The 62746-nt window shown below is 51.8% G+C and overlaps 2 protein-coding genes across 4 annotated transcripts; one reads left to right on the top strand and one right to left on the bottom strand.

Moving 5' to 3' along the window:
* Window positions 1-6124: 6124 nt before the first annotated feature.
* DYNLT2 (dynein light chain Tctex-type 2) lies at window positions 6125-20437 on the bottom strand. The gene is made up of 4 exons (XM_041767673.1): window positions 20324-20437; window positions 11462-11668; window positions 8611-8769; window positions 6125-6874 (listed from the first exon to the last, which is right to left on the bottom strand). Exons 1-4 carry the CDS (start codon window positions 20435-20437, stop codon window positions 6764-6766), a joined length of 591 nt encoding a protein of 196 aa, XP_041623607.1. The 3' UTR covers window positions 6125-6763.
* Window positions 20438-20572: 135 nt separating this feature from the next.
* On the top strand, window positions 20573-46700 carry ERMARD (ER membrane associated RNA degradation). 3 transcript variants are annotated; one of them, XM_041757527.1, is made up of 18 exons: window positions 20573-21227; window positions 23425-23593; window positions 25017-25156; window positions 26394-26495; window positions 26789-26878; window positions 28671-28768; window positions 29186-29322; window positions 30372-30486; window positions 31544-31646; window positions 34281-34310; window positions 36135-36203; window positions 37680-37853; window positions 40373-40456; window positions 41956-42029; window positions 42584-42709; window positions 42978-43196; window positions 44064-44177; window positions 45294-46700. In XM_041757527.1, exons 2-18 carry the CDS (start codon window positions 23425-23427, stop codon window positions 45475-45477), a joined length of 2028 nt encoding a protein of 675 aa, XP_041613461.1. In that variant the 5' UTR covers window positions 20573-21227; the 3' UTR covers window positions 45478-46700. The 3 variants fall into 3 exon arrangements, with proteins under 3 accessions (XP_041613461.1, XP_041613477.1, XP_041613469.1); XM_041757535.1 differs by lacking the exon at window positions 20573-21227 and having other exon boundaries at window positions 23468-23593; window positions 25022-25156; XM_041757543.1 differs by lacking the exons at window positions 20573-21227; window positions 25017-25156 and having other exon boundaries at window positions 23464-23593.
* The last annotated feature ends 16046 nt before the right edge of the window (window positions 46701-62746 follow it).

Raw genomic sequence — 62746 nt, 5'->3', positions numbered from 1 at the left:
GGCTGAGCCTTTCAATGATCAAGGCACGACGCCGTCAAGGGGGCACTCTGTGGGCTACAGTCCCTGCCCAGGGGTCGTTGCAACACCAAAAGCATATGATGCAATTGGATAAATGTGTTTAGACGCAGGTTAGGGGCCCCGGGGGCTGGGCGGCTGAGCATCTGCCTTGGGCTCCGCGTGACCCCAGGGTCCGGGATAGAGTCCCGAGTCCACGGCAGGCTCCCTGTGAGGAGCCTGTTTCTCCTTCCGCCTCTCTCTGCCTCTCTGTCTCCCATGAATAAATAAATAAAATCTTTAAAAATAAAAAGGCAATTTAGGTGGGAAAAATTTACTTGCAAGGACATTCAGATTTTAAAGTTGACCTCGAATTGGAAAGTATCTTAAGAGACTGATAGGAAAATTACAGGTAAATGTACAACTGGAAGTGGAAAAAGGATTTCAAGCCTGAAAAAGACTGAGAGGTGGAAAAGTAGGAAGCATAATTAGGCACATCGGCTATTCCACTGTGGCTTGAGGATAGGGTAAATGAAGGCAGATTCCAGGAGTTGGGGCTGAGATATACAGGGCGGTGGTACGATGCAATGGGGAGAACAAAGATCAAGAGTTAGGATTTTGGGGGCTCCTGAGTGGCTCAGTCGCCTGAGCATCCAACTTGCTCTTTCTTTCTTTCTTTCTTTCTTTCTTTCTTTCTTTCTTTCTTTCTTTCTTTCTTCTTTCTTTCAAGATCATATCCATTTATTCATGAGAGACACAGAGAGAGGCAGAGGGAGAAGCAAGCTTCCCGTGGGGACCCCAATGTGGGACTTGATCCTGGAACTCCAGGATGAGGCCCTGAGCCGAAGGCAGATACTCAACCACTAAGCCACCCCGGCATCCCAGCTTCCAACTCTTGATCTCAGGATGGTGAGATGGAGCTCTGTGTAGGGCTTTGTACTCAGTGTGGCACCTGCTTAGGAGTCTCCCTCAGCCTCTGCTCCCCCACCCCCCTCAAGTCTCTCTTAAAAAAAAAAGTTGAGATACTTGGGTGGCTCAGTGGTTGAGCATCTGCTCAGGTCGTGATCCCAGTCCAGGGATGGAGTCCTGCATTGGGTTCTCTGTGAGGAGCCTGCTTCTCCCTCTGCCTCTGTCTCTGCCTCTCTCCGTGTCTCTCATGAATAAATAAATAAAATCTTTAAAAAATAAAAAATAAAAAGTTAAGATTATGATCAGTACCATCTGTGCCACTTGATAGCCATGTGATCCATAATTGGTAAATTTTTAATCTCTGAAACTCCATTTCCTCGTTTGTAGGATTAAAATAACAATGTCCATCCGATTATTTCACAAATATTTTGTGGAAAGCTACTAGGAAGTAAGAATTAGGTGATAGAAGGAAGAATTCATCAAGTACTACCTTACTACGTGCTAGGTTGGAAATGGGTAGGAAAGGAGCAGAACACTAAGTGGCAGCTATAGTAAACTGAGAGCATAGAGTGTTTCTAAAAGGGACTGGTCAACTACGTCAATTGAGAAGTTCAATAAGATGAGGACAGAAAAATGTCTTTAGCAATCCGGGGGTAATTAGCAAACTTAATCATTTTGAGGTGTTTCATAGGAACGGCAGCTTCAAAAGCTAGACTGAAGTCCCTTGAGGAGGGAACAAGAGGCCAGGATGTCAAGCGGTTTGTGCCAGGTACCAAGTACCGGAGAAGGAAGGTAGCTTGGGAGGTGGGTTGCTGTCTTTAGGGTGGGACACAGGTCAGGGAGCTTGAATGCTGAAGAGGGGGAGGCGAGGGGCATCATGGTGCAGGAGCAGGGGGAGGCAGTTCTTGGAAGACCATGAACCGGTGCAGGCGCAGGGCAAATCCTGACAGCAAGAAGCACCTTCCATCCACTGTGACAAGACAGAAAACTGAACATGGCTGCAGATGCAAGTAGGACTTGAGTCTTGGTAGAGGAAGACTTGATTTTCCTCTGATACTTCTTTTCCTGAATGAAATAGGCGGTGAAACTACCCATGAGAAGTGAGGAGAGGAGGGGAATAAGGAGGTAGGAGTGGAGGTAGGAGAGGAAAGTTGCTAGGATGCCAAGCGGTTTGCCTGCTACAGATTTGTGGTGGACACCTCCAAGGGAAACCAGCTGGGCCGGTTCTTGCATGCTCTCTGTCAGATTTAGCTACTTGAATTCAGGCTATGAATATGCATTTCCTTCAGAAAGGGGTTTTCCCAGATGAGTAAGAGAGGGAAAGGAATTTGTGTGTGTGTGTGTGTGTGTGTGTGTGTGTGTTTTTAAGATTTTCTTTATTCATTCATAAGAGACACAGAGAGAGAGGCAGAGACCCAGGCAGAGGGAGAAGCAGGCTCCCTTCAGGGAGCCCGATGGGGACTCGATCCCAGGGTCACGACCTGAGCCGGAGGAAGGCCCTCAACCACTGAGCCACCCAGGGGCCCCGAATTTGCATATGTTATAAGGGAGCAATTATAACGATGGGCTCTTAAACAGCGGAGAAGGGAGTCGAATGGAGATTTCAGTGAGATTCTACAGGTGCTGAGCGCTAAGGACAGGAAATGATTGCATAAAAAGTAACCTGCTTGAGTCCAAGATTTCAGAGGTCACACTAATATTGATGATGGCAAAGTCTACAGGATGCACCAAGGAGTAGATGACCAAGGTGGGCTAGAGGAAAACATCACCAGATGTGAGTTGGTCAAGGAATCAGGAAGCTAGAGTACAGACTTCCTAGTTTTCATGAGAGCACAGGACTGTAAAAATGACACAGAAGCTGAAACCATGCAAAGTGATCTTATTTATTTATTTATTTATTTGCAAAGTGATCTTAGTAGAGAAAAACTAATTGCCCAATGACTTTACAAAAACTTTTGGTAAAACATTTACAACTTCCTTACTGCCAATTATAAACGAGAATTTTTAAATTGTAAAACTAATATTTAGTACGCTGTAATTTAAAACAAGAAACACCGAGAATTAGTGCTTTATTTCTTTGTAAAACATTTACCAAGGGTAGTTTGAACAGCATTTGCCTGTTCAAACTTGATATGTGCCTTGATAAATTGTCATACTCCTTCCAACACTTTGTTTTGCATTTTCAGTGTTGTAAAATATCTCCGAGTGTCTCTAAAGTGAAGTAACAATCAGTGTGGCTTCCTGGGGACATCTTTATCCTTTGTCACAACCACCTGCTCTAAGGGTTCTGTGCAATCCAGGTGGAGCTTTCCCAGCAGCACCCCGGGCCGGCGCAGCAGCTGAACAGCAGGGCGCAACGCTAACCAACTCTGTGGGCCTCCAAAAGGACGCAACCCGACTTTACTGCAGTGAAAGCTTTTCAGTCTCTCTGTTATTACAGCTTCCTTTTGACGGGACAACGTCAACACTTAGCCCAAATGCCAGCCGGACCCACTGGAATGTTATTATTATTAGAGTCTTCTATCCTGAGTGCAAGGAAGTCTTCACCACAGCAGTTTTCTGTTCCTAGAGCAGTTTAACCTAAAAGACAGTGATCCAGTGTTACCAGACTTAGATCTCATCCTCTCGGCTTTACTCATCACTTTCAAATTTCCTAATCAGGTCCAATTTCGTTTTCAGCCCCTCATTTCTTATTTCTTTGACGCACTTTCAACTGTTTGGAAATGTTGTTAAACAAAATTCTAATGTAAAATGAAATTTTCTTTTGATGGTCCCCTTCTGTAAAACGTCCGTCATGTGGGTCTGTCACTCAGAGACAAGGAGGCACTGTGCCGTGGCCCGAAGCACTGACTAGCTGGGGAGCAGTGACCAGTCCCTGACGGGCCCTGCGCGGGGGACCGGGATGCAGGTCGGCCACCTGCACCTGTGCTGCGCAGGCTGGGCACTGGCGGGAGGTCTGGGGGTTGTGCTTCCTCCGTCAGTGTCAGTGCCGCAGGGTCACTGACATCTGCACCCGGCCGCTGGCGGGGTGGGGTTCCTTACCTGGACTGTGGCGATCAGAGTCGGGCGTCCCAGCACCAGGCCGCAGGGGACTGCCTTACTGCAGGCCATCTGTGTGGACAGCGACGTCCCGCAGAGCGGGCTTGGGGCAGTGGAGAGGAGGGGGGACTCCCCCGCTCACATCCTCAAGGTAGAGAAGGAGCAAGGCGGGCTGCGGGCAGCGGCGGTGCAGGCGGGGAGGCCGCGTGGGTAGCTCCCCCTGCCCCTGGCTCCCAGGCGTTAGGCCTGGACAGGAAGGCAGCTTTCACTCGAGGGGCGACGGTGGGGCTGAACCCTCCCGGACAGAGCCGCCAGGGTGGCCCGGCTGTGCCCTTCTGGAGCCCGGCCCCGCACCATTACCTGGGCTCTTGGGCCTACCCGGCTTGCTGGGCCCTGGAGATGGGACGATGGCTGACACCATCTGAGCCCTTGTCGCCGCCTCCAGGGCGGACAGAGCAGGTGGGAAGGAAGGTGGGGCGGTGGAGACCGGTGCATCACCGCCGCCCGAGACACGCTTCGCTTCTGTCTGTGAGTCCCCTTGACAAGTCATTTCCGCTCACGCTGGCCTTGGCCTTTTATCTATTTGTTTATAGTTTTGAGTTTTCTGTCTTCCCCTCCTTTGGAGGCTGCTCTGCACATGCCCTCCTGTCACACGGGTCTCCGCCTTGAGAGCAAGAGCAAGGCAGGCCCTAGTTAAGGGAAGACTCCAAACCCCGCTGGAGTCCTGAGTTGTTCCCGGAGCCTGTTCGGAGGAGGCCGGAGAAGCTGGCAGTGGGCAGTGGGGTCGGGTCGCGCTGCTTTCTGACCAGACCGTGTCCGATGCTCCGGCCGGGGTGCCAGGAGGGGCCTGGGGCTCGGGCTGCGTCCTTCTGTGGCCTCCTGCATCCTTCTGCGGCCTCCTGCGTCCTTCTGTGGCCTCCTGCATCCTCCTGCTGTGGCCTCCTGCGGCCTGCTGTGGCCTCCTGCAGCCTCCTGCGTCCTCCTGCGGACTCCTGCAGCCTCCTGCGGCCTGCTGTGGCCTCCTGCAGCCTCCTGCAGCCTCCTGCGGCCTCCTGCCGCCTCCTGCCGCCTCCTGCGGCCTGCTGCCAGCGGCCCGGGCACAGGCCTGGCTGACCCGAGGGCCGCGCGACGGAAGGACAAAGGAGGGCAGCAGAGGCGGCCCCAGAGTGGAGGCCGAGCGGACGGCAGCAGAGCCGCGCACCGGCCCGGGGCCCCCGAGGAGTCGCACCCGCCGGTGGGCAGAGGAGCCCAGCTCAGAAGGCCGCGGAGAGCCGAGGAGAGCCGCCCCGCCACCGTCCGCGGGAAGCCGAGGATCCCCAGGCTCTCGCGGCGACGCAAGCCCTTGGCGGCGGATGGACTCGGCACGTGGCACCTCCCGGGACTCGCGCCCCCGGGGGCGGCTCCACCCCTCCCCCACCAAGGGCCGGGGCTGCGGAAGGGGAGGCGGTTAGTTGGCCGCGGGCGGGGAAGGGGGAGCGAGGGCAGAGCGGAGGGGACCCCGAGGCCCAGTGCAGGGGCGGCAGGTCACGGCGCGGGAAGGCCCGGGGCTCCACGGAGGCCACCGAGCCTGGTTATTCATCACCCGGTGAGTCGCACCCTGGCCGCAGGAGGAAGGTAGGATCCCACTGTACAAACAGCCCCTGAGGCCGTGAGCTTTACCCCCAGGGGATCCGGCAAGTCAGGAAGGTCGCGCTTCACCGAGCACGGGCTTGTCATCACTTTGTGGCCCCGGTTCACGGCTGTGAACTCCCATAGTGAAGGCGATTTAGGCGACAAAGATCATGTCTGCGCTGTGGGGCCCAGAACTGCTGGTCCTGGATCATCCGACTCATTACGACACGTTAGTGAGAAGAACACTCTCCTCTACCTTCCAACCTCCCAGTGTTGGCTGTTTTTACCATCCTTTAAGTTGGACAAGGTTTTTCAAGTTCCAGTTACGACCCTGCAAGTCACATGATCACGGGCCGGTCGCCTCCTCCAAGCCCACCCCCTCTTCCCTGCTGGAAGAGCTCTGAAGGTGGGGTGTGCTCCTGCCACGCGGCCCTGTGCTCCCAGGGGGATGCAGCCCCAGCCCCAAGGAGCCAACCATGACCCGTCTATTCATAGACAGGAACATGGTTAAATTATATCAAGTTAAACAAATGTATGTAAAAGTCTGGGGGAGAGGGGAAGACAGAAAAAACCTGGGTCCTTGGCCAAATGCCTGGAAAATAAAATTTTCCTTTTTTTAAGAACTGGATTAGGTTTTTCAGTTCTTGCATCTAAAAAGAGCTTAACTGACAGATTAACAAAAAGAATGAACACACACTCTAAGCATTTTGATTGGTTAGGAATGTGTTAAATACATGAATATCTTTCTTTCAAACTTGGTAATTTCTTGCCTACAATGTATTAAAATACCATTCAAAAATACAACTGCCTTTAGAAGTTTTCCAATATCTGTTTTAACATTTAATGTGATACTTTACAAGGCTGTCATAATTGCTACATTTCCTATAGCAAATTCTAATTGTCTCAAATCTAAAAAGAATAATTTCCCTATATTAGAATCTACTTAGAAGTATTTATATACTCATACCTGTCTATCCCCGTATGTATAATTCATACTTTTATACTTTGGGGTAATAGAACTTTAATAAATATGATAACAAGTAAGTATGAAGGTAAAAATCTGGCCTTGTTTGTTGTTACAAGAATAAAAGTTGAAGCTTCAACTGGAGGCAAAAGTATAGCTAATCAAAGCTACTGTGAAGTTGGCAAATCTTCAAAGTCACATATCTCGGAGAAGGTGAGAAGCAAGCACTCCCGTACATGTAATGAGCTATTCACAATAGAGAGCAAACACCAGGGCCAAGGCAACATACGTTTCCGTTTCATGTTTTGCCCCAACCCAGCTGTCCCATGCAACATCCCAGATCCATCTGCTGGCGACCTGTGACACACAAATTTCAAAAGACCTACTTTAGGTAGAACATGTTAAGAAGTAATCGTCAAGTTTATACGGTATCTTAGATAGTGATATTTTGAAAGTAATTTGTCCAATTTCCCTTTTCCAGAAGGGGCCCCTCTTCTCTTCCTGGAGTGGTCCTTATCTGACATGGAGACTGGACCTTAGCAGAACATCTGGTTGGGGGATGAAAGCCCTCTGTAACTGGGTTAAGAGTTCTGCATACATATAACTCTGCTGTGTTATAGTTCATGGTATGGAATTTTCCTTTCCATCCTTAAGGTATTTTCAAGGGAACGTTTATTAGAACATTATTTTGAAATAAAGAAATGGCATTGATTATACAAGCAGGCTGTTAGAGAAAATTCTAAATCTTTTGCTTTGCTCACAAAGCCACACGATTTGACTACAGCCTACTTTTCCGTGGTGGATGCAGATGGCCACAAACCTTTCATGGCTTCTATATCTCCACCCCTTGAGTATGAATTAACCTTGGGACTTGCTCTGAGCAAAAAAATGTGACATGGTGTAACTTCCAAGCAAGGCTGTCAGAGGTCGTCTGCTCCCACCTGCTCAGAACATCTCCCACATAAGGAAACCCACTCAGCCAGTACGGTACCGTTATGCAATATACATCCTACCCATGTCCGCTACCCAAAGCACACAGGTTATTAACCAAGCACACAGGGCCCCCACGGCCTTGGCGTCTTTGCTCTCCTGTGTTCTCTGGGGGCAGGTCTCCAGCACAGCTGGTTTCTTCTTGATGTTCAGCTTACCAGAGGGCCTTTCCCATCTCCAGACAGTCCCAGCGGTCATTCTGCCACTCTGGCACATTGTCCTACCTTACCCTCCTCTGTGGAGCACCTGCCACCAACTAGATCTATGTGCTAGTCCTCTCCTCTCCAGGATCCAAGGCACCTCTGTGTCACTGACTCTCATGTGGCTACAACTCCTCTGCCTGCTTCCACATGCACGTCACTCATCCACAAAGACTGCAAACTGTGTCCAGCTGCCACACATTCATGGACAGCTCACAAGAACCTCATGTAGACTAGTGGTGGGCAATCATATTTGTAAATGACAACAATCCCCTTGCTGCTTACTGAGGACTCTGTGCCAGAGACCACGTAGAGGGCTTTCTTACCATCTCATTTGATCCTCAGGGCAGCTGCAGCCAGAGTCACCATCCCCATCTTACAGATGAAAAGAGCAATTAGGCCCAGGCTGCAGGCTCTGACTGCAGCTGCCAGTGTTTGTATCTAGGCCAACCAGACTCGAACACTGGGCTGTCCCACCATCCACCCTATCCCATTTCTTAAACTCCGACCTGCGTTGTTTTCTGCCCTCAAGTATGGTAAAAAAATCCTGGGGAATCATGGTCTGCGTCTCCCCATTTTCTGTCTTTTTCTCAGTACCTAATTCCCATTAGTCCTCAAAATAAATTTACTTGTTAATTATCAGATGACATTAAATTGTCAAAATTAGTATGATCAAGGAACAGGATAGCTACAGTTTAATAAATTATCAGTAGAAAATCGCCATCTCTGGGTTAGTACTTTTCAAATAATAGGTAGTGAAGGAAGACAGAGCTAACAAAATTGTCATTTGTCAGAGAGGCACCTTAGAACCTTGAAGTGCCCTGCAGGTGGATGGCACAGGAAGGGTCAGAGGGGGGAACTCAGAGATCTGGCTGATAGATGCTGGGTCAGAGTGGTACTCACATTTATTGCCTGACCAGTCTTTTGAATAAATAATACTTTTATAATGAACTTGTAACGGTGGTACCCAAATTCTTTCACTGCTGACAAGATGCGGTCTGCTAATTCAAGTGACAAATGAGAGAAGACTTTATCATCATATTTGACATCCTTAAGACTCTCCTTTAAAAGAACAGGGAAAACATTTTAATTTTCAAACCAAATATTTTCTACATAAAAACTCAAGAAAACATGTGTCTAAATAATACATATAACTTAAAAAAAATACATGCATTCCCAACCAAATAACATTAAATGACTGTTTTACCAATCGATTTCAATAATAATGTTGAATAAAGTTTATTTTGGCTTTTAGCTACATTCAGTTTCTCTTCATTACCAACCCTTAACCTGTAAGTTTTCCTTAACTAGATCACCCCATCATACAGCTGTTAGGGAGACATGGGAATTTTAAAAGAATGCTTCTGGGGATTCTTAAGTAGATGAAGGAAATTTTTCTATAATTTCCATATTAGCTAAAACTCAGACTTGAGTTTTCCTAAAGCCTGAATTTCCTGGACAGGAGTTTGTATCATGTGACTCCTGTCTTCCCCAGTCTTCCTGAATTAAGCCACTTCTCTAGCCCTCTCCCCATGGCTTTGCACTCTACTGCTCTCTCTCAGGTCTCCAGGTGGATGCCGAGGAGATCCCAGGTTTTCCACCACATCGGTTGTGGATTAATTACAGCTGGGGAGACACATGTGCGTTATAAGCAGACTGGGCCACCTAGTGAGCTAGCCAACTGCAAGTGCCTTTGACTGACCTGGGCAGTGATGAATGAACCATGGTTCTGGGTCCTGTGATAACAAAGGAGCTCCTACTAGCTAATTATATAGGCATGTAACAACAAATATGTTGCTCTTTTTTTGTTTGTTTCCCTTCTAGAATGGTGCTGGATCTAAAACTCTGTCTAGAAGCATTTGTTTCCCTCATGCATTGGCTGTGGTTCGTCATCTTTCAGGCACTTAGCAACATCTATTCTCTCTTCTGAATCTAACAGACCTCAGGTTTCCCCCACTTGCTCTTTTTTTTTTTTTTTTTTTTTAAGATTTATTTATTCATGAAAGACGCAGAGAGAGAGAGTTAGAGACATAGGCAGAGGGAGAAGCAGGCTCCATGCAGGAAGCCCGATGTGAGACCCGATCTCGGAACTCCGGGATTATACCCCCTGCCAAAGGCAGACGCTTAACCACTGAGCCACCCAGGGGGCCCACCCCCACCTGCTCTTATTTAACAAACAATGAGTGCTTGTTATAGGAAGATTCCCACAAGCCCCAGCAGTGTATACTATTTCTCTAGAACTATGTTGAATGTTTTGTGAACCCAAGGGAAAAGCCCTGCCCTCTTGATGACCTCTAGTTATCCACCTTCATATCCAATCAGCTGTTCCAGGCCCCGTCTTGCTCAACACAATTCTGTAAATTGTGGCATGTAAATACAATTTGAAATCCTATTATGTTCAATAAATCTGAACTCAGTCTATGTGGTAAGGCCAAGCAAGAGACACACCAAAATGTATACTCTCATGTCACATTATGTCTGCTGTTAATGTTTAGGTAAGAAGGTAATCAGTAATTACTGTATTAAATTGAGTTGACATTCTTTTTTTTTTTTAAAGGTATTTTTTATTTATTTATGATAGTCACAGAGAGAGAGAGAGAGAGGCAGAGACACAGGCAGAGGGAGAAGCAGGCTCCATGCACAGGGAGCCCGATGTGGGACTTGATCCCGGGTCTCCAGGATCGCGCCCTGGGCCAAAGGCAGGCGCCAAACCGCTGCACCACCCAGGGATCCCTTTTTTTTTTTTTTTTTTGAGTTGACATTCTTTATTTCCTTAAGTCATACTATCATTGCCAAATATCATCCAACAATTAATAGTTCAGCTTAGAAATGTACCTGTCTATGGTAGTCGAGGGAGGCTAGAGTAGCCCTCTTAAATATTCTTCTGTATTAATAAAAGTTAATTCATTTAGATAATTAACTTTGATATGATTAAAAAGGTATTAATCATTTATACAAAATAAATTAAATAGATACTTTCTTCCCAACAGCTAGCTCACATCAGTTGTTACTGAGGGAATTCACCTTGTGAACTGACAGAAGAGGTAAGTTTGAAACAAGGAACATATGTCGGGTAGACTCAGGCTTGGTGGAGTCCCTGAGGGGAATCCTGCCATCAGAAAATTTTGCCTGGGTGCCTGGTGCCCAGAAATGGAGACCACAGACGAAAAGGGGATTCCTCAAACTTTCTATAAAAATTTTAAAAGATTTGGTCCTTTATTACGATAGATGGAATTCTTTCTGTCTGAACAACAGAGCCCTCAGATACCAACACTCATTTAAATAATGCTGGTATTAATATTAGTATTACAGTATTATTTTATAAAATTGAAGAAGCTTTTTTGGACTAGCCTGGAAACAACCGCCTTAAATGACCTTTAGATTCCAGTCAGTTTAAAAAAAGGGAACCTGTGTGTGTGTTGGCAGCCACTTGTCCTTAGACGTTTTAGTGTACAGGAACCAACTGTTCATACCCATTTACAGATTCAGTGTGTCTTGTTTAACTCATTTCTCCAAATATGGGAAAACATGAAACCAGAGGGATAAATAATTTATGGATAATTAAAAGTTGAAATAACAAGAGTTAAATCTAGCTCACAGCATCGATGTGAAGATTCTTGAGTATGACTACAAAATACTGTCATTTTCAGAAATAAGTGCTGCAAAAAAAATCAAATATACACCATAGATCTTAATAAAGTTTATCAAACCCCCAAAGCTAAGATACTGCTGTCATATGTATTTATCAACCTACCTTTAATATCTGCTGGACTTTAGTTTCTACTGAATGAGCTTGGAATTTTTTCAATGGTTCCATCCTATATGAATTAGCAAACTTCAGTTTTGCCAGGACACTCTTCCATTCTTTACCTAGATCAGCAATTGATTCATCAAATGGAGGCTCTACATACTGAACATCATGAAATGATTCTCTCAGTCTGTCTCTTAAAATCTGTGCATACTGAAAGAGCAGGGAAGGAGAAGAGAGAGAGATTACTTTTTTAATCGTACAATGAAATTTAAGATTTAAGAACCCTGGCATAATGGGACAAAATTGGCACAAAGTTTGGAATTCCATTCTACTTGACTTCTGTGATAAAGGAGTTGCTGAATCCTAGATTCCCTGATTCACTCCTAGCTATCAGTTGGTTTAAAGGAAAAAAAAAAGGATCTAACTAGCTAGCTATCATCTATTTATCTATAAACACAAATTTGCATACGTATATTTAAAATATCCATGGAAGATACAAAAGAACCAGAAACAAGACAGGCCTCCAGAGAGAACAATTGGGGGGGTGGGTGGCTAGGAGACAGGCATGTTAAGAAAACTTTCTGGTTCTCTACCCTGAGGTTATGAAAATATTATCCTTCATAGTCTTACAATTTTAATTTACTTTTACTTGTCTTCAAATAAATACCATTATTTATGTAAGTCTTTACATAACATTTACATAAATAAGTTTTAAGTTGAAAAGATAACAAAAGTGTATTGATTGGGGGATCCCTGGGTGGTGCAGCGGTTTGGCGCCTGCCTTTGGCCCAGGGCGCGATCCTGGAGACCCTGGATCGAATCCCACGTCAGGCTCCCGGTGCATGGAGCCTGCTTCTCCCTCTGCCTATGTCTCTGCCTCTCTCTCTGTGTGTGACTATCATAAAAAAAAAAAAAAAAGTGTATTGATTTGGTACAGACATCATTCTGCTTTTGACATTCAACATTCATTCTCTGCCATTCAACACTCCTTAAAGAAAAGGAGTTTATTGGTGCCTAATATGGTCCAGATAAATGGTCTAGGCTCTGAAGTTACAGTGGTGAGCTTCATTGTAATAGTCAGGGATTAATTGTTCGGCTTATGTTAACTCATAATCAAGTAGTCTGCATTCATGGAGGGATCATTCTAGGAGAGAGGAGGGCTGATTAACAATTAAAAAGCAAGGCATCCCAGGTGGCTCAGCGCTTTAGCATCTGCCTTGGCCCAAGGTGTGATCCTGGAGTCCTGGGATCAAGTCCCATGTTGGGCATCTTGTGTGGAGCCTCTGCCTGTGTCTCTGCCTCTCTCTTTCTCTGTCTCTCAAGAATAAATAAAATCTTTTAAAAAAATTAAAAAGCATATAGGAAAATGAGTAAGTACCCTCTGCCTATGTCTCTGCCTCTCTCTCTCTCTCTCTGTGATGACTATCATAAATAAATAAATAAATAATAATTAAAAAAAAAAAAAAAAGGGATCCCTGGGTGGCGCAGCGGTTTAGCGCCTGCCTTTGGCCCAGGGCACGATCCTGGAGACCCAGGATCGAATCCCGCGTCGGGCTCCCTGCATGGAGCCTGCTTCTCCCTCTGCCTATGTCTCTGCCTCTCTCTCTCTCTCTGTGACGACTATCATAAATAAATAAATAAATAAATAAATAATTTAAAAAAAAAAAAGGAAAATTGAGTAAGTGAATTTAAATAGTAGCAATTGCTATAAAAATAAAATTATATGACTTGGTAGAACTCATTGTAATTTAGACCGAACAATCAGAGAAGGCCTCTCTGAATGAAGTTAGGCTTGGGCTGAAGCCCAAAAAGAACAAAGGCTTTATGGCAAACTGTTCTAGAAGCAGGTTTGCAGTCAGTGTGAGTCCAGGGTTCTGAGTAACGCAGAGTGGTGACATTTGATTTGCTACTATTTTCCTGAGAATTTTTGCATCTACATTCATCAGGTTTATTGACCTGTAGTTCTCTTTTCTTTGGTGTCCTTGTACAGTTTTGGTGTCCAAGTAATGTCAACCTCATATAATTAGTTTGGAAGTTATAGAAGAAGTTCCTCTTCTATTCTTTTGAAGAGTTTGAGAAAGATTGGTATTAATCCTTCTTTGAATGTTTAATAGAATTCACCAGTGAAGCCATCTGGTCCTGGACTATTGTTTGTTGGGAGGTTTTTGATTGCTGATTTGATCTCCTTACTACTAATTGGTCTGTTCAACTTTTCTATTTTAGGAATTTATACATTTTTTCTGAGCTGTCCAAATTTTTGGCATATAATTGCTAGTAATCTCTTATGATCCTTTGTATGTCTATGGTATCAGTTGCAATGTCTTTTCTTTCATGTGTTTTTCTTCTTTCATTTCTGGTTTTATTTGAGCCCTCTCCTTTTCCTTGGTGAAATCTAGATAAAAGTTTGTCAATTTTGTTTATCTTTTCAATGAACCAGCTCTTAATTTCACTCTCATTCCTGGTATTGAGAATTCATCTTTTTCTTTTCCTGATTAGTCTCGCTTCGGGAAGGGCTGGCAAACTTTCTCTGTAAAGAGCCAGCTAGTAAATATTTTAGACACTGCGGACCAACTGTGGTAATTGCACTGCTTCTTCTCCTCCAACTCTCCTTTTGTCCTCTTCTTTCACCATCTCCATCTATCTTTTTAAAATAACCCTTTAAAAATATACAAACCATTCTTAGCTCATAGACTGTGCAAAGATAGGCAGCAAGCCACATTTGACCCACAGGCTGCTGTTTGCCAACTCTTAGGTGGGAAGTTTATCAACTTTATCTTTCCAAAATATCTTTGGTTTCATTAATCTTTTCAGTTCACTATTTAATTGACTTTCACTCTTGTTTTTATTACCTCCTTCCTTTTGCTTACTTTGCATTTAGATGGTTCTTTTTCTAATTTGAACTGATAGTTGAAATATTGATTCAAAATGTTTCTAATATAGATGTTTAGGGCTATAAATTTCCCCATCTACTTCAATAGCTATTACCTATAGTTTTTGAAATATATATTCATTTTCAGTTGAAAATATTTTCTCTTTTACTTTATCTCAAGTTATTCAGAACTGTCATTTAATTTTCAATTTGTACTTTTCTATATATTTTTCTGTTAATGATTTTTAATTTATTCCATTATGGCCAAAGAACATATTTTGTATGATCTAAATACTTTTAAAGTTATTGGGACTTGTTCTATGTCCCAGGACATAATCTTAGTGATGCTTCATGTGCACTTCTAAAGAACATTTATTCAGCTGTGGTTGCATGGAGTATGCAATAAAAGTGCACTAGTTCAAGTTAATTATTGTTCATTATTGTTATATTTTATGTCTTTATTAGATTTTTGTCTATTCTATAAATTATCGATATAGAGATGTATTGAAATTTCTTTTTTTTTAAATGTATTTTTTTTAACATTTATTTTTATTTTTATTTATTTATGATAGTCATCAGAGAGAGAGAGGCAGAGACACAGGCAGAGGGAGAAGCAGGCTCCATGCACCGGGAGCCCGACGTGGGATTCGATCCCGGGTCTCCAGGATCGCGCCCTGGGCCAAAGGCAGGCGCTAAACCGCTGCGCCACCCAGGGTTCCCTGTATTGAAATTTCCAACTGTAATTATGGATGTCTATTTCTGTAAGAACACATGAAGTTTTTGTGTCCTGTATTTCAAAGCTCTGACTTTAGGTACATAAACAGGATTGTTGGGCCTTTCTGATAAATTGACTTAGTATTATTAAATGACTCTCTTTATCTAATATTGTTTAGGGGGGATCCCTGGGTGGCGCAGCGGTTTGGCGCCTGCCTTTGGCCCAGGGCGCGATCCTGGAGACCCGGGGTTCGAATCCCACGTCGGGCTCCCGGTGCATGGGGCCTGCTTCTCCCTCTGCCTGTGTCTCTGCCTCTCTCTCTCTCTCTCTGTGTGACTATCATAGATAAATAAAAATTTAAAAAAAATTGTTTAGGAATGTATCTTGTTTTATACTAATGTATGTACTCCAGCTTCCTATTAGTGATCACATGGTAGATCTTTTCCCATTTATGTTTAATGTAATTGTCATGATTGTGTTTAAATCCTTCATATTTTTTGTTTTCTATTTGTCACATGTGTTCTTTGTTCCTTTTATCCAATTTTTTAAAAAATATTTTATTTATTTATTCATGAGAGACAGAGAGAGAGAGAGGCAGAGACACGGGCAGAGGGAGAAGCAGGCTCCCTGCGGGAGCCCGATGTGGGACTTGATCCCAGGACCCCGGGGTCATGCCCTAAGCCAAAGGCAGATGCTCAACTACTGAGCCATCCAGGTGCCCCACCAGCGTTTTGATATGTCCTCATATGGTCATCCCTCTGTTTGTCCTGTCTGTGTTCTAATCTCCCGTCATGTTAGATTAGGTCCACCCTAACAACCCCGTTTTTTAAAGGATACTTAAAAAGTCTTTATACTTGGAGATAAACTTTTGTATAAGAGAATTTTAAAAAGAAATGAGAAGTTTAAAAGTGCTCTTTTAAATAGTTTTTATAAATTAAAAAAAATAATTTACTGGTTAATGTATAATCCATATAAGTCATTCTTCTTTTTAAGTTTTTTTTTTTTTTAATTCTGTGTAGTTAACATACAGTGTTATATTAGTTTCAGGGGTACAATATAGTGACTCAACACTTTTGTAGATGACTCAGTGCTCATCATGATATGTGTAATCCTAATCCCCATCACCTATTTCTCCCATCATTCCACCCACTACCCTGCTGGTGATCACCAGTGGGTTCTCTATACTTAAGAGTCTGTTTCTTGGTTCCTAATGACTCCATTTTAACTTAATTATCTCTTTAAAGGTTCTGTCTGCAGGAGCCCCTGGGTGGCTCAGTCGTTGAACCTCTGCCTTTGGCTCAGGTCATGATCCCTGGGTCCCGGGGTCAAGTCCCATCTCGGGCTCCTTGCAGAGACCCTGCTTCTCCCTCTGCCTGTGTCTCTGCCTCTCTCTCTCTCTCTGTGTCTCTCATGAATAAATAAATAAAATCTTTAAAAAATAAATAAAGGCTCTGTCTCCAAATACAGTCACATCCTGAGGTACCAGGGATTAGGACTTCAACATAGGCATTTTGAGGGGGCATGATGAGACATAATAGTCTGCCCTCTGATCCCCCAAACTTATTTCCATCTCACATGCAAAATATTTTCAATAGTTTCTGGTAGGAGTTACTCCATGTTGTCTGCTAGTTGAAGTCCATCAAAACTCTGTTTTATTCACCAGACTGCATTATGTTTTAGTTAGAGAAAAGAGGTATTATTTGCTCCTTAAACCTCTTAAAAACAAACTTTATTATGTTCTATTCAGAGAATGCCTCTCTAGAGTAATTGCCATCTCCCCCCGACCCCCCACACACAATATACTCAAGGGATACAGCTACAATGTATTTGTAACTACAGTGGCTTCCAACTCTAATGAGTCCCTTGGGGATAGAGCATGCATGCATGGTTTGAAAATAACAGATTCTAACATACTGAAACCTCACAACTCTACCATTTCTTCCTTATATATAATTTTGATCTTTTTAAGAATTATTTATTTATTAATGAGACACACATAGAGAGACACACATAGAGAGAGGCAGAGACACAGGCAGAGGGAGAAGCAGGCTCCATGCAGGAAGCCCAACGTGGGACTCGATCCCAGGTCTCCAGAATTACTACCTGAGCCGAAGGCAGGTGTCCAACTGCTGAGTTACCCAGGCATCCCATAATTTTGGCCTTTTGATTCAGTTTTCCTTTTATTCATTATTTTATCTCTTCATTACAGAAAAATCTAATTACTTCTAAAACTTAGGAATGTCTTAAATATGATCAACTTTTTAAAAGATTTTTTAAAATTTATTCATGAGAGACAGAGAGAGAGGCAGAGACACAGGCAGAGGGAGAAGCAGACTCCCTAGGAGGAGCCCGATGTGGGACTGGATCCCAGGACCCCTGGATTGTGATCTGAGCCAAAGGCAAACCCTCAACCACTGAGCCACCCAGGTGCCTCTGATCAACATTTTCACATCTACTAAAATAACCTGACTTTATTTTTTTATTTATTATTTTTTAATAACCTGACTTTAACCCAGTGATATAGCATTTCCTCATGTTGAGCCTGCTTATAATCCTAAAATAAATGGAATTCAGTTATAAGATGCCACTATATTAGTAACAATTATTATTATATTAATATACTAATTAAAGGCTATTTGGAGTGCCTGAGTAGCTCGATTGGTTAACCATCTACCTTCATCTCATGTCATGATCCCAGGGTCCTGGGATCAAGCCCCAAGTCAGGCTCCCTGCTCAGTGGGGAGTCTGCTTTTCCCTCTCTCTCTGCCCCTTCCCTCAGTTCATGCACACACACACTCTGTCTTAAATAAATTTTGAAAAATCTAATTAAAGGCTGTTTGCTTGTATTTAAGATTTTAAAATGTATGTACACAAGTGAAACTAAGCAAGTCTTCAATTTTTTGGTCATCTGTTTAAGGTTTTGGGATCTTTGGTGAGAGTTTACAGAATGGGAGAGAAGGTTAAAGAACCAGACACAACGCACATCAGTATTCTGTCCCCAATTTGGATTTATCTCAATCATTTTATTACAGTATTCCATGAAGTGTTCATCTAATTAGCCATATTTGGTTCTCATCTATAACACAAAGAGAGTGATAGTTCATCAAAACTCTATCCAATGAGGAATGGATTAATCCTCCAAAAGAAAATGGAGACGTTATTACTAGAAGAAGAAAAAAATGGATACAGCTTATATAACATTAAAATACATTTATATTGATTAAATTGTGTGATGTATCTTCACATTTCCAATGAACACAGGAATTGTCTACTACCCAAAAGTTAGAAATTACACATCAGTGCACTTACTGTCCTCAGGTACATTTAGTGAGCATATGTGGCATACATTCTCAGTTTCCTCACAATTTCTGGTCTATTAAAATTTCTGACTCCTAGAAGCCTAGGTCTTTAAGACAGCCCTATCAAATAAGCAACAATGACCTTGGTCCATGTCCCTTTACTCCCAGACTTCGGTCTACATAACATCTATCTCTATCTCTATCTCTCTATATCTGTATATATATCTTTTAGGATTCAGTCTTATTCATTTTTCAAGACCACTTCTGACCTTTAGCAGGCAGTAATTCCTAAAAGTCACCTTTGTCTGCCTCAAAATACAGAAATTTTTCTTTGTTGCTAGTGACCTATGTATGAGACAGATTTATTACCAGGCAACACCATTGATCCTTGAGCTCGAAGGTCAGGGGCACTGACCACTGCCTCCAGTAAAAAAAGAAAAAGAAAAAATCTCTAACTTTTGACTCCTCCGAAACTTAATGTATTGTCTACTGCTGACCAGAAGCCTTGCCAATAATACAAACAGCTAGTTAACACACGTTATATAGTATATTCTTACAATAAGGTCAGCTAGAGAAATGTTTTTCCAAATTGTTACAAATACCCCTCAAATTTTTAAACTTATTTATTGAAAAAAATCTGTAAATAGATCCGTGTGGTTGGAGTTCATGTTGCTCATGGGCCAAACTGCCCAGCTCAGCTTTTGGGAGCATGAAACTCCAGCTCCAACAGAGTAAGGTTTCTGGCCTCGCTCTCCTCGTGCTCTTCATTTTGTGAACTTGCTTTATTTTTCCTCCTCTCATCTGTTTTTCCCTTTGTAAAATGGTGTCACTAGAACCTAAATTGTTGGGACGCCTGAGTGGCTCAGCGGGTGTCTGCCTTTGGCTCAGGTCACAATCCTGGGTCCGAGGATCGAGGATCGAGTCCCCGCATCCGGCTCCCCGCAGAGAGCACGCTTCTCCCTCTGCCTGTGTCTCTGCCCCCTCTCTCTTGTCTCTCGGGAATAAATAATATAATATTTAAAAATAAAAAGAACCTAAAATATTGCTGTGATATGTTCTGATTCCTGTTTCATTACTTGAAATATTTAGGCTCTGCTCTCCTTCAGCCTGGAGTATGGGTCCCATGAAGTAGGTGGGAAAGGAAACCACGGGAGGAGCAGGCCAGGCGCCCCGCGGGGGGGAGGGGGCCAGTCTCCCTCTGACCTTATGGTTCCGTCCCTTTGAACAAATTCCTTCCTCACTTAATGTCTCAGCAAGAGGAGGAGTCTCGACTGCAGTCATGGTTTCCGGACTAGGATCCCACACAAATCCTGGTGCCATCCCACCCGGGAAAGTGAGTGGCATCCCCCATTAATTCCAGACAGTAAGTCCTGCATTTATTTTTATCTCCTGCAGGTCCCTCAAATACGGGGACTGCAGCTGCTTCTGAAAGCTCCACATATCGGACGCTTGTCCTTGAAACGCAGCACGTGTGCACTGCTGTCCACGCCTGCGCGGGTCGTCAGGAGCGCGAGGCTCGGGTCATGGCACGCGGTCCTGGTGATGGCAGGAGGCCCCGTCAGGGGCGCGAGGTCCTGTCAGGAGCGTGGGTCTGCCCCGTCAGGGGCGCAAGATCCCGTCAGGGGCACGAGGCCCCGTCAGGAGCGCAAGGTCCCGTCAGGAGTGCGAGGTCCCATCAGGAGCATGAGGCCCGTGGGAGCACGAGGCCCGTGGGGAGCGCGAGGTCCCGTCAGGAGCGTGGGTCTGCCCCGTCAGGAGCACGAGGCCCGTCAGGAGCACGAGGTCCCGTCAGGAGTGTGAGGCCCGTCAGGAGCGCGAGGCCCCGTCGGGAGCACGAGGCCTGGTCACAGGACGAGGCCCCGTCGGGAGCACGAGGCCCGTCAGGAGCACGAGGCCCGTCGGGAGCACGAGGCCCCCCGGCGCGCGCTGGGGGCACGAGGGCAGCGGCCGCTCACCGACGCCCTCCCCGCCCCCGCACTCACTGCCTCCTTCTCGAACATGCTGGGCCTCCTCTCCTTCCGAGGCTGCGGCGGCGTCAGCGGCGGCTGAGGGGCCGGGCTCGAGGCCGGCTTCCCGCCCCGCCCGCGCCTGTCCATGTCCCGCCTCTCGCCGCCCGCCCAGCGGCCCGCCTCCACCCGCCCCTAACGTCCGGGCCGCTTCCCGCGAGAGCTCAAGTGCGGGCCCCCAGGGGGGCGGGGCGAGGCGCGCGTCATCCCTCCGCGCCGGCCGCCAGGAACCGGAAGTGACGGCGGCGGGCGGCGGGGGTCGGGGCTGCGCCCGAGCGCGGCCGGCGCGACACCGGCTGGAGGAGACGCAGCGCCCGCGCCGCCGCGGAAGCGGGTGGTCCGGCCGGCGCGGGTCTGCGGCTGCGCAGAAGCCGGTCCTGCCCCGAGGCTGCCCCCGGATCGCGCCTGCGGCGCTGTTCCCCGCCCCCCGAGGACGAGCGTCCGGCGTGGGCGTGCGGACTGAGGCGCGGGGCTCCGTGTGCTCGTGCTCCGGGGGGCGGGTCCCCTGCGTCGTGCACTGAGCGGACTGAAGCTCCGTGGTCGTGACCCCCGCGCGGGAAGTGGGACGTTTCTAGGCCACTTGGGGAGCAAAACCACATCACGGGCTCGGGCCGTAGGTCGGACGAGACGGGGTTGCCTCACGTTCCATCTCCTTTCTGCCCTCACGCGGTCGAACGGAAGCCCTGGGCCGCTCTGCGTCGGAGCCTTCAAGCCCTCTCCGTGCTGCCCCCTGGCAGCTAACGCGGAGGCTCGGCGGACGGGCCCTGGAAGCAGGGGGTGCCCCGGTCAGGGAAGGGCCCAGAGGGCGGCGCCTCCGCGCAGGTCACTAGCAGCACCGCGCGCGGTCCCGGACGGGACACTGACGCACGGAGGAGGAAAGGTGAGGGCGGGCGCAGGGGCACACGGGGGCGCGCGGGTGCACACGGGGGGGCGGGTCACAGGTGCGCGGGTCACACGGGGGTGCGCGGGTGCACACGGGGGGGCGCGCAGGTGCACACGGGGGGCGGGTGCACAGGGGGACGCGCAGGTGCACACGGGGGGGGCGGGGGGGCAGGTGCACACGGGGGGGCGGGTCACACGGGGGTGCGCGGGTCACACGGGGGGCGGGTGCACAGGGGGACGCGCAGGTGCACACGGGGGGGCGGGGGGCAGGTGCACACGGGGGGGCGCGCGGGTCACACGGGGGGGCGCGCAGGTGCACACGGGGGCGCGCAGGTGCACACGGGGGGCGGGTGCACAGGGGGACGCGCAGGTGCACACGGGGGGGCGGGTGCACACGGAGGTGCGCAGGTGCACACGGGGGGGCGGGGGGCAGGTGCACACGGGGGGGGCGGGTCACATGGGGGTGCGCGGGTCACACGGGGGTGCGCGGGTGCACACGGGGGTGCGCGCAGGTGCACACGGGGGGGCGCGCAGGTGCACACGGGGGGGCGGGTGCACACGGAGGTGCGCAGGTGCACACGGGGGCGGGGGCAGGTGTACACGGGCAGGCTGGCGGGTTCCTGGCTCCCAGACGGAGGATGCAGGAAATACACCAGTGGCAGCGCTGCAGCTTATCTAGGATTTCTGTGTGCCAGGGGCTCGTGGTGTCCCCGGGGGACCTGACCTTGGTGTCCCAGGATCTCCCAGTTTGGTGAAGGCTGAGCAGCAACTCTATCGGTGGGGCAAACACAACCAAAAAAAAAAAAAAGACATTTCTTGAAGCCTCTGTTGCCATATCCAGGGGCTGCAGTAGTAGAATAGATGGGCTTTTGTGCAGAAAGAGATCTGCCTGCCACCTGTCCCTCCAGAACCACAGCTCCTTGCTTTAGAGTTCAATGCTTTTTAAAAATGCAAGGAGTCCCTTTTTATTATCAAAGTAGCCCTTTGGGGTTATGTTTCTGTATCCCTTGGAGGACAAACCACACTAGTTTCTAAAGGGAGAGAATTGTTACAAGAGAATAAGGAGCGGCGTGTACAGGTAATGTGGAGGGGCTGCTGCAGGAAGCGGACCCTAGCTGTAGGACTGAGAACCAGGTCCCGTGTTGTTGGAACCTGGATCTCTAAGGAGGAGGTGGCTATGTGGCTGGGCCTGGCATTTCTGGGAGGCAGACGTTTGAAGGGCAGGCACTGGACAGCTGGTGGGGAGGACGCGGGGCCTGCAGCTGCTGGGAAAACTGTGGCCTGGACTCAGCTACTGTGCTCGGAGGCTCTGCTGCTGCCAGGGAGGAGCTCGAGGAACAGAAGGTGGGGAGGAAGGCCAGGCTGCAGCGTGGGGTTGTAGGGTCACAGCATCACTGGTTATTCGGTGCATGTTTCTGGGGCAATACCTGCATTGCTTGGGTCTGTGGAAGAACGGTTGACAGCAGGGCTGAGTGGGGAGTGAGGCTTCTAGGGGACGGGAGGAGTGGATGGTGGCACGGAGATACTGAGTGGGGTGCAAAAACTCTAAGTGGCCAGCTTCCAAAATAGGAACTGCTGGGGCTTAATCCGTAATGTTAAAGCAGACTCCCCTTGACTTGATCAGATGAAGACCCCATAAGTTTAGTCCCAGAGAGTGACTCCTTTGCAGGTTTATAAGATGATGTTAGTGTGATGTGGGGATAATTCTGAGGATTTGGGTATTATTGAATCCTTCACATGGAAGCAGTGTGGCACTTCTGACACCACATAAAGAATCAGAAGTATGCTTTTTATTGACATTTTAGTTCATGATGCTTGATTTTCTGCTTTTCCATTCCACATTTAAAAAAATAACTCATTTTGATAGCTTTGAGACAGTACAGGAACACTGGAAGGAACGATGCACTATCTGTAAGACGTGCCAAGCTTCTGTAAACTCCTAACAGATCTTATTAATAATTTCACATCTTTAACATTTATTTGAAAAAGTTTCTGTAAACTATCTGTAATTAATATTTAATCACAGTATTTTGAACACAGCTCTCATGGTAGTTAGAAAGTGTGTTAGCAGTAGCTATACCCAAGTATATTCTGTCCTAAAGATGAAACAGGACTTTCTTATGACTTGAATATATAATTGATACCCCTCTGTTTTTATTTATTTTAAATAGTGTCTTCTATGTTTTATATTTCAGATGCTGATAGAGGATCCAATTACCACTTGTCTTTCTCCCTCTGTCTATGATATGATCTGTAAACTCGGGTTTGAAGTCAAAGAAAGTTGTGATATCAACAGCATTGTGACTCAGAGGGGTGAAGTATGCTGGCAGACAGTCACAGCCTGTGTGGTTTATACAGAATCAGGTCTGTATGTTCTCTGCACCCCAAGCATCTGTCTGCCTGTTCGTTTAAAATGTGTCTTAACTGAGGGAACCTGGCTGGCTCAGCGGTTGAGCATCTGCCTTTGGCCCAGGGCGTGATCCTGGGGTCCTGGGATCGAGTCCCACATCGGGCTCCGGCATGGAGCTTGCTTCTCCCTCTGCCTGTGTCTCTGCCTCTCTCTCTGTGTGTCTCTCATGAATAAATAAATACAATTTTTAAAAATAAATAAAATATTTTGACTAAAATTTTCCTTTCTGACCATTGCTTCTCTTAGTTCTAGGTTGTTGTAATACAGACCTAGCTCAGAAGAGGAGGAGGATCAGGTGACAAGGGAGGGACTGAGGCCGGGGAAGCCACGTGTAGGAGGGCTGCAGGTGGCTCGGTCTCACTCTTGCTCTAGGCTGGCAGTCCAGGTGGGAGACAGAAGAAAGTAGGAATCCAATGAATTCAGGGTAGGAAATGACCACTAATATACTGTACAGCTGTTGTAAATATTCCAGGCATTATTGTACATTTTTTAGAGCAGGGATGTGGATTGAGAAATTTAGTAATAGTTATAAAAGTTACAGACGAATGTGGTCTGGCCCAGCGATTTCATCCCAGGGATTTATGAGACTGGCACACTTAGAGGTGTGAAATGAAAGAGCGTTTGGGTAATGCTACTCTTGGTGCCATTTTGTAGGCAAAAATGAAAAAAAAAAAAAAAGCCCAAACATTGGAAACAGCAAAATATACAGCAGTAGGGGAACGGTAGAGTAAATATGAACGTCATGTGGTTGTGGGAAAGAATGAGCCCATCTCTCAGAGCCACGTGGCTAAGTGAAAAAATTGGAACAGCATATGTAATTGTATTTACTTGTACGCACATGAATATTTCTAAATATGCCCGAGGAATTGATAACAGCAGTTGCTATAGGAAAGAGAACTGGATGGCCAAGGGAGACCTTCACATTTGCATATGTTTTGGGTGTGAACTGTGTGAATGTTCAGTTTCAAATTTATCAGAAAATTAAAATTCAAATGTTTTAAAATAATTGTCATTGAAATCTTACCGTCTAACAATATCAAGTATAAAGAATCAGGTTAAAATACATATACAGTATAAACCTGAGTTTGTATAAACTAATGAACAAGTAAAGAAAACATTTTCTCTTGATTAACCTTTTTTGATTTTCCAAACCCTACTGACGTGTATATTTTTTCTTTATCATCAGATAAGCACCATGTAATTTACTTCCAACAATATCTGAGTATCCAACAATATCTTTACTGTAATTTCAACAATAAACCTGTTGTTGATTTTGTGGAAACTTCATAATTAAAGTACTTTTTCTTTGATGCTTTAGGCATTTTCATCCCATGATAGGGAGCTGTGGCACTAACACTTGTCCTCTTACCCCTGAAGCGCAGAGTCTGGATTACCGGGGAAGCGTGATGCTGCTGGGCCCCGTGTGTGCGGCTGTCCACTCACACTTGTTATCTCTGACCAAGGGGCAGTTTGAAATTCGATACATGCCGTGGCTGCAGTGGACAGCTTTTCCAGAGGTTTGGCTTGTGAACAACCTTTAGAAATAAAAGACCCTGCAAAGTCTGCTTTGAGGCCCTCAGTACCTGCTAATGTTAAAGGGTCTCCTCCATCCACTAAGGCCTCCACCTGTGAAATGGCTCAGGTTGCGAGGGAAACGGACTGTTACGCAGCCTCCATGGCCTGAGCTGGGAAACAATCTTGGAGCAAAGGAAGGTTTTTGCTGCACTGTCCAAACTGGAGGTTGGGGAGGTAGCTGGGTGTGTGGGCACTGGCCCGGGGATAGATGAGAACGTGCTGCTCCAGAGAAAAGCGGAGACGTTATGGACAGACAGAAAGGTGTTCTTGAGATGGTGGGACGAGGAAATGAGGTGGGGAGCTTGGCTTGTGGAGGGCAAATGGGGACCGGGGAGGAGGAGCAGCGTGAGGCCACCTAAGCTGGTTGGTCGGTCGGTGCACTTGGCGCATTTAATGACCACAATAGAGCAGTAACCATACACGCTCTAACTCTAAAATACTTTGAATTTCCTGACATGGAGAAGAAGGGTCATCGCTTCTCCCCTTGTAATGGCTCTCAGGACTGCCTCACGCTTATCTACTTCTACGAGCTAATCAAAATTGGAAACAAGATTTAGGTCAAAATATTTGACAAAATATTTAGGTCAAGATATATACGGTTATGTCAGATTTATTGCTTTCAATAAATCTAATGAAAAAAATTTTAAAGGAAGAAAAAACTTTCAAAATTCCTTAGATATTAAACATTTTTAAAATTCTATATGTACTGTTAGAGTTGAGTTTTGAACCACACGGGGGTTAAGGATGCCCACCCCCTTGCAGTCAGAAATCTGCATGTAAGTTTTGACTCCTGCAGAGCTGAACGGCTAAGAGCCTAGTCTTGACCACAAGCCTAACGTAGGCAGTCCATTAACGTGTGTTTTGTATGTCTGATGTTTTATATACTATATTTTGACGATAAAGTTAGAGAAAAGTCATTAAGAAAATCATAAGGAAGAGAAAAATACAATACTGTACTCTATTTACAGAAAAAATTCACATATAAGCCGACCTGTGGAGTTCAAACCCGTGTTCAGGGGTCAACTGTATATTTATATAGAAATTGTTTACCTATACCAAAAAGTCATGAAAATATACTGGTTGAAGCCTTTAGAAGTTTGAATTTCATCAAGAGTACTGCTACTCTGGGAGATATTTCTTGCTGAGCACACATTCTACGGTGTGTCTTATTCCCCACAGTTATTTCCTGAACTGATTGATGCTCTGGAAACCCCTGGGGCTCCGGCTCTTCCTCTCGGCTTGATGAAGCTGACAGCGTGTCTGGAACGGGCTCTGGGTGATGTAAGTGTGCGAAGTCTTCCTTTGTTGCTTTATTAAAGCGTCTGAATGAACATAATGCTGCTACAGCTGTACCCAAATTTCTTGATTTTTAGTTATCGTTTCCCTGTGAAATGTATTCATTTGGCACAGATGTTTAATATTTTTCTTTGTGAACGATTACGAAATCAAAACTCTGGTGTCTCCAGTGCTGTTCTCCCTCATTTGTACAAACAGTGGCTTTATGGGTGAGTTTTTTCTTCATATTGTTGGGCTCATCGTCATCAACTCTGATACAGTCCTTGTTTGAATTTTAGGTATTTTTACTGAATGGGAAGGAATGCCCCTTTCTTTTGAGAGATCTTCTCGCATCCGAGGAGCTTGCTGAGGTCTTTGGACGGCATGTGGTAAGCTCGTCCCTCTGAAGCTGATGGACACAACACAGCTAGGCTTTCGTTCCTCCAACACGGGTTTGGCATTAGGAAGAACTAACTATAGCTGTAACTCAGGCACGTTCTCCTTTCAGAATTGCCGCTTTTCCAGCCACGAGACAGGCCTTCCCTACATTGAGTGAACGTGGTGGCGTGGCCTCTGCACTGCCGCCGCGTGCTCTGGGGATGCCAGATGGACCATTTGAGCTCTAGTGCTTTCAGGAATTACACATTAGTAATTATAATGATAACAACTTATTATAGAATAAAACTTTAACCATTTAGGGAGTGATATTATAGTTTTATCATAAAATCTCAATTTTTTTAAAATGTGGGAATTTATGCCCTTGTGCAAGTGTTCAGACTTAACGGCGGAGAAAATTAGATGTCAGTTTAAAAACATGCAGAGCCGTGTACTTTTCCAACCTCTTCTACAGGCCACGTGACCAAGGTTGTTTAAGACTAATGAACAACCCTTGGGCATCGGGTGAGAGGGGTCAAGGTGCAGAAGGAAGCCAGGGTAGCGCCCTGCCTCCGGCGGAGCTCGCTGAGCCGGGGGTGTTTACGATGCTCGTGTAATATGTTACCAGCTAGACTCCTTGTTCTTGGATAAGAAGTCTCTTTAGTGCCTGAATCTGGTTCGTGGTCAGCTTCAAGGTCCCTTCCGTAGTGGAGAACACGGAGAGAGATCAGGCCCAGAATTCCCGTTGTTTGGAGCTGCTCTGTGCCGTCCGCCTGGCTGCTCTTAGCCTTTTGCCGACTTGCAGCCACATTCAGCCCCCGATAATTCTCCTAGCTCATCGGCCTGTGTACTTCTGATTGCTCACACGGTATGAACGGGAATAAAAGTAGTAAATGAGAATAAATGTAATTAAAAGAGTATTATTATGATTACCAATACTAGATAATTACTCTTCAAGTCTTAAAAATTGGTGTGAGCGTGAAGAGTTTCTGGAGTTGCCGAGGGTTCTGATGCTCGGTTGAGACCCCTCTCTGTAGCTTCCGCTCTGGCTTGTCCTGCCCTTTGGGAGAAATTCAGAATACATCTGTTTCCTCTGCTCAGCGAGAGTCCTTCAGGCGTCTGAACACCGCTCCCGTCCCTTCCATGCGCCTTCTGGAGACTCACTGTTCTCATCGTGTGACTTGGTTTCGAGTTTCTTTAGTTTCTGCTATCTTCCATTTTTCCTGTATCTGTTCCAAAGTGTGGCCCCGAACTCAGAGATCGTGCACGGCTCTTGCCGTCTGATGAGTAGGATCCCATACTGGGCATCTTTCCTTCATAGCGGAGTCTGGGAGTTTCCAGGGGTGCTCGCCCGTTGGGCTGGGGCGTCAGTGGGCCACGGGCCTGCCACTTGGGGCCACCTTCCGGGTCTGCCCACGCAGGCACGCTGCCCTCCCCGCACCTCTGCCCACCTGGGGAGCAGGTTCACAGGCAGGACGAAGGCAGCGGAGCCGGCATGCACATCCCCGTTGGTAGGTCGGGGCCCTGAGGCCGGCTTGCAGCTCTCCGTGCTTGGATGCTGCTCTGCAGAGCGGGGCGGGTGTAGTGCCCCTGGGGCTGGTCCTGAGGATAGTGGGTGTGAGACACACACAAGCTGCATCTGACACACAATGTGCCCAGCAAAGGTCGCTTGAGTGCTGTCACCGCAAGTGCCGTGTGCCAGGCGGGGCGTCGAAGAGGAACACAGACGTTTTCGCGCTACTCTATCAGTTATCTGCCCGTCGGTGATGATTTCACTGTTCAGTACCCTGTTCTTGACCTGGTCAGATGGACGTGCTCAAAGTCTTCATCGGATCCCCCTGTGGCCTGAACCTGCGGAACATCCTATGGCATGGCTTCGCGTCCCCTCATGAAATCCCCCCAAAGTACGTTATGGGGAAAGTAATTCTCTCTTCGACCTACTTAAGAGTTTGTTTTATTTTGAATTTTCTATTGGGGAAAAGCGTGTTTGGGGAAAGATGAGAGAGTTTGAGGCAGGAATGTGAAGATTAGACTGAGGTTGATGAACAACTGGAGTGGTGATGGGGTCGGTCACCACTGACTTCCACGCAGAGGCAGCTGTGAGGCTGAGCCTCATGGAGGTGCCGGGGGGCGGGGAGTGGGGGACCCCGAGACCTGCACTGGCGAGTGCCCAGCCCTTGTACAGCTCAGGGCCACAGCAGGGCCCTCCTGCAGTTCACTGCTGGTGTAGCCTCTTATCTTAAACTTGTTTTCTGGAAGGCAGACCTTTTTATCTGTATGTCAGTTCATTTCCCTAACAGATCCTGCGCGTTTTGCACTAGATACTGTTCAGTGATGATACTGTTGACGGCGGGACTGGGCCAGCTGCTGGAGAGGTACTTGCAGCGAACGGAGGCTGTGCTGACGCGCCGACCTCTCGTAGCCCTTACAGGCCTGGAGGAGTTGGCCGTTTTCCCCGGCAAGTACCACATGCATCCTGTGCCGGACTGTGTCCTTGTAGGGAGAGGTGCACGGTCAGGGAGTAGCAGACGGCCTCGGACGCCCTAGGCACACTGCTGCTGCTCCAGACGCCAGAAGATGCCTCTTCCACTTTGCTCCACGGAACCTGTGTCACCCGCAGCGCCGCGGGGTGGGGGTCGTGGTGCGGGAGTACTTGCTAGTGTCCGGGTAGTTCTGCCTCTGGTGCGTTGAGGGAGGCTGGCTCCGGACCTTTGTGTAACATGCATTCCCTGCTCCTTTGTGCGCGGTCCTGATGCCGGAAGCGCCACGGCACAGGTGGTCTCCTCTGCTGTCTCTTTTATTTTCATGACAAAGCCATTTACCAGATTAATGGGGGTGGGGACATGACACTTTGAAAGTGCCGTCAAACGTCAAACCGTGTTTGCTCCGAGCCCATTCCTTGTCCGCTGCAGCAGCAGAGCCGTGGGAGCTGAGTTTCTGATGTAAATCATGGTGGGAATAGCCCAGATCCTAGGGTCCCGAGGCCCTAGTCTTTTTGTGTCATGGACCCTTTGGCTGCTGACTGCCAATAATACATACCTTGTTTCTTAGAGCAGTTTTAAGTTTGGAATAAAATGGACACAGTGGAGAGGGAGGTGCAGAGATTCCGTGCCCCGACCGGCACCTGCACAGCCTCCCTCTCATCCACACCCCCTCCAGAGGCACCTTCATTAGCAAGGACGCGGCATCGTCGCGCAGAGTCCGTAGTTTGCCCCAGGGGTCACTGTCGCTCCTCTGTATCTTACCCTCTTGGTCAATGTGGTCAGCAGGTCAGCCCTGATGTCCTGTGCTCACAGCTGTGGCGTCATGTGCGTCCCCTTGCCCCGGAGGGTGCTGTGCTCACCTCCGACTCTGGCCCTGGCCGGTGTGTGACGGCATGGGCGCCAGCCCCGGGGGCCCTGGGTCATCCGCTGCAGGGGTCGGCTCGTGGGCATCCACCTGACTCTGCTTACATCGCTCTTCCACGGATTAGGGTGACTGTGCTTAAAAATACTTGTTATTTTGCAGATGTCACTTCTGAGGTACTTTCCGTGTTAGAAGAGATGGTGAAGAAATCCACTTTCGTATCGAAGGTCATGTTGCCGTACTGGGAAGCTGCATTAATCAGGTTCAGATCACACAGGTAATCCTGGGTTCCCGACGGCACGGAGGCCTCTCGCTCTCAGGAGGATTGCGTGCTACGCATCAGCCCGCTGCTGCCCTTGCCCCTGACAATCACTGCTGGGAATCAACTTTTCAGTATCTGTTGAGTTGTTACTCTGAGAGAACCGTGTGTCCCGCCTTAAAGAATCCTGAAACAGGGGCGCCCGGGGTGCTCAGCGGTTGAGCATCTGCCTTCGGCTCAGGACGTGATCCTAGGGTCCCGGGATTGCGTCCGACATTGGGCTCCCTGCTCAGCGAGGAGTCTGCGTCATCCTCTCCCTCCGCCCCTGCTTGTGCTCTCTCTCTCTCCCCACTCTCTCTCTCTCTCTCGTTTGCTCTCATTCTCTCTCCCAAATGAATAAATGAAATCTTAAAGAACCCTGAAACAAGGAGGTACATTCGATTCTGTTTCCTGGGGAGCAGAGCAGATGCACGAGTTGTTCAGAAGGCCCGTGGCCTTTCCCTCCCTCTAGGTCCTGTTGTCTACATTTGTTCATACCCTGAAAATCCACCGAAATCCTGGTATTTGAGCTTTTCTTGCAAGTGATGAGAAGACTTAGGCAGGTCTTTGATGATGTTTTATTCCCTTGGAGCTTCTATTTTATTCATTCATTCATTCATTCATTCATTTATTTATTTATTTATTTATTTATGAGACACACAGAGAGAGGCAGAGATTCAGGCAGAGGGAGAAGCAGGCCCCATGCGGCGAACCTGACGCGGGACTTGATCCCGGGTCTCCAGGACCACACCCTGGGCTGTAGGCCGCGCTAAACCGCTGCACCACCGGGGCTGCCCTACCTTGGAGCTTCTAAGCATGTTCCATCTTACATCACAACAGTGGAAAATAGATTTAAAAATCCCGAGTCTAAGGAGACTGTGATTCCATGTTGTTTCCCACGCTAGCGAGTACTGTCACCGCCCCTCCCCCCCCCCGGCTTTGTGCACACACGGTAATATCTGGAATAAAGCTCCGTTGTTTGGGGTTGGTGCCAGTGTTCACTTTTAAAGCCTGAGATTTTCCTTTCATTTCACAGGTTTGCTGACTGCGCCATGTTGTTACTGACTCAGCTGGAGACGGGACTCAGGAGAGTTTTTGCCACCGTTAACGAGTGTCCGGAAAGACTTCTGACCGCTGAGGTACACGTGCTTTAGTGATTGACGGTGGTTGCCGCTGTGTTGACGGTTTCTGTGCCTAATTAAAGTCTATAATATCTCATTTTTGTTTACTGTTAAATGAATTTTTTAGCTAAGAATTTGCTTTGGAAGGTTTGAGTGTCATGTTTTGTGGCTTCCTATTATAATGATTTTATATGGCGTAATTTGCGTTTTGTGACTGTTTTGCTGGTTGTGTAGTATTTCCAAGTATTTCAAGCTCGCTGTCATAAAGGGAGAGAGCACTTATTTCCTCTCTGTAGCCATTCCCGCCGGTGTCCCCTTGTAGCCCTGTGAGGTGGCTCTGCTGAAGGACACGCCTTCCTCTGGGCCAGCAGGGCCGGAAGGCGTGCAGAAGCTTCTGGGGGGCTGTGCACCCGGTTACCTGTCAGGAGCGGAGGGAAGAGGCCTGGGGGCTGTGCCGGGCCAACAGCAGTGGCCGCCGTACCTTTCACTAGGTCAGCTTCCTCTTTCTGCCCCTTTCCAGAGGTGTTCCTCAAAATTCTGTTCCCAACCCTGCGCTCCCTGGATTGGCCCTGGGAGATCTTAGTCCCATGGGAACAACTGGAAAATCCTGGGAGCCTGACAAAAGTGAAAGCCCCACACATGGAGCTGGCGATGGGGCCAGAGCAGCGCCAGGACAGCTATGCGTGGCGGGAAAAGGCAGTGCATCCCCAGGACTGCCCCCTCGGACTCAGCTCTTCCACCCCCGAGGTGGGCTCACACCTGCCTGCGCAGAGGCGATGGGGGTGTTCCCCAGGCCTCAAACCACTTGGTTTCTAAGGAGCTCACTTTTTCTTCCACAACTGTGTTCCCTGGTATTCCTTCAATTCCTCGCTGCTCAGGCGCTGGGCAGTGGCCTCCACCCGGGCCAGGTCCCCTCCATCCACTCAGTGTCCCACCGTGCCCGCCCGCTCTCCTGGCGTCCCTCCTGACGCTCTTCCTTCTCTGATCTGTCCTCATGGCCACGGATTGTTTTATAAACTGACAAATACGCCTCCATTTGCTGGGGGCTCATCCGCTTAAAGCATTTTCACGGCCCCCAGACCCACAGGAGCTTCGCCCTTGCCTGGGGCATGCCTGACTCGGTGTGGCCCAGCCTGCGGGCCGTTCCCTTCAGATTCCTCCGGCGCCACCCAGCCCACCCCAGACCTGCATGTGTGTGTCTTTCTCCAGCTTTGCCCCTTCAGGCCACATTAGTGACCCCGGGAGCCTCAACAACCCAGGTTCAACACCTCCTCTTCCCGCATCCACCTTACCTCGAGTGCTTTTCTGCCTGATGTACATTCCTGTCGGGACAGGCACGTTCCTGTTCGGGTTCCTGCGGAGTGGGGTGCGTGGCCGTGTCCCCCATGCCCATGCCCGGTGCCTGTCCGTGGCTGTGCCCAGCGCGGTGTGGGCGGTGGTGTGGAGAGCACCCTCACCCGAGCGCTGGCTGGCGGGCCATTACCTGCGGCTGTGCGGTGAGGACACATTTCCTTACTCGTTGGCTGACCACACAAGCACATAGCAGGACCGTTTCTACATGGGAAGTAATTTAACAAAGAATGTCTGAAATTGTAGGCCAGGCTCTCATTCAGAATAAACGTGGCATCAGTTTATTTATAAGGCAGCACACATGGAAATGCTGTATTTATAAAGCTGTGAAGGCTGTGCACACGCTGTTACCGTTGACTGAATACTTCCAGCATAAGGTCTCTGAGATCAGGGGAAGATCGCGATGAGTAAGACGTTGTGACTTTTAAGGAGCTTATGTACGAGGAGTGAGGAATAAGACGTGTGTACCAATTCCATAAAACGAGGTAGACGTTAGTGCACGCAGTGTGTGAAGATAATGAAAAGTTCAGCTCTTTTGAGGAAGTACGGGGAGTATTTAGTAGAAATTGGATATTAAGAGCTCAGGAAAAATTTTAGGGTCAGTACTATAGGTTTGGGAGCTAAAGATGCAGACTTTAAGTATCCCATACCATAATAAATGTTGAAAGAAATTTCATAATGTTAAATTGAAAAAACTTTAACAAGTGTGAGAGGTTTTTCTTGAGAGCTGGATTCCACAAAATGCTGATTTCATCATAATGTGTGTACAAACTTACAGAATTTCCCAGCAGCCTTCCGAGGTGGGCATCAGTCGTGTCCCATTCTGCAGAGAAACCTGCATATGCAGGTGCTTGGGGTCTCGCTGCTGGGAGGCACGGAAGCCAGGAGTGGATGTCGAGGCAGCCGGCTCCAGAGCCCGTGTCTGTAGACGAGACCTGTGACACCAGGAAGCATGCGACACCCAGGCCCTTTGAGGGAGAGCACACCCAGTTGTGCTCACTCGTGTGCCGTCAGCCAAAATGCTGCGTGGGTGGGGCGTGCCTGTGAGGTGATGGGCATCCCTGAGCTGAAGCACCTGTGAGAGCAGCTGTGACCAGGCTCCCGCGCCCATTCACCATATTTTCTTGTCTTTAGTGATGTTTTAGGTCAATGACATTCTTCCCAGACCGTTGCTAAGTGAACATTTATTTTCAGAAGAAGGTTTCATGTTTGTGGCCATCTACTAGAATTGTCTTTCCTCCTTTGGATAATGTCATTTACTTACATTTGTTTTCATTGTTTCTTTTCTTTCCTTTTCTGAAGTCAACGGCTCTTTATACCACCTTCGATGAAGTAAGTAAGCCTATGGAGTATCTGGAAACAAACAAAACATTGTTTTTTATTACACAGAGAATGTTGATAGCTGTATATGCAGAAAAAAAAAACTTTATTATAGAGTTAAGTGTTGTTTTCAGGCTAATTTTGAGATTCAGTGATTGATTAACCTGGTTTCTAAAGTTATAGAAAGAGCAACGTTGGAAAATGCCAAGAGATATTAATATTATATGCTATAATTACTTAGAGGTTACATTTTAGATTTAAGATTGACATTTGTTTTGCACATGAAATATGCATGAACTACTACTGTAAATGCACAGTATACCCAGATGCATTTAATCTGTGAAGTGGGTGTGGGATTCTGAAACTAAAAATCTGGAATACTAAAAATTGCCATTGAAAATATCTTTTACCACTTTAGAGTGTAGAGGCTTTTGTGAGTGTGTAATTCTGGTTAAGAATTCTTTTTTTTTTTTTTTTTTAAGATTTTTATTTATTTATTCATGGGAGACAGAGAGAGAGAAAGAGAGAGGCAGAGACCCAGGCAGAGGGAAAAGCAGGCTCCATGCAGGGAGGGAGCCTGACGTGGGACTCGATCCCAGGACCCCCGGATCACACCCTGGGCCCGAAGGCAGACGCTCAACCACTGACCCACCCAGGCGTCCTGTGGATAAGAATTCTTACATAGCCTCAAGTGTGACTTCACAGAGTTGGCCTACAGGAGGAAACAAAGTGGAGAGTCTTTGTGGAGTGATTGGGGCCTTTAAGATAATTCTTAGATTCCTTAGTGAATGGTTGGCAGGAGGCATTAAGCACATGCCTGTTTACCTACAGACTTTATTCCATTAGGTAAATAACTTGTTATAATTTAATACATAATATGTTTGATCCTATGAGGATTAAATTATATAGTGTAGTCATATCTGTATAGGATTAGGGTCGATAGGGCAGCCCAGGTGGCTCAGTGGTTTAGTGCCGCCTTCAGCCCAGGGCCTGATCCTGGAGACCCAGGATCGAGTCCCACATCAGGGAGCAGGGAGCCTGCTTCTCCCTCTGCCTGTGTCTCTGCTTCTCTCTCTCTCTGTGTCTCTCATGAATAAATAAATAAAATCTTAAAAAAAAAAAAAAAAAGGATTAGGTTCTATAGGGTTGGATTGGGTGGTTGGGCTCTGAGCTCTGTGGGGAGTTAAGAAGCGGCCTATAAAGTAACTCCGATGTATACTTATATCCACACATACAGAACACACATGCACATGCATGCACACTTATTCCTGTGAAGGTACATGAACGCATACAAATATAAACACATGCAAGTACACATAAATACACATAATACACACCCACACTTACACACGAACACATGCAGACACAAATGTGTATATGCACATACCTATAAATATACATGCAGCACAGAAATGTGCACAGATATATACACACACCCACATAAGTACATATACACACACGTGTAAGTACACGTCAACATATGTTATGTGCAAATAAACACCCACGCACCTATACACAGGAACATACCTGTAAATACACACATGCACATTTATGCACATAAATACACATCATCACACACATGTATGTGCATGTAAGTACACATAAGGACCCATATACACACACAACTAAGAAGACATGTATATTCACATTTATTCCTGAAATCATTATACTGGTTAAGAAAAGTTGTCTTGAGCGAGTGGCTGCTGTGTGCTTAAGGCTGTCCGTGTTTCATGTGCTTCGGGCTTCTATGTATGTCATACCAAGATGCTACGTCCTAGGCTCTGAAGGTTCTGTATGTGATGTGTGCATACTAATTATTTATTTTCGGTGTTTTAGATGTTGGCAAAACACTTGAGTGATGGCAAAATCAATCAACTCCCTCTTTTTCTAGGAGCGCCTGCAATGGTAAAGTACTAGCCCTTTCCTGATCTGACATCCTTCTGTTTATGGAGGTGATTAGCACTTCTCCAAAATGAAATTAGTCTTGGCCTGTGATATGCTCACAATAGTGCCCCTGAGCCATTCCCGCGCTGTCTCAGTGCCACGCACGCGGCCCACGCAGCTCGGGTACCAGGCTGCCTGCTGCCCATTTAAATGTCCTGTTCTGAGTCCTGCTGATACGGCTGCCCTGTTCCCAAAGTGCACGTGGATTCCTTATGGAGTGTGGTGCTGGAGGAGCCGGGTTCGCCCTATGAGCAGCCGCAGAAGTCAGATGTGACCAGGAGCTGAGCGTGTCGGATGAACGTGGATAGAGACGCAGAGCCATTCCCCATTTCCTCCCAAAGATATTACTGGGGCTCCTTAGGACCATAAGGAGAATTTTTACATTTATTCCTCTGAACTGAGACTTACTAGCAGCTTAGACTTTAGTCCCTGTGTGACATTAGTGGGATTCTGTGGACTCTTGGCGTGTCATTTTTGGCATCAGGAAGTTAGGATGATGGAGCCAGTGTGTGTGTCCATCCTGAATCTCCAGGACAGTCTGTCCACGGGCAGCTTGCCTGTGTCCTCACTTCTCTTCCTGCTCCAGCCAGTGGTATTAGGGGAGAAGCAGCTGTCTGTGTCGGCTTCATAGAGAATGTGATCTGAGAGGGGGTGCAGAGGGAGGCCCCCGGACAGGGAGAGGCCAGGGCTGTGAGACAGGACAGCAGTGCTTTCTCTATAGAAGGGAGGTCAGCTTCCAGGCCTGGACACCTCAGCCTCTTCCTTCAGAGGGATGTGGGTGAGACAGGGTGAGGATTCCTAAAACACTGGAGCTCCCATGGACACTCCTGCCCCGCGCAATGGGGAACAGCTAGAACCAGGGGTCCCAGGGACAGTCCTGCCCCAGGCTGTGGGGGGGGGGCAGTTAGAGACCAGGGCTCCCAGGGACAGTCCTGCCCCAGGCTGTGGGGGGACAGTGAGAGACCAGGGCTCCCAGGGACAGTCCTGCCCCAGGCTGTGGGGGGACAGTGAGAGACCAGGGCTCCCAGAGACAGTCCTGCCCCAGGCTGTGGGGGGACAGTGAGAGACCAGGGCTCCCAGGGACAGTCCTACCCCAGGCTGTGGGGGGGGGCAGTGAGAGACCAGGGCTCCCAGGGACAGTCCTACCCCAGGCTGTGGGGGGGGGCAGTTAGAGACCAGGGCTCTTAGGGACAGTCCTGCTCCAGGCCGTGGGGGGACAGTGAGGGACCAGGGCAGTGGCCACAGTTAGGACAGTTCCCAATGAGATCCCAGCATGATCCGGGGCTGTATTACCTACACTAACTGTCTCTAAAGCTCCGTGTCCTCGCGTCTGTCCCCCGACCCTGCTCCTCCGATATGTGAGGCATGGCCAGCCGGTTCTTTCTTCCCTCATTTGAAAAAACTAACATCATATTTTCTGTGTTTATATTCCGACAGGAGTTTCTGTGGGATTTCCTGAACCATCAGGAGGGGCCCCGTCTGAGAGACCATCTAAGCCACGGGGAATTCAACTTACATGAATTTCCTAGAGAGGCAACAACCCAGTTGCTTGCGTTCTCCATTGTGCTGTTACTCAGATTCACCGATGAAGATGTGTCGACGGCCTTTAAGGTAACATATAGGGAAGAGAGGCCTTAGGGGCGCTCTTGCTCAGCTGTGACCAAATACAGTTTATTTTGAAAGGTAATTAACCCTTAATCGCCCTTTCTTTGAATATATTGGAGTGAGAGTGTGCCTCTGTCAGAACACATCATTGTGACTTGATTACGCACATGTATTTGCTGTGACAGGTGAGCGGATGATGTGCCGTCTGATTCCCTTCAACGGGGACAGGACACCACAAACCAAAGAACCAGCATAAAAGATTAAATGTATCACAAAATTTTACGAATGATTCAATTGGTTGGGTGGAATAGTTGCATCGATCGATAAATTAATTCTTTTTATTATTTTTAAGCAAATCATCCAGGGTAGTTATTGACTTTAATCTTTTTTTTCAAACGATACATGTAACGATTGCTGTAAAACACGTTCAGAAGTTCAGACAAAACACAGACCATGATAGGAGAAGTGACAGCCCTCAGGGACGCCTCCTCGTGGGGTGGGTGCTGCTTCCGTGCCTTCCCAGGAGCACGCTGTGCAGCCACGGGGGCCGTACCTGTTCTGGAGGTAGCACTTGTTCTACCTTGGTTTATCAGCTGCTCGACCTGTGCATCAGTGTACCCTCATTTATGGTTTACGTAAGCTGCTCCTCACGAGGGGTGGGTCCCAGTGTTCCCCCATGCGCAGCTCTCCTGGCTGGTGTCGGATTGCACACCCTTGCTCACTTGGGCGCCCGTGAACTGGTAAAACTGAGTCCTGAAGCAAAGTGAAGACGTGTTTTTATCTGTTTGTTTTGAGTTACTCTGCTTTTATTGTGTTTGCTGGAAATGTGCGATTATTTCGTGAACTATTAATGTCTTTTGCTCCATTTCATGCATGTTATGTTCCTCGTTGGTTTATTAGCCGTACTTGCCCCCCAGTGTGCGTGTTGCTTACTTGTCTTGAAGTTCTGAGGCCTTTTCGTTTTGAGTTATGCACTTGGAATTATTTTTAAGAGACACTTTGCTTTCTAAAATTATAAATATAGTCATGCATTTCCTTGGTAGCTTTATCGGGGTTTTTTTTTTACCCCAATTAACATCCTTTGGTCCGGCTGGAATTTATTTCACCTGGGAGGGAGTTAGAAAATTTAGGTGCACTTCTTCTTCTTCTTCTTCTTATTTTTTTGACATATGTCTTGCAAGTTGGCCCAAGAGTGTTTAGAAGACTGACATCTGTGTACTGTGTGCAGTGGCTTGTGACTCCGTAGTGACCTTCAGGACAGTTCAGTGTCTGTAGGGGAACTTTCCCATCTGTCGTCTCTTCCCGAATCTCCTGCCTCCTCCCGATGAGGATCGTAGGCAAACCTGTGTAGTTAAAAATAAACACGAAGCCCAAGATTAACCCAGCAACAAACAGGAATGGGCTCTGGACGGATTAATTTAGGGATAATTGATGGTTCTTACGATATTGAACATTACTCCCGAACGTGTGTCTCCATGTCCTCGGCCTTCCCTCCCTGAGCCTCTCCCGAGGGGCTGCGCCATCCAAAGGCCAGACCCCTCCTCTCCTTGCTTGTCCACGTTCTTGTTCCGTCATCCACCTTAGACTTTGTCTCTGGTGCTCCTGTGCCACGTGCTGGGCCGAGCTGCCCCAGCCTTCTCCTGGGCTCCCTGCAGGTGGTCCTTTGTCCTGTTGTCAGCCCAGCAACCGGGGGACCCCTCGGGCCCCCCTCCTCATCCTCCGCCCTCCCCATCCTCCACCCTCCCATGGCCTCGGTCTCAGAGGAGCCGTGTGTCCCGGCGGCTGCGGGGCTTCATCACTGACCTGCACCCGTGCAAGGTGTGGCTGCCCCACGCGGAGCTCGCCCGCCACCTTGTGCACAGAACCCTCCACTGGGCCGTAGGACTCGAGGCCTTGAGTGGATGAGAGGCTTAGTGTCTGGACGTTTAGAGACTCGCTCGGTGCTGTTGAGAGTCGTAGGGAGGGCTCCCGGCTGGCAGGGGTGTACCGAGGCCGTCAGCCGTCAACTCGCCGCCTCTCCTGTTCCCGATAGTTGTTACTCAGCCGGCTTGGGCTTTCCAGCCACAGAGTTACATCAGCTGTAAGGAATGTCATTTTTACTCTTTCTTTCAGTATTTTCAGGTTTAGCAATTACGTGGTTATACCTGTATGACTCTTTTGGTTGTATTGGTTTTTAAATTTAAATTCCCGTTCTAGTTTTTTAGGAGATGTTCTTATATTTTCTAGTTGTTATGAGGTTTTTTTCTTCTTTCTTATGTGTTTCTGGTGTCACTGATGGTGGACGAAGAGCACACACGGCCTTTGTCTTCGTTGTTAATTGGCTTCATTTAGAAAACTTGTATTGGTTATGATTTGACCACAGTCTAAAACCTGTTCCATGAGGAGTCCTGCTCTGTTACAGCTGAAGGGGGTTTGGTGAAGGAAGCTGGTGAGACCGGGGCACTGTCGTGTGACTCACACTCAGCGGGAGGAACCAGGGCCAGACCACACGTCGCAGTAACCCTTGTCTGTTTTCTCTGAACCAGGAAAAGGCAGCGATAAAGTCATTGGTCGCTCTTGCAGAGGGCTACACTGCTCACTTCCACCCAATTTCTCAGCTTAAAAAACAGGTGAGCCGCACATGGGCCATCGGGAGGGGCACATGGGGCTCCTGCGGCAGAGACACCCACGGGTCTGGCAAGCAGAACCTCAGGGTCGCCACCAAGAACCTCAGGGTCGCCACCAGAGGCTGGCTCCGTCCCTCCGTCCCTCTGAGCCTCACGCCCCTCATCCCGCGGTGGCAGTCGCGGCAGTGTTTGTTGTTTCCGGTGATGTTAGCACGGGAGGAGTGGTGACTGGGTCACGCGGTACGGCCTTGACTCGGGACTGCTCCCACTCCGTGTGCCGTGGTGAAGGATGGCACACGAGACCAGCGCTTGTTCACTTGTGAATGAGAACAAGCAGAACATGGACTTTCAGGTTCCAGGGTGGAAATTAGCTTGGGTCCTTTATTCTCCACGTAGCAGGATGTGAACGTGCAAGGCCAGATGGGGGTCATCTCCAAGAACAGAATAATCAGGATACCTGCCAACATAGACGTTTATCAGTGAGCGTGCCCTCTAGACGGAAGCCGTCGCATCCACACATCAGGGTTTAGGGAGAGATCTGCAGCTGCAGCTGGAAGAACGGCCCGAGAGGATGGGGTCTGACGGTGTCACACGGCTAGAAGGGGTTGTCAGCAGTCGAGGTGCAGAGGCCCGGAGGTGTTGTAGTCTCCTGGCGCGATGTGAGAGGAGGTCGACCCGAATACCTGCGTCTTGCGGGCTCTGGGTCAGCAGTGGGGTACCGGGTACTTCATCTGCCTGTCGTGACTCCGAGCTTCCCGGGAACCAGTTATTGGAAGGGAGGACCAGGACCTGCCTGCAGGACTCCGCCCTACAGAGAGGACAGAAGGGGGCATGTGGCAAGGAAGGGGTGATGTCCCAGAAGGAAGAGAAACTTCTGGAAGGGAGGCTTTGCCTGTAGACCTCTGTGGCTGAGTCTGGTCTCGCGAGGCCCCCTGTTCCTCGGCTGCTGCTTCCACGGCCTGGTTGTGGCCCCTCCGTGCCCCACGGGGGTATTTCCCACAGGGGGTCTTTCAGACCATCACCCTCTCCTGCAGCCTTATTCCCGCCGTGGGATTCAGTTCTCATTCGGCAGCCTTGCATCCCGTTCTTCTTAAGGTCATTGCTCTGCTTATTGCTGCTGCATAAATTACCTGCTGTCAGTGGTGTCAGCAGTGTTTCATGAGTCAGAAACTTGGGGTGGGCTCCCTGGCTTGGTGCTTCATCTGTGGAGAGAGGTGGAGCAGGGCCTCCCGGGCCGTCCTACCTGGCTTCCAGAGTCCCGCACCCTCACGTCCACCGTGTCGTCCGGGTGAAGGCCGCTCCCGACAGGACGGGCCACGTGGTAACGTCCTCCTAATCTCCTGTCAGTGTCCCAGTGAATAACTGGGGTTTCAAATGTTGTAAGATGTGTAACGATTTTACCCATAGTGTCTTCTGGAGAGTGGTTGCTGCTAACAGTTTGCGAACATTGTTTCCAGACTTGCTGTAAAGTCTGTAACACCAGTAGGACATCTCCCTCTCAGGTGCTGAGCTGTGAGAAGAGCATCAGGGTGTGGCCCCTCCTGCCTTTGCCCCAGGAGGCTGAGGAAGCAGCCAGGTGAGTTCTGTGGGGGGTCGTGTAGACCTCATGGTCCCCGGTGAACCTCTGAGTGAGGCCTTGGCCAGGTCACGGGCGGCCCAGGCGCAGGGGTCTTGCTAGGCCGCGGTGCCGGTGCGGACGGAGCCATCTCCCTGCTGGCAGCCCAGCCGGGTGGTGGGCCGTTGGGGAGACCGGGCCCACAGAGACGAGAGGCAGGCCTTGTGGGGAGGGGAGGGGTCCTCTAGAAATATTTAGTGGTTGGTTAGAAATAGGATCTAAAGGTTGGAGAGAAGGGGGCAGAGAGAGATTTTGGAATCAGGATATAGCAGATCCATCCCGAAGGAATAATAATTCGGTGATTTGTTGCTTATCTTTTGTCAACAATTTTTTGCTTTTAGCATATCCTATAGTTTATTTTTACCACTGCCCCGACAGTGGCTTTTTCTTTTTGTATTTGGGGAAAACAAAGTTGTAGATTAAGTGCGTTGCTCAGTGAACCATTAAACACGTGCACAGGCCCCGACTGGGCATCTGCCTCATGGTCATGTGTCTACATATCTTCTGTTTTTCAGATTAGAAGGTACTTCCGAAGCACATGCCTGTAAGTCTCTAATCACAGAAATCCTGCGTGAGCTGTACCACCACCTGCCTGAGAGCCACGGTGCTGTCAGTGACGGGGACGGTCTTCCTGCTGAGACGTGAGTCTCTGAGAACTGCCCCAGACTCCCCTTTTCTGTGTCAAAGTTGGCGAGCTTGGGGCAGCACTCGATCCCATGGTGGCCGTGCCTCGAGGGCGGGGAGGAGGCCTCCATCACTTGGGCGGTGCTGGTGGGCCTGAGGTGCCCCCTGCACACTCGTCCCCGCAGGGAACGACGCGGCGTGTTACCTGCCGCTGCTCCCCACAAGCTGACTGTGGAGGGGCCCAGCAGTGAACACGCCCCTGAGAACCCACACTCTCATCCCCAGGTGGCCCCAGCTGATCCGGGAACTCTGCAGCACCCCCGTCCCCACTCTGTTCTGTCCCAGAACCGTTGTGGAAGTGCTGACCGTGCTTCGAAACATCAGCACACAGTGTGCCCGTGCGTCCGGCCAGGTGGTGGCCTCTGCGGGGCTGAGACACCAGCAGTGGGTGGAAAGAAGGCTGCGCTCCCGGCAGAGGCAGACCTACCTGCACATGCTCGGCAGGTGCGTGGCTCCCTGTTCTGGTCCGGAACAGGCCCCGCTGGGCAGGCCTTCCCTTGGGAGGCCGTTCTAATTCTTCCTTGCAGGGGAACTTACGGCACATCCTGTTTTAAATACTGTTGTGATTTTGGTGCATGAGAACGTGGGTGCTACTGACCCCGTGAATATTTGGATTTAAAATATTACCAGGTTACCTCGGGTATGCCATCATTCTTACCTGTTGTGTTCTTAGGACGTTCTACATCTTTAGGAAATCACCATTTTGGACAAATTCCTGTAACTCTGGTTGAGAGATATCTGGGTCTATAAAGCTTTTAATGGGTTTTCCTTGGCTTCTTCTGGAAGGTACACTCCTACCAGCAGTTTAGAAGATGATGCCTGTTAGGTTACGTCCTTCCCCAAACAGGGTATATTTTTCTAAAAAGTCTCTACCGGTTTCATGGGAAAGATAGTATCTTCCTCTGACTGGAATATCTTGGTGTCCTGGAGACACCAAACATGTTCTCAAGTTTGAGCCATTTCTATGTGTCTTCTTGTGAGAGTCGGACAGCACGGTCCGTACAGACATCAGGCTGCAGGAAGGATGCTGGCAGCAGGCACGGTGACCCGGAGCCCACAGCGGCGTCCTGCTCCTGAGCGCCGCTGCCGGAGGGCTGGGCTGGGGCTGGCGGGCTCCTGGGGGGCGGGGAGCGGGTAGGGCAGGGGGGCCACGGCGCAGTGGGGGCCCAGGGAGACCACCACGCAGGCAGCCTTCTCTTGCGTAGTTTGAATTTAAGTCCCCTTGGAAAAAGGATTTTTGAGAAAGAATGTTCACTGATGAAAGTGCAAAATACTGAGCGTTTGTCAAATTTTAACTTCATCTTTTTTTAGTATTAAGCTGCTGTCTCCTGTGCTTTACCTGATTTTATTACTGATTGCACTGGAATTGGTCAACATTCACGCAGTTTGTGGAAAAAATACTTCGGAATATCAACAGTATCTAAAGTAAGTGTGTCGTCCTTATAAGACTTGAAACTATATTTTGGTGGATTAAGTGGTTTTCACTTGCAGTGGTTTCTTTTCTTTGATTTTTCTTGTTTGTTTTTAAAAACCCCACAGTCTTGGTTGGCTCTTCACTCGTTTTTCTCTGTGGGTTTTGGTGTAAGTGTGTGAACCTTTAAAACTAGCACCCGTGGTAGCGTCATTTCAGAAAATTAAATGTGATGCACTTGCCAAGGCTTTTAGGATCTGTCACCCTGTGTGATGACAGCACTGCCCAGGGAGCGATACCTCCCGTGCCTCCTGCCTAGAATGAACATGAAAACATGATGCATTTTCTTAAAGAAACGTAGGACCCAGGTGAGAACCAGGGTGGTCGAAGCCGATGTGCAGAGGCTTGCGGATCCGTGGTTCCAGATGGGGCCCCCCTGCCCCCGGCACGGTTGGCACTCTGACCGGGGGTCCTCCGAGCACGCAGGGTGGGAGCAGTGCCCGGCCTCCAGCACGGCGTGCCTACAGCTCTGCACGGCGACGGCCCAAAGTGATGTTGCCAGACAGAGTCCTCCCCGGCTGAGGAGCTCTCCACAGGAAGCATCTGGGGACTTTTGTTATATTTAGAATTAGAAGTTGGGGCACATTTTAGACTACTTGGCAGATGGGGAAGACCTAGGAGCACAATGTGCCCCCCACCAGTCGGAGGGTCCCCGGGAACAGCTGGTGAACGCCTGCAAGCACGGCTGGGTCAGAGCTGGGCGCCGGCGGTCGGACAGCGGCCCCCACACCGCGGGGCTGCTGGGCTCGCAGGCGCCCCGCCCAGCGCATTGCGTGCTCACGTGGCATTCAGTCCAGACGGTCTCCAGCCGTTTCCGGGAGCGCGGTCCCTACGTACAGCCGTCTACCTGACCTGAGAGTAAGTTGAAGCCGGCGCTCGGGCGTGCAGCCCGTCTCTCCAGGGACGCTTACAACGCAGCTTCTGTGTTCCGTGCATTTCTTTTTCTCGAATTTGCAGACAGAAATTAAGTGTAGTCCTTTAGTTTTAATTCCGAAAGGAGAAGAGTGCATTTAAATCATTGTTGCATTTTATAATACAGTAACGAAATTAATTTCTTCTTGTTAAAACAGGTTCTTAAAGTCAATCTTGCAGTACATGGAGAACCTGGTGGTTTACACCAGCCAACAGAAGAACAAGTGGAGCGAAACCATCGCTCTTACGCGCACAGCTCTGCTGAAAATTTGGACTTTCAGTGAGAAGAAACAAATGTTAGTACATTTAGCCAAGAAATCCACGAGTAAAGGAGTCTTATGAGAACGCGTACCGTCAGGATGCTTTCGGCGACATCTGGAAACCCAGCCCGGAGAGGCTTTACCGGCACAGAAATTGAAAAGCCGAAGGTAGGGCGGCTTCCAGGGTGTGTTTGATCAGGGATCAAGTTCCGTTTCCCTGCAGCTATTCCTGTGTTTGTGTGAACCTCAGGCTGGGCCCCCCCAGAACCAAATGGCTGCAGCACCTTGGCCCCCACCATGGCACAGTGTCCACAGGAGGGGGAGCTTTTCCCCCGCATTCCAGACACTCTTGGAAACAGTGTGGGCAGGACCCTGCCCCCTGCTCCCCCTGGCCCGGCTGCATAGATGCCGCTCCTGAGCCACCACCGGGGCACGGAGAGAGAGCCTGGGCCAGCCCGGCCTCATCCCTGGAGCTGAGAGTGAGGTTGGACAGTCCAGACCCCATGGGACAGCTGGGGGAGGGTGTGCTGGGCAGACACGGGTGCCAGGCAGCAGGTTTGCCCTTTGGTGTGTGGCCGGGGGAGCAGGGGCCCTGGCATGTGTCTGGGTCTGAAGCTTTTGCCTGGCCCAGGGAGAGCTGGAGGACTGGGGGTCAGGGGTGCAGTCGCCCCCATCCCGCTCGGAGAGCCAGAGTCTGCGATTCTCGGCTCTCAGAGCCGCTGCAGTTGCCTGGAACATCTGGGAAGCGCGTGCCGTCGTCTCGGGGGTGGCAGCCCTCAGGACCCCGTGAGGCCGCCCCAGACCTCAGGTGTGCGTGCGCACTGGGCCATGCACAGCGAGTCGTGGCCTCCCTCCACTGTCCAGATCTGCCTCGCGGGTTCCAGCCAGTGTCTGGGTCCCAGGAAGGGCTCTACCATGTGTGTTTCTGGCTTCTCTGCTGTCGGAGAGCAGGGCCAAGGAGACCTCAAGGGGAAGGTGTGGTGCTGCGGGACGACACACTCCAGCACGTCCCGTCTATCCCTTTGCCCACTCCACCCCTCACCCCCTTGTAAACCAAGCTCCTGGGTAAGGACGGGGCACCGAGCCTCCACCCCCTCTGTGCAGCCTCCCCTGGGGCAGGACGCGGCCCCAAACCCCACATGTCCAAGCCGCTGCTCCTGGGACACGTTCTTTTGCAGTGTGGTCACGGCCTCCCTTGGACAGACTAATCTGGGTGATAGTTTGTGGGCTTAGCCCCTCTACCCTCCTGCTGTTGGAGCTGGGATGGAAAAGGGGAAATAAAGAATGGGTGCACTTACGAGCGCATGAAGAGCCTGGAGCTCCTGGGGCCTGCCGAGCGGGCGGGGTCGGTATTAAACCCCCTTCTGCAGCTCATTCTCTTCCTCTGCCCTCAGACGCTCACCTCTGGTGGTGGTCGCTCCGCACCTGGCAGGGTGACCCAGACTTCATTCCTGAAAGGGCTCTGCCCGGAACATCTTTCTGCTTTGAGCAGCTAGTTTTCCTCTGGCTCTGATCACTGGAGCAGGGAGTAGTGGGGGGTTCCCCAGGGCCGGCTGCGTCCCAGCACACTCGTCCCCACCCCCTACTGCTGCCGACCTGTCCCTGAGGGTGTGGGAGCTGTGCCCTGGGCGGTATAGTCAGCCCCACTTTGTCTTGTGGTTCTTGGGCAGGAGGCGCGTGGTGCGGCCCGGGGCTCTCGGTGCGCAGGCTGGTGGGACACGCGTCCCTCCGTGGGGCAGTTGCTCCTCAGGAGCAGATACCCAAACCAGCAGAGTCCAGGGTTGTGAGACACGCTAGCGGCTGCCATAGGGGGAGGGACGCCACCCTCAGGCGTCCTCCGGCTGGCGAGCCGGCATCTGCATCCGGGCCTCCACTTCCAAGGTGGGCATCGTCCACGGCCCGCACCGCCGGGGGAGCAGGGGCCCTGGCACTTCCATCTGCGGGAGGCGCACCTCTCGGAAGCATCTCTGTCAGAACCAGGGCGAGTGAGGCTTTGTGGGAGCCCCTGATGCCAGGGGTGAGCGCCCTGGGGTACGACGCCTGCACACCACTCGCCTCAGGAGGTCCAGCCGCTGACCTCTTCCTCGGCCCTCGCCCACCGCTCAGACGCCACTTGCCATTCCCGACCTTGCCCCTGCCGAGACCCTGACCGCCCTTGCCGGCTTCCCGCCAGGCCCACCGTCCTGCAGAGTGAACAAGTACAGGGGGCGCTCGGCCTGCCGTGGCCCCTCCCTCCCGCAGTTGGGGGGTCACTCTCGGGCCCTCGTGCTACCTGCCATCAGCCCTACATGGGGCCAGCGGCATTTTCCAGAAATCAGACAAAGCTTCGTTACTGGCAGCGACCACAGGAGCCTCTGGGAGCCTGGGTGCACAAGGAGGGCCGTTGCAGGTGCAGCTTGACCAGGAGCTGCTTCAAGTCCATGCAGGGGCCTGGAGGGCAGCCAGGGGGCAGAAGGAGCACAGCTACATGCAGCGTAGTCTCCGTGGTTCTGTCCCCGAGCCCTAGGGGCCTGTGCGGGGCCCAGCTTGCGGCTCTGTGTGGCATCTCCCCTGCCACAGGCACCTTTTGTGCCTCGGGGTCTGAGGGGAACAGCCTTCACCTCAACCTGCTATCCAGTGTTTTCACATTCCCGACCTCGTGCAAACTGGTGGTGTTACGGGTTCCCTGGCATGGGTCCAGGTGGCGTGCCCACATCAGAGCCCAATCTCGTGGCAGGGGGCGTGGGTGGTCCCTGACTGCTGGGTCCCTGCAAACTTGAAGGCAGCCCCTCCCCTCGGCATTCGCGTATTGTCCGGGCATCGAGGGCGCCCTCTTCCCTGTGACACACGCCATCAGTGGCTGAGCTGTCAGCACGTCCCACAGGATGTCCCACAACGAACCGGAGAACCGAGGGTGACCGCTCTCCCTGACAGGCGAACACACGCTGCTCTGGTGGGTTTTGTGGTAGGTGTTCACGGATGTGCACCCGAGCAGTAGCTGCAGGCCATCTGTTCCCCTGGAGGAACCACATCTGGGGCAGCGCCTGCAGCGGGGGCCGTGACCTGGTTAGGTTTACAGCAGCCTGTGGCCACTCACGGAGACCCAGCTGCCTTCCTCACAGGTCACTTGGGTACAGGTCGTACGAGTAGCATGTGCAGTTCCCACGGAAGCAGTATTGCTTTGGGTTTTTTACCCTCTTGGAGGAAAGAGGTCATTCTGTAGGTTTCTGCTCTGCCCTTGTTGGAGGGTCCGGGGACCCTGCCATCGCTCTGCGAAAGAGGCTCTGGGTCAGAACCGGCTCAGTCCTGGGAGTTTGGAGAGAGGGATGTGGTTCTGTAGTGATGCCTCCGTCAACCAGCCAAGGGGACAGATTTGCTGATAGAGGGTGATGCCAGGGACGGCCCGCGTATTCCTGTCCAAGGGGCTCCGTGGTTAACTGGCTACCACCAAACGTCTGTGTAGGTCTGATCTTCCCACATAGTTACAGGAGCCACGTGCACCCCTGCTTTTCAGTCCATTCTAGGACCTGACACCAGGTCCCAACCTTTCCAGTGAAGTTGAGTAATTTAATTTAGATGGTGGCAGTTCCCTCTGTCACCCTCCTAAGGGGCACAGTCACGATGCACCTTGCCAGGGGTGCCCGGGTCCCCTACCAGTGTGCTTTTTCAGCGCCTACTGCTTGTAGACGTTGTCAGGCACTGAGTAAGCCACTCATTACAAACCTACAAAACTAGGGAGCCTGGGTGACTCCGTCGGGGCAGCATTGCCTTTGGCTCAGGGCGTGACCCCGGGGTTCCGGTCCCGCATCGGGCTCCCTGCATGGAGCCTGCTTCTCCCTCTGCCTGTGTCTTTGCCTCTCTCTCTCTGTGTCTCTCATGAATAAATAAAGTCTTTAAAAATAAATAAAATATTAAAAATGTTTCTTAAAGTTAAAAAAAAAAAAAACCCAAGTATTCCTACATTCCAAAGCTTTTGGGTCTCTTCCTCTGAAGTATGTCAGGGAAGCTGGGCCAACTCAGTGACCTTGGCGTGCCCATCGTGAGGCCCAGAACGCGGTACGCTTTACGTGAGCCAGGACTGTCGCGTCTTCCCTTATCATCCAGCACCTGAGCAGTGATCGTCACTCCCCAGAATTCTACCAATATAATTTGGAGAAATTTAACAGTTATTTTCTTGGGTAAAACTGTACTTTTGTCTCTGCCTGCTGGGGCCGACCCCATACCAGCGTGGATGCCAGAAGAAGCAGAGGTGTTGATTCTGGAGGGTTCCTGGCAGCAGCTTGGGTGAAGCTGTTTCCATGTCTTCCTGCGGGAGCGGCCAGCCTCCAGCAGTATAGGAGGACGTCCCTGTGCCCAGGGGACTCTCTGGGGCTCAGGGTGAAGGCCAGGAGAGCTGTGTGCCTGTGCCAGACCCGGGCCTGCTCTGTCTGACGTCCGGACAGAGACAGCAGTTCAGCTTGTGTCTCATCCAGGCACTGTCTGGGCCAGACTTCACACGTCCCACAGACCCCGCCGGTGTTCCCAGTGCTCTGCACACACAAACCACAGCTCCCTCTTGAACTGGGGGGCGGGGAGGGGGGTCCTTGACGTCCACAGGACTCCTCTTCCTCTGGCCCTGCATCCCCTCCCTGATGGGTATCTAGACCCACCATGTGCTGTCCACTCCTCGATGCTGGGATCTGGGCAGACCACCCCGGGGGACACAGTGCTGAGTGTTTCTGGAAAGCAGCCGACTCAGGCAGAATGAGACCCCCGGGCATCAGGTTCACTCCCGCACTCTGGGTTTGGCCACGTGTATGGCCTTCGTCGTGCAGGCACAGAAGTTTGATTAATGTCAACACACCAGAAGCAGAATCTTTCCCATTCACCAAGTTTGAGTTCACAAAACTAATATTAACAATGCTGATTTGTTATTTTAACAATTAGAAATATTGTTCACAAAACCAGATAGTTCAAGTTTGCGTGGACGGCAAACGCTACCCTGTCACGAGAGGCAATGGCACTCGGCTGCAAACAAGCGTGTTTCTCACCCAGAAGTGCTCAGGAGCCAGTCGGCAGGAGAGGGGCTGATGTAGAAATAACATGAGAAGGAGACCAGAGGAGGCAGGTGTTTGCGGAAGCAGATGCTGTGCACAGTGTACGTGCCTCCCCTCCCGGGGAGATCTGGGAGTACTCCACAGAGGTGGCATTTGTGTTGGTTTGGGGGAAACCAAGGGTTTCAACAGATTCAGGCAGATTGGTTACTAAAAGAGTCACTAAAGCTCAAGGTGGCTTGGAGGGTTTGCGTGTCTCCTGAGCCAGCCCTTCCCCTGCTGATCCCTGGAGGGGCCATCCTGGGCCTGGCGCTGGTGCCCAAGTGCCCCAGCACGAGGCTGATGGTGGGGCCACCTGTGGAAGCCCTAGAGGTCACACAGGGCAAGTACTGCACAGAGAAGGAAGCCACTTCCTTCTGAGTATCAGTCCCCCCTCCTGAAAAATAGACCTATCGTTGCTCCTCATTGGGGTCCCTCCTCATCATTGGGGTCGCTCCTCATTGGGATCCCTAATCAGGGCTCCTTGTCATCGGGGTCCCTCCTCATCGAGGTCCCCCGTCGGGGTCCTTCCTCCTCATTGGGGTCCCTCATCGGCTGTGTCTGCCCTTAGGACACTGGCCCTGGTTCCCTATACTCCTCAAATCCCCATTTTCTCCCACTTGGCTGGCTTCTCACCAGCTCCATCCAAAGCTCCAATGGGATTCAGAATCTTTCACTTTATTATACCAAGTAATTAACTTTTCTCTGTTGTTCCCTCCCATTAAGGTATTCCAGGGGAAAGTCTTATTTTTCTTAAACTAGATGTCCAAATTGCTTTCCCCAACAAAGGCATTCTCTACCCAGGAGATCAATGCCCCGACACTGCTGAGGCACTAAAAGCTGCAGTAGGATTTTGCTCTACATGCAAATTATTTTCCCCTCTTACTTTTATGCCGATGATTCCCAAATATCTCCAGCCTCTGCCTCCTGGACAGCTTAGCACCAACACCCCACAGGCCACATCCCTTCACTTAACATCCCCTTCCACTCAAGCCTTCCCGTGGGTGCTCTGTCTTGAAAGGCAACAAGGGGATCCCAGACTCTAGAAACTTGAGGGGCACGTGCCAGCACTCACAAACCCATCCGTTGCACTACCTCCCGTGCTGCCCATGCCTGCCCTGTTACCCCCCGAGGACGTGCTGGAGACCATCTTCCTCTCGCCTCTCCAGCGCATCCTCTGAGCTGGAGAACTGTGCTCCCCAACCACTGGTCAGGTCATGTTATTCCTCTAAATAAGCACCTTCCATGCAAAGCACTCTGGTTCCTCCGCACGGTGTCCAGGGCCCTCCCCACACCCGCCAAATGTGGGAATGTGCCTCCCACATCATCTCGTGCGTAGGAGTTTCTGCACGTGAGAACAAGAGTTGGCGCCGTGTGAAGTAGGGAACACTTTGTCTTGCTCCTGCCTCTCATGTTCATCACTAAGCCATGTATTCTTGTTGACTTCCTAAGATTTATTTATTCCTTTTAGAGAGAGAGGAGAGCACAGAGGGAGAGGGAGAGAGAGTCCCAAGCAGACTCCGTGCTCAGCCTGACCCTGAGATATGAGCTGAGCAGAAACCGAGTCAGACCCTCCCCCGGCTGCTCCCCCCCCACACCCCGGGTGCCGCTCCTTGCTGACTTCTCACGGATATCTTCTAGTAGTTAGGACGTTTTCTTTGGACACTGCTCTGGCTGTGTGGCAAACTAAATATCTGGAGAACTAGTCCTCCCTGCAAACCCCTGGACGCATACCCTGAATTGCCCGGTCGGGAACCAAGGCATCCATGTGGGACAAAATGAAGAAAGAGCAGGAACGCAGAGGTTTATTTGGGGAGATGAAGCCTTGGGCTGCCCCTGTTGGGAGACGGGAGCCCTGAGGAGCTGGGTCATGGAGGGGTGACCTCTGAGAGGGCTGGGTGACAAAGGACACGGGGCTGGCCACAGCGGTGAGACCGGTGCAGTCCCAGGGGACCCTGTGCTCAGGAGGACCAGGTCCCATGTGTCATTTCTGACACTAGTTTTACCTTTGAAGTTACACTTTGTAAGTGAAGTCTGATGGGACAGTGGGGTCTGTGTGAGTGGAGGAGGCATGTGTGTGCCCTCCCACGGAGGGGGAGGAGGAGCGGGAGCGGGAGGAGGAGCGCGAGGAGGGAGGGGGAGCTGGAGGAGGAGTGGGAGTGGGAGGAGGAGCCGGAAGGGGAGCGGGAGGAGGAGCGGGAGCCGGAGGAGGAGCGGGAGCGGGAGGAGGAGCGGGAGGAGGAGGGGGAGGAGGAGCGGGAGCGGGAGGAGGAGCGGGAGGAGGAGGGGGAGGAGGAGCGGGAGGAGGAGCGGGAGCGGGAGGAGGAGCGGGAGCGGGAGGAGGAGCGGGAGGAGGAGCGGGAGGAGGAGCGGGAGGAGGAGCGGGAGGAGGAGGAGCGGGAGGAGGAGCGGGAGGAGGAGCGGGAGGAGGAGCGGGAGCGGGAGGAGGAGCGGGAGGAGGAGCGGGAGGAGCTCCCGCCCTTGCGCTGCGGGGTCTCAGCCTCCGCTCAGGCCCGGCCCACACGCCTCGTGGAGGGTCGAGGACGGTCGTGCGCCCCGCCCAGGGCCGCACCGCAGACACCTTGGCGGCGTCCAGCCCCGCGCGTGACCGGGCGGCGGGACGCTGGGGCCGGGCCGGGCCGCACGATGCACCGTCGGGGGCGCGGCCGGGACGGGAGGCCCCACGCCAGGCTCTGCCCCCCCCCTGCCCCCCCGGGCTTGCCCCGCGCACCCACCTGCACCGGGCGCGCCGCCTTCCTCCGGGGCCAGGCGCCACCGCCTCCGCGCTCGGCTTCTCCCCACGGGGCTGACGGGCTCGCGGCGCGGGTTCGAGGCCCTCCCCCGGCCCCGACGGACGCCTCGTGCGCAGGAGGCAGGAGCCGCCGTCGGTCCCGGCAGAGTCCGCGGGGGCCGGGCGGGGGCGTCCTCGGTCCGCGGGAGCGCAGCACCGACCCGCCGCCCGCAGCACGCCCGGACCCCGGACCCCGGACACCAGGACACCCGGACCCCGGACCCCGGACCCCGGACCCCGGCGGGCCACGTGCTTGGGCGCGTCTCGGCGCCCCCGGTTGTGCTTCCAGCGACTCGCTCGGACGAACTTGGGCTCCGGGAGCCGCGGCGGACGCGGGGGAGGGGTCGCCGGGGCGGGCGTTGCGTCCGCGGGACACGAGGTGGCGCTGCTCGGCCGAGCAAGGGGTGGCGGGCGCGGCGGCGGCGGGGGCGGGGGCGGGGGGGCTCAGGTGCCACTGCGGGGGGGGCTCAGGTGCCACTGCGGGGGGGGCTCAGGTGCCACTGCGGGGGGGGGCTCAGGTACCACTGCAGGGGGGGGGGCTCAGGTGCCACTGCGGGGGGGGGCTCAGGTGCCACTGCGGGGGGGGGGCTCAGGTGCCACTGCGGGGGGGGCTCAGGTGCCACGGCGGGGGGGGCTCAGGTGCCACTGCCGGGGGGGGGCCTCAGGTGCCACGGCGGGGGGGGCTCAGGTGCCACTGCGGGGGGGGGCTCAGGTGCCACTGCGGGGGGGGGGGGCCTCAGGTGCCACTGCGGGGGGGGGCTCAGGTGCCACTCCGGGGGGAGGCTCAGGTGCCACTGCGGGGGGGGCTCAGGTGCCACGGCGGGGGGGGGCTCAGGTGCCACTGCGGGGGGGGGGGCCTCAGGTGCCACGGCGGGGGGGGCTCAGGTGCCACTGCGGGGGGGGGCTCAGGTGCCACTGCGGGGGGGGGGCCTCAGGTGCCATGGCGGGGGGGGCTCAGGTGCCACTGCGGGGGGGGGGCTCAGGTGCCACTGCGGGGGGGGCTCAGGTGCCACTGCGGGGGGGCTCAGGTGCCACTGCGGGGGGGGCTCAGGTGCCACTGTGGGGGGGGTCAGGTGCCACTGCGGGGGGGGGGTCAGGTGCCACTGCGGGGGGGGGGCCTCAGGTGCCACGGCGGGGGGGGCTCAGGTGCCACTGCGGGGGGGGGCTCAGGTGCCACTGCGGGGGGGGCTCAGGTGCCACTGCGGGGGGGCTCAGGTGCCACTGCGGGGGGGGCTCAGGTGCCACTGTGGGGGGGGTCAGGTGCCACTGCGGGGGGGGGGTCAGGTGCCACGGCGGGGGGGGGGGTGAGGTGCCACTGTGGGGGGGCTCAGGTGCCACTGCGGGGGGGGGGGCTCAGGTGCCACTGCGGGGGGGGGGCTCAGGTGCCACTGCGGGGGGGGCTCAGGTGCCACTGCGGGGGGGGGCTCAGGTGCCACTGTGGGGGGGGTCAGGTGCCACTGCGGGGGGGTCAGGTGCCACGGCGGGGGGGGCTCAGGTGCTACTGCGGGGTGGGTCAGGTGCCACGGTGGGGAGTGCAGGAGGGGTCAGGTGCCACGGCAGGGGGCTCGGGTGCCACGGGGGGGGGGTGTCAAGTGCCACTGCAGGGGCGGGCCCACAGTCAGGTGCCAGTGCAGGGTGGGGGGGTGGCGGGTCAGGTGCCACGTGTGCTCCCCCCCGCAGTGCTCAGGGGCACAGAGGAGGAGCCGGAGCTGCAGGACCCACCCAGCGCTCCACCGGGCTCCACCAGGCTCCACAGGCTCACTGAGGACAGCGAGGACCAAGGGCAGTGACCGCCCAGGCAGCGGGGCCTCGGGAGGCCAGGGCCGCGGGTCTCCCCAGCGCCGTGCGACAAGGCTCTTTGTGTGAAGACCGCGATGGGCTTCCTCAGAGGGGTGCGGTGCAGGTGCGGGTGGGGGTGGCCGTGGAAGCCGCCCTCTGACTCAGCTTTTCGGGGCGCAGAGCCCACCTCCCTCAGGAGTCCTGTGAACCTGCCCCGCAGCTGCCACCAAGGCTCCGGGCCATGGGGCTCCCCACAGGCCTTGTAGAGGACGGGCCACGGGTGAGGCGGTGGCAGCCACAGAACCGTGGGCCTCGGGTCAGACCTTGGCCTGTCCAAGGAGGCCCCGGATGCCTGCAGAACGCTCTTCCCACTGTCATCTACTTACTCTAAAATAAGAGAACTTAATGTAAGTTCGAGCAGCCCGTCGTGACACTGGGGCCCCACCAGCGGTTAGAGTCCGTGCAGCCAGCAGGCACAGACTTATTATAAATATTAGATGCCGCCCCTCGAGCAAGCTCATTCATTTTCAAAGTCCGTTGCAGTCGCTAATTGCTCACGTCTGCGCACACCCCTGAGCCAGATGGTGTTATTAACTCCATTTCAGAGCGAGGGAGCGAACACGCAGAAAACCTGATGGAGGAGGAGAAGCCGGGTGTCGGCTCGCCCTTTCCAGGCACCCACTCCCCGGCAGGTGGGCCCCACGGGGCTGTCCCCCCCTCCAGGGTGCCTGCAGCAGCTCTGAATCCACCGTGGGACACCCTGCAGGCGGTCACCCTGGTGGACAGCATCCAAGCCCACCTCGTAGCAGCCCCAGGAAGGAGGCAGTTTTGAGGAGCAGGGGGCCCCGAGGGCGAGGTCACCCAGGCAGCAGGGCCAGCCTGCGGTCTGCATCCACCAGACACTCGGAAACCTGAGCCTGTTGGCGCCCGGGGCCGCTGGGCAGGAGAGCAGCCGTCTCCCGGCCGTCAGCCCACCTGTGTCCGTCCTTCGTGTCATTGACAGGACGCATCCCGTGGTGGCTCCTGCCCCAAGTGCACCTGCTTCACCGACCCGCCCTCCCTGCCCCCTTCAAAGTCACACTATTGCTTCAGATGCTCAAACAGCAGAGAGCGAGTCAGACATAGGAACGAGTGTCAGGGCTGGTGGCCCCGGAGGGTCCAGCTTCTTCCCTTTCCTAGTTGGTAAGTCAGGCGTCTCCGGCTTGGGTGGAAGTCACGTGGTCCGAACACTTAACTCCTCGGGGGGAAAGTGTTCGGTCCGCTGGGGGAGCTACCTGCTTCCGTGGGGCAGGCCGAGGCATCCCAAGCCTTGAGACCAGCCCCCGGCCTCACACGGGGGAGGCGGCAGCAGAGGGCTGGGGACCGAGGGCAGGGCCACCACGCAGGGGCGAGGAGGGCAGCCCATGGCCCCGGGGCTGGTGAGAAGGCGGGCACAAGGAGGACCATGGGGACGGGGGCTGGCGGGCTGACCGCTGGACAAGCCCAACAGGGGGGCGGCTAGGTGCAGGGCTGAGGGCGGTGTGGGGCGTCTCGGGGACTCCAGGAAGTGTTGGCGACGCCGACACCCTGGAGCAAGGCGCTGGGGCCGAGCGAGAGGAGGGCGCCGTGCCCATCGCAGGCGGTGGCAAAGCCAGGAGGCCTTCGAGCAGTGGGCAGTTCGTGAAGTAGTTAAATTCACAGCCTTCCCCAGGGAGCCGGGACGAGGGTGGGGGTTGGATGAGGGGGACAAATGGGGCCTCGCTCCTGAGCAGAGAAAGCGGTGTTTATGCATCTCAGGATATGGGAGAAGCAGGTAGTGCCAGCGCCCGTCCCCTCCCCGGGGGCCCCGGGGGACCCCACCTACAGACCGGAGAGACCCAGTTCTGCCATCACACCCTAGCCTGGGAAACAGGGCCGCCCCACGCCCGGGCACCTGGTGATCAAGAGGATGCCCATTTGCCTCTGTTTGTGCAGGGCTCGGCCGCGGCACCCCACGTCGGGGAGGTGTCATTGCTGCAGACACCTGCGCAGGCAGCCTCGAGGTGCGACATCCAGCCGGCAGACAAATGGTGGGGGTATGGCCTGGTGTGAAGCCGTCCCGTCCAGATGGTGGCTGAATCTCCAGCCCCGTTGCCGCATCTCTTCCGCCCGGGCTGGGGGACACCTGTCTTGCTGCCGGGGTCCCCCCGTGTGCCAGGTTCTGGCTGGCATGGGTCCTGACGGTGTTCCCTGCCTTCCGCCCGTGCCTGATGAGCCGTCCCCTAGTGCCCGGCCTCTGAGGGCCCCACGCTGCAAGTTCCCCAGCACACCAGTGAGACAAAGGTGCAGGCATCCAGCCTGCGTTCCCAAAGGGACTTTTAGGTCCCCTGATTTCCTGGTTTTGCAGACGTTTCCCCAAGTCTCACCCCCAGCATAATTCTTCCAGAATAGGTGTGGCCTCCAGGACCATGCAAAGTGGTGCATGGACACGAGGCCGCCCAGCCCTCCTTCGGCGCCCCGTCACCGGGGTCCGTTAGGGATGCAGCAGACGGGACAGTTTTCATATCAGTTTTGCTTTGTGTTACCACGAACCAGCGGCGCCTCCTCGGACAGAATGCCAGGCTGCAGAGAGGACAGTCGTCCGCCCGGGTGCTCGTGGAAGCGGTGGGAGGAATGGCTCAGGCCAGGCCGCTCCTGCCGCATCGGTTCACAGCAGTGGGCGTGGCAGCTGGAGGGAGAGCCCACGGGGCAGGAGCAGGGACAGGGATGGGGGCAGCCAGAGTGGCTGGGGTGGCCCAGGGCCAGGCCGAGCACACATCACTGTGGGCGGGGGCCAGGGCCTGCCCCGGGATGGAGGCGAGGGAGATGGACCCTGAGCCCCCGCAGCGCCGTGCTCGTGCCTGGTGACACCTGCCCTCCGGTGCATGGTGCATCCTCGTCGCCACCGGCCCTGGCGATCACCCCGCGGGGCAGGTGCCATCCCACACAGTGGTCAGGACCTCGCCGAGTCACGGAGCTACCAGGTGGACCAAGGGGCTGAGCCCCGTTTGAGCGACAAAGTGGGCAGGCTGGGTGGTCAGCAGGGGCCCCTGAGCGGGGATGGAGAAGGCCAGCGTGAGGGTCGCGGGCGGGGTGGCCGGCTCTGCAGCTGCCCAGGGAGTAACACAGATTTCCAAAATCCCCCGGGTCTGATTGATGGCTCTCCTCTCCTTGCTGGCTGGCCCCTCGCCGCTTCCAGGAAAGGCCTGGCAGGCTGCAAACATCTGGGCTAAATCGGCCCTGCTGGGACAGCGGGACAGAGAGGGACGGCCGGGAAGAAGCTGCCCTGGTGGGAATGCGCAGAGTCCCGGCCTCCTGGGCCACAGGGCTGACGTTTGTCCAACGGGAATTTCTGCGTCCCCAGGACTCGCCTCATTTCCATTCCTTCCCAGTGAAGCTTGTGGCTGTAATTCCTGTTGCGGCTCCAGGGTCATAACCAAAGACACCTGACTTCACCTGCCACACGCTTCTGCTGGGCTGCTAATCCTTGTCTTTCCTTTTGGGCTCCAGGAGTTCTTTGCATATTAAGGATACAGGTTGTGACAGGAGATGAAATAGGTGTTTTTCTCATTGTCGGTGTTGGCTTCCTCATACGCTGATGGCAGTTTTTCATGTAGAAGTTTTATTTTCATGTAGTTGGACTTATAAATTATCCTTTTACTGCATTTGGATTTTTAGTTTGAATTAACAAAGTCTTCCCTTGGTGACAAATTTATAAAGAAACCGGCCCGTGATTTCCATCAGTGCTTTTCATGGTTGTATTTTTAACAGTTAAGTATTTGACTCCTAGGGAATTTATTTTGATGTAGAACATGAGATTTGAGTGTGGCTTTTGTTTTTTTTATTATTTATTTGCTGGGTAGCCACTCAGCCATCCTGATGCCGTTTACGCATCAGGTTTTCGCTACTAATCTGAGATGTCACCTGTGTTGTATGCCAGTTTCTCACATATTTCTGTGTTTACCTGTACTTTCTGCAGTTTTACGTTGTGGGTGCCTGTTCATGAGCCAGCACAGCAGGGTTTTAATTATTGAGACTGTTATATGATTGAAGAGCAAATAGGGCTACTGATTTTTCTTAACTCTTCCTTTAAGGATTTTCCTGCCTATTCTTGTTGTTGGTTTCTTTTTCTATTTAAACTTTAGGATCAGACTGTCTACTCCTCTCCCCACAATAAAAAAAAAAAAACAATGCAAAGATCCAGAAAAACCTTAAACCATCTTTATTTTTATTCATTTAGTGCATATTCAGTAATGCATTGATTTATAGAGTAGGTTGGGAAAGACAGAGGTTCTCCTCACTTGTTCAGACTTTCATATATGAATTTTTATATGAATGCCTTTAAACGTGTTTCTTACATAGATTTTAACTTTCTTAAGCTAATTCCTGATGCTGATCTTTGTTTTTTGGCTAATTAAATAGGGGTATTTTTTTTTCCTATTCTAACTTATAAAGCTGTTCATTTCTTTACGTTAATGTTATATTCTGATATCTTACTAAATTTTCTTACTATTTGGTTTTCACTTGATATTGTCTTTGGGTTGAAATAGATGTATTTTTAAAAAAGATTTTATTTATTTATTCATGACAGGCACAGAGAGAGGGGCAGAGACACAGGCAGAGGGAGAAGCAGGCTCCATGCAGGGAGCCCAACGTGGTACTCGATCCCGGGACTCCAGGATCACACCCTGGGCTGAAGATGGCGCTAAACCACTGAGCCACCAGGGCTACCCGAGATAGATGTATCTTAACATGTTAAGAAAATATCGAATCCTATTTTATTAAAGTTTTTAATGCTTGATTTTTTTTTTTAAGCTTTGGTGAAGATGATCCCATTTTTTAAAATCCTCTGATCTGTTACAAGATAAAGTACCCATAACCAGCTTTTGAAACCAAGTTTTTGAATTTTATTTTGACACATAATTATGTGTAGCTGCAGCCTGAAGCATGTGTCATTCAGAACCCAGTTTTCCATAAAGACATACTGCTGTCTTATGCAGTGAGAGTTCAACAGCAGCTTGAATTAATTTAACAAAATATGCTAGCAGAGGAAACTTAGAGCTACTGCAATCATGCTGTCATTTAAAAGCTTACATTTTCCTGAGTCTGAAACAGAATTTATGCATAAAATAAATACAGTTATACTTGAATGAATAAAGCAATGTTCAGTGTGTCATCTTAAATTCTTCCCTGAATAAAGCAGGTGTGTATGGGTGGAAGGGCAGGGGTTGGTTTGTGGGCAGGTAGATGATAAAAAGATGAAGTCAGTAAATTTACACGGGCATGATGCACACTTTTCAAACCCTTTGTAAAAGTGAAATAAGAAGGAAGAAAGCAAGTGAGTAGGAAAGTTGAGTGTGCAGATGCTACCGTGAAGACGGGCCTGCAGGAGCCCTGGTCTCCGTGGCAACCGCGCAGGGAGGGGCGGCGAGGAGATGCCCCAGCGCCCGCCCATTTCCATCTCTGAAACACCTTTGTGTCCTGAGCTCGTTTGTCAACCTCTCGATTCTGCAGAATCACATTACGGTTTTGTGGTGATTGCAAACCCAGAGTAGAAAAACATTTCTGCCTCCACGGGACAGAGCGGGCACTTGCCATTAAAAGGAAGCAATCTTCAGGCTTTAAAAAATATCTATGTATCCCCTGGGATTCAGCGGGGGCACGAGGAGACGGATCCCCGCGTCTGGACTCATAAATCTCTAGCATCGCATCCAGCATCCAGGGTTTGATGTTACTTGGGCCCTGGCGGTGTCTTTCAGTGGTCTACCACGGGGACATCTGGGTTATTTGTGTCCTTTGCGGTGAGGCTGGCAATAAATATATCACCTGGGCGTTGGGGCAGCTGAGAAAGACCCATGGAATTGAGAGCTAGTCACCTGAGGGCACATGTCCCTCCTCCCGGGCTGCCTTCCATGGAACACCTGCCCAGCGATCGCACCCCCGCCCCAGTGGGGACCCTGGGGGCCTGGGGCTTGAGGGGGTGGCTGCGAACTGCGGTGGAGCTCTGCACCTGCTCAGCACGGCTCCTGGCTCGCCGCCGTACCCCAGCGGGGTTCACTCTTGTTCACACTCATCAACGATTCCTTACGATGGGATGGGTCTTGAGGCTTTGGTGCGGATGTGTCCCCCAAAGGGCAAACACTGCCACCAAGCTGGAGCTCGTCAGCCCGGCACCGGTGGGAGGGTGTTTCCCGGTCTCCATCTGCTACTCCTTGATTTAAGTCCTTCAGGTGCCGTGAGGCCGAGGCCTGCGTGCTGCGAGGGGAGAGGAGGCCGCGGTGGCTGCAGGACAGTGGATCCCATTCAGAGGCTGCACGTCCAGATGAGCCGTGGGAAGTGAGGAGCCCAAGCACGCTTCCAGCATGTTCTGGGGCGAGGGCGGCGGGGCACGGGAGCGAGGTGGCCCAGGGCAGAGCTTCGTGGGTGGTGTCCAGGAGCGCGTGATAAAGACGCAGCTGTCAGACCTGCGGGGCCTTTCTGCTCCTGGCCTGGTGGGCATCACCCAGGGCTCTGTGCTCTCCGCGGCCTCCCACTGCACCCGAGGGCCTGCGGTGCACACGGGGACTCTGCAGACCCAGCGACGTGGTCTATGTGCCCTGCGGCTTGGATGTGGGCAGTGCATTTTGCTCCTTTATTCCCCGCACTCTGAAAGGACCGGTGTCCGTAGGATTTACTGTCTGTATAATCAACCAAGCATCGGATGAGCGGAAACCCTCCAAGACAGTCCTGCGAGCCCGGCATGCAGGTGGGGAACCCACGATCTCAGGCCAGACGTCGTCTTCGCTTGGGCCTGGGTTGCCTGGAGGACAATCCAGACGCACTCAGCCCAGTCGGGAGACCTGTGTGGATCGGATGTATCCCCGGCGAGGAGCAGCTCCTTGGCGTGGGCCAAGGGATTATGTAAAGTGAGTGTTATTTATTTATCTTTCCCAGAAAACAGAAAACTCACTCTTACGCACTTGCCATCCGACTTGGCAGGGGCTGAGATGAGGTGGTGACACTTCCATGTATACGGAGGGAGTTTGAAAACATTCGCAGCAAATTGAAACTAATCTTGACAGATACGTGCCCAACAGAGGGCCGCAGCCAGGGATCAGCCAGGGATCCCTCGGGAGGTGCCAGGGGGCGTGCGCAGGGCGGCCTCGCGGGGAGCCCTTCCTCCGGGCCCAGCCCCGGGGCTCCCAGGCCGCAGACCAGCGCCCGCGGCAGGTGCACCCCGGAAGGGAAGCCGCACCCGAGCCGGCCTCAGTGCGGGCCGTGGGGGCGCCTCCGCCGGCTGGTGCCTGCCCCCGCTCACCTGGCGGCCCGGCCCAGCGCCCAGCATCACACCTCATCAGTCTGCCGCCCCGCACGGCCCCTCCTGCCAGCGCGGCCTCCGCTTCCAAAACACAATCTGTCCCGCAGGACAGGCCGAGCCAGGCGCCCGCCCGCCCCGTCCCCGTCCCCGGCCCCGTCCCCGCAGCCTCCGCGGTGCCTGCACCTGGACTCCGGCGGCCCCGAGGGCCCTTAAGCCGCTTTTCCCTCCGAGGGGGGATTCTTCGGAGCGATCCGCCTTTGTGCCGCAGCTCGGGGGCGCGGATCCGCCAGGCTCGCCCCGGCTGCGGTGACCTGGGGTGCGCCCTCGGCCCACGAGCGGTTGTGCCAAGGCCCCGGGCGCCCGGCACGAGTGGGCGGCCCCGAGTGGGCGGCGGAGGCGGCGCTGCGGGGCGGGAGGGTCGGGTGAGTCCGGGTCT

The sequence above is a fragment of the Vulpes lagopus genome, chromosome 1 (assembly GCF_018345385.1).
Source record: "Vulpes lagopus strain Blue_001 chromosome 1, ASM1834538v1, whole genome shotgun sequence".
NCBI lineage: Eukaryota > Metazoa > Chordata > Mammalia > Carnivora > Canidae > Vulpes > Vulpes lagopus.
The sequence above is the reverse complement of the archived record's forward strand: the minus strand, read 5'-3'. Positions and strand labels throughout refer to the sequence as shown.

What these genes read in the sequence shown, in the direction of transcription:
- ERMARD (XM_041757527.1), top strand. Translation starts at nt 23,425, where the DNA reads ATGCTGATAGAGGATCCAATTACCACTTGTCTTTCTCCCTCTGTCTAT. An exon ending in AGTGGACAGCTTTTCCAGAG is followed by an intron (nt 25,157 to 26,393) that starts GTTTGGCTTGTG and finishes TATTCCCCACAG; the next exon opens with TTATTTCCTGAACTGATTGA. An exon ending in TGGAACGGGCTCTGGGTGAT is followed by an intron (nt 26,496 to 26,788) that starts GTAAGTGTGCGA and finishes TTTGAATTTTAG; the next exon opens with GTATTTTTACTGAATGGGAA.
- DYNLT2 (XM_041767673.1), bottom strand. Translation starts at nt 20,437, where the DNA reads ATGGACAGGCGCGGGCGGGGCGGGAAGCCGGCCTCGAGCCCGGCCCCT. An exon ending in AAGTCCAGCAGATATTAAAG is followed by an intron (nt 8,770 to 11,461) that starts GTAGGTTGATAA and finishes GTTCTTTTAAAG; the next exon opens with GAGAGTCTTAAGGATGTCAA. An exon ending in AGACTGGTCAGGCAATAAAT is followed by an intron (nt 6,875 to 8,610) that starts GTGAGTACCACT and finishes TGTGTGTCACAG; the next exon opens with GTCGCCAGCAGATGGATCTG.